We start from the raw sequence: 72,089 nt of genomic DNA on the forward strand, positions 1-72,089 counted from the left end.
CTCCAATTTTAATCATTTGCAGAGCTGAACACAGGATTTTTTTTCCATGAACCACACACTTCCCTCTATTTACTGTATTCAGGATACCATCTGGTCCTACCATGAAATCAGGGTCACAGATGTGAAAAATTATTTAAAAGGATGAGACTTGGGAACTTACGTGAAAATTTAGAGGTGTATAAACCCTTTGGTAAAGGAATCTAATACATGGGAAATAAGATCTTCAAAGTTTCTGAATAATCAATAAACTTATATCCATTGCATTTCATATTACACCCATGATCCTCAAACTTGTTCAATTCCATGTTTTGCCTGCTTGTTTTGATGTACAGTTGAGACTGTGATCTGACCCTCTCATTCTTGCTGCGCTTAAGCTATTTCTGACCCCCAAAGTTATTCCTGAGATCGGTATTTGACATAATTCTGAATATGTAAATAGATACATTTTTGTGGCACAAATTTTGTAAATACCAATTTGAGTGCTTTTAATTATTGCAGAGTGAAAATATGGTGCTAAGACATGTTCTAAACGCTTTGTAAGGTACTCAAATTACTTGGAAACTGCTTGATTTCAGAAATGGTAAGGGTTTAGCCCTGAATAGGAATGAATGCATTTCCATCCATTGCAGATATTTAGATTTTAAATAAAGTGTTTGGATATCTTATGACATATAGAATGATTATTGATATATGCAATCAAGCACCATAGTTTCCTTTGTTCTGTATTTTTGGAGTTTGGCAAGTGGATGGATCTTGTTCAGTGCAACACTGTGACTATGTTGTATTTAAACACATAAAAATTAAATCATGGTTTGTGTATCTACATGTGTTGTAGATTGTTCCTCCTATACATAGATATGGATACAATTAAGTCATATAAATCATTACATATGTACATTGGCTCCGTGAATTTAAAATTAACATTTTGCTCTAACATTCTCAGTCACATTAGAGTGATGTAGTAGTGTTAGAGATGGACTCTTCAATTTGCTTTCCATTAACTATTAAACATTCATATATAAGTTTTTTGCTATCAATCCTTTCATGACAAGTTTCATTTAAATAAAGATGGAAAAAACATTGCTTTGTTTTATTATATACCTGATGAAAATGACCTTATTCTCAAGACAGGAAAGTCAGAACTTGTTAATTTCCATTAATTCAAATGTGGACAACCATTATCCTGAAACATAAATACAATGGAGTAACATGAACTTCATTGCAAAAACACTTCCTGGGGCATCTGTTTAATCCACAGCCAGATGATAAACATTCCTCTCAAGAAGACCTGTCCCCTTGCCCAGTGGAGTCCATTAGCCCCTCAGTTTTCACATCTTTCAAAACTCCTTTTTTGTTCTTATGTAGGTACACAAGTGTATGTTCATTTGATAATTGGGAGCAACAAGAAAACTGTCAGATGCTCAGTTCAAGAGGTATTCTCAAAGATAAATTCCATTAGAACAATCAAAAGGGAGTTTGCTCGACTTCAAAATGGTTAATTTAGCCTGCTTTCAAGTGAAATAGTCTGAACCTTTAAAAACATGCAAATCTACAATTCTATAAATAAGTATATGAAAATCAATACTTTAGTATTAACAGCCATTTATTTTTCTGCTGCCTTGCTGTGATGATAGCAGAACATGCAGAACTGTTCCCAATGCTGGGCAGTTTCACTCCTGCAAAGGTTATTGCAAACATTTTCCTTGGTTTCATTCTTTGTGGATTTACACCCTTCCCTCTAAAATTTTTGTTTTTGTGATGTTCAATTTGACAGGAATGTTAAACTGACCTTGATTTAATCTAAAGACCATGAAGAGATTATTCATGACCAGGGATGACCTCAAAACTCAAGATCAAGGCGTAACTGCTGAGTCTTACTGTTTTTCCATTGAAAACACAAATGTTTAGTGCTTTCAGCACTAAAATTTCTATTGACTATAATCTTCTCTTAGAATGTTTTCTCATAACTAAGTTATGATCTCTGAAGACTCATGTAGAAAATTGAACTGTAGGAAGGATATGTCTTTTTTATCATTATAGGAAGATTATTTTTTACTGCTAGATAGTGGACTTGAACATGTGAAATGAAGGACACTGATAACAATTCAGCAGAACACTTAAGTGGATGCTTAAAATCAAGCTTAATTATCAGTCTGTAAGCTTGAGACTTACAGGTTTGTGACTTTCTGTGTTTATGATTATAGAAGTACTTAAGTGCTCTTCCAGAGAGGGGACTGAATGTCCTTGCAGTGCCAAACCTATGGCCAAGAGCAGATTTACACTGTAATGAGGTGTGGTGTCATTGGTACCTGCTCCAGATGACATTTAGTATAAGAACAGTGATACTAACTCATTTAACCCAATAATGTGCCTCTGACAGGAAAAGAAATGCACAACTATCTAAATGTAGGTGACAAATGACCTTTTAGTGCCCAAGGCTCTGTGAGAGTGAGAAAGTGAGGGGACCATTTTGTGGCTAAGAAAGCACATGGCCCCAGCTGTTACAAGACTGCAAGCAGAAGGTGAGAGGCAGCAACAGCTTTCCTTCCTGGCACCTTCTGCATGGGAGCAGTCAATAGAGTTTTTCAGTTTGGGAGCTGGGCTCCATGAGAACGAGAAGGTGGAGGGACCAACAGCTGTTCCAAAAAGATACAGGTCTCCCGTAAGATCATGTATCATACCTGCACCAAATAACATAAGGCCTAAAAAAAATGTCACCAGATCCATGTATTCAGGCACCTGAATTTCTTCCTATTTGCCAGAGTGCAGTGGCTTGTGATGCACTGCTAGCAGTTATTTTGTCACATGTCCTCTGGACGTGTGTCTGATCAGTCTCATTCAAAAGAGCAGCACAGAGTTTTCTGGGGTTTCTTGGTTGGAAATTATTATTCTAAATCATTCTTGAAAGTGGTAGGTCAAATAGTACACGCAATTGCAGTTGAAGATGAAAAATGTACTCCTCCAGACTGACTGACAGGGTAAGCAAGAATTCTTGTACTCCTGTATACCAGACTTGCCTACTTACTAGATTTCTAAAGCAGCTGTTCTCAGGGGAAGAAGAGGCAACTGGAAGATTCACTAATCCCATCTGCTCTGGCAGTTCCTGTGTTGTTGCATCCTCTTGCTGAAGAGATGTAATGTAAGATTAAATTGCAAAAAGATTACACAAGTAACAAACTTGTCCTATAATAGTTCCTCATTAAGCTCTTTCTATGCAAAAAGGGAGTGAAATTCTTATTGCCCAAATTAGTGGAAAATTCATCTATCCTTGACTGCATCACCTCCCACTCAGGTCGAATGGCCTGTTTTATGCAACTAATGACCTTCTTTCCTCCAAATAGCTGACCCCGTTTTCCAAAATAGAATGCAAATTGTGCAGAGCTAGCATGCCTCCCTGGCAGAGAGCTTTAAGTGACTTGGTAGACCCAAGGACAAAGGAATGAAGTTGGGCAAAAGAAGTATGAAAACTCAATCAGGAGTTAGGAGATGCCAAAAAGCGTATCAAGAACAATCCTGGAATCAGATTGAAGGACAGTGAACAAAGGGTATTAGCTGTAAATATATTTTTGTTGCTATTAACTGGCAAAAGCTGCTGTTATTAGGAAAACAGAGTATGCCATCTTTTCTCTCAGAAAATAAAACATTAATGAAGAATGTCCTGTCTGTATCATCTTTAGAAACAGACATCTTACCTTGGACTGAGAAGCATGTGTCAAATGGTGGTACTGATCAAGACAAACAGGCTCAGCATCCAGGCAAACATTTAGAAGACCTGGAGGCTCATGGCACCAATCTCACATGTGGCTATGAAAAAAGCAGCAGTAATTTAGGGGAGAATGTAAGGCAATGTCTGCTGACTCCAAACTCACAGTCTACATGAAGCTGCAAAGAAATTAATTTGTTTGCTTTTCCTAACTCATGCTTTCTTTAGCCTTTTCTTTCTGTCATAGCTAAGGGCTTAATTCATCAAGAATGTGCTGATAGGCCAGACCAAGTAATAAAACGTACAAGCACACAGATTCTTCCCACCCAATGATCAAGAGGAAATGTAATTAGCACACACCAGAGAAGCCAGAGTTGCTGTCATGAGGATGGTGCTTGCTCCCACTGTGAACGAGGCAAAGCCCACAGACAGTGTGATCTCAGGTCTGCGGCTTCACAAAGCCTCATGGAGGGTGCTAGATGAAGTGTTAAATAACCGACTTGTGCACAGGGACATGGTAATGAACTTACCCCACAGGAAATTAAAAGCACAAAATCAAGGCATGGTCCACTTGTTCACAGCTTTAACCAACAATTTTCAAGCTCGTATTTTAGTAATGATAAGATAAGAAGACTTAATTGTGCCAAGCACAGCTATTTTCTGAGTGACTCCTTACAGCTGATAAAATGCAAAAATATGCCAATCATCTTTTGTACTCATGTCATTCTGATGCCTTTTACTTTCAGAGAAAGCTTGCCTTAAGAAGTACACCTGGAATTACCTTATATGCGCACAGCCCTGGATAAATGACAGTATTTCACAGCAGACATTTGAGGAAATCCTGATGCTTATTTTCACAATTCTCTGAGTATCTGTTGATGGCAAAAGTATTTTTCATGCTTTAAGTCCTCTTTTGCTGTCCTAGACAGGCTTCCTCACCAGACTTTCCCACCAGTTTAGTTTACAGTCATACTGATGATATGAGAATAGTCTTGGTAACTTAAGTACTTGGAGCAGTTTCAAGGGAAAGGGCTGGTGTGCTTGACCATTTTCTGGCTGCACCATTTTAGATCATAGACTGGGTTTTTTTGCTGTAATACTTTAGGAATAGAGGGTACAAAGGTTGCTCAGTGCCATTCTCCAACAGGATTTGCCTCTTGGTGTCAGAGCACAAAAAATTGGACTATAGAGTGGGAGCTGTGACTTTCACTGAGCTCTCACTATTTTCCTATTTTCAGTAACAGCAGGATGAGTTCAGGACCAGAGATTTCAACTCAATTTGCTTTTACCTTCCTACCTTTACCTCCAAAAGTAAAAAGCCATGGTCATAAAATATGATATTATGTGAGAAACTTTTACTGAGCCCACTTCATATTTGCTAGCTTATTTAATTTACGCCTTCTGCTCACATCTTAGATCCCTCCTGTCAACTTTGTGGCTTTTACATGGTTCTCACTGTTGCAGAAATGTAAAAAAAAACACCCTCCTAACAACTCAGCATGAGCAAATGGTTCCTTAGAGGATTTTTTACTTATTTTTATTTGAAGAAGAGGTGAGGAAAGTATAGAGAAAATAAAAAGAGGGTGATTTACAGCATACAAGCCTAGCAGGGTGTAAAGGACAGTTTCTATTTTTAAAATTAATGTTTCTGAAATGAGAAACAAACCTTTCCCTTAATTCTTCTGTCATTCGTGTTGAAAATACAATCCATGTATATGGGTTATCAGTCAATCAAGGGGAGAAACTGTCCCACTAGGGCACATAAGAACATATTTCATTCAGGGTTTGGGTGCAAGGAGCCCACTATTGCATCTCTGACAAGGATCAGTTCTAAATGCTGGAAGAAAGTGTTCAAGTGGAAGAAGAAGCATTGTGTAGTGCATATCCCAGCTTCAGGAAAACTGAGGTGCAGGGACTTCCTGAGTTTGTAGTAGCATTTTTCTATAAAGTAAGCCTTGATGGGCACCAAGTGATGATATAATTTCTAGTTACTTTTTGAGTTTAGTTATGCTTTTTGGCATCTTCAGCAACCTGTCATTATGGACTATGTAAAAAACTATTTCTTTTTTGATCCCTTTTAGTGTTTCCACTGTAAGAAGCAATGAATAATGATCACCTACTCACATTCTCTATGCAACTCATAATTCAAAGATTGCTTTTGAAATTCCTCCTCTCCTTTTACTAAACTGCAAAGCCCTAGTTTATGTAGCCTACTTCTGTAATAACCGTTCTTTGCCATTGTTATTCCTGTTGATCTCTATTGCATCTTTTCTGCTACAGTTTTTAAGATAAGGAGGCAGAAACTTCATGTCCACTTACTTAGTAAGTAGATACATGAGATTTATGCCATAACATAGTGTAGTTTCTAATGATCCATTTGTCTTTGTTGTCAATCTTGGGAAATGATTTTTATCCTTTCTTTCCCCAGAAAATTACTTACAGAAAAAATTTACCTCAGGTTCTTTTTTTGGGGGATGGTAATATCTAATTTTGAGCTTGTTACAGTGCATGTACAGTACAGGTTGTACTTTGTTTACATTCATTGAAATTTGTCTGCCTTTTTAGCTGGCAGTTTTACCTCTTTCAGTTGGGAGAATCTGCCTGCTTACTCCCTCTTCTTTGCTTCCCATCTTTTAAATACCATCTGATTTCTGATCATCTTTTACATTCGTAACAGGACTTACTTTTTCCTTGCTCTATGATAGCCCAATTTCTCTAATGGTCTTTGACAACCAATCATCTGGGAGCCTTCTGGAAACCCAAGTCCACTGTATTAACCTGATCTCATGTATAAGCCTCTCTGCTTCCTCAAAGAACACAAGCAGCTTTTGAAGCAACAAATTACAAGTAACATGTTGACTCTTTGCTGGTGTGTTAATTTAGCTACATGCCTACTAAGTCTACCTTTATGGCATATTTTTCCAGTTTTGCAAGTATAGAAGATAGGGTTACTGGGCTATAACCTACATAAGTCCCCGTTTAAGGAAAAAAACATTCTCTGTTTTATATGGATGGTGATTGACTTGATACTCTATATACAACATTTAATAGCTTGGCAATGTTATATTTCAGTCCTTTTGAAGATCTTGGGTGACTTCTATCTTGGCCTGAACATTTTTCTAAGCTGTTGCTTCTGCTCAAGATGACTCCTCTGACACATTCCCCAGAAATAACAGTTCCAGAATGGGAGCTTCCTCATGTTCCTTACAGTCAGCAGGAATGTAATGAATTAATTTAGCTGTGCTCTTAAGGTCTTACCTTTTCTGAGTAAACCTTTCATATCTTGACCATGTATTAACGCTGCAGACTCTGCCAGGTTTCTAGTTTCTGGTATGTTTGCTTTCTAATTAATCCCTTTTGATTAATCATTTCATGCCTTTAACAAGTTGATTCTAAGAATCTGTTTTGGCCTGTGTTATAATTGTCTTACATTTAATTAATCAAAGCTTAAATTTTCTATTTTCCTTTTAGTTTTAATATAACACTGATTTTTTGAAAAATAAAATTTTCATAGCCACTCCTTCTCTGCTGTTTACCAGTTCGTTTTCTTTTTTGTCGTTCTTTTAAAGTCTTTTTTGATATGCATTACACATTCAGTTTGAGCTCCCAATAGAATGTTTCTAAAGGTATTTCTTTGCTTCTGTAAATGTTTGGCTGCCTTCCCTATTTGCTTACTTTTTAAAAAAAACACCTGTGTGGTTCCTCACCTTTGTGCTGTTTCCATTTTTTAAATTAAAAGCTACTCTACTGTATTTCTGTGGGTAAAAAAGTTGAAGGAAATTTGCTTTCAAATAGAAGCTACTGGTAAAATGTCTCATTTCAACTGTATTCATGTATCCTTATCATTACTAATCATCATCACATAAATTACTTGTAAGAGTGATATCTGAGAAAAGTCTCTTGCAGAAAACGTGTCTTTTGGCTGAAAAATCTGTTTAGATGCCACTTGCAAAACATCTGCTACCAAGACATTATCTCTGTGAGCAAGTTATTACTTTTTATGCAAATACAAACCCGAAAGAGTTTCACAGGGTAGCCTCATAACAAATATATTGCAATAACCTGGTCTTGACGTGACAAGGTTTTAAAGAGCAGTGACAACCTCTGTACCTAATAAGAAAAGTCAGCTTTCCCATCAACAGCATCGATAATGCCTGGTTGAGCAGCCACTGTGAATTGTCATCAGACAGCACCAGTTCCAAGTTGTGAACAATTTTAGCTATGGAAGGTTTTGCTCTATCAGTAGAGGGGCTGCAGCTACTTCTGCCATCTCTGTCAGCAATTTCTTCTAACTTGCCTTCCTACTCTCACCTTAGCTGAGCAGAATCACAGCGAGGTTCCTGTGTATTGTGTGTCCCTGAGCGAGATATTTGCTGTGGTGAAATTTTAGGTTGAACATGTTACTATCATATTACTGTTGTCAGCCTTTGAGTATGCATATGTTGGACACCTGACTAAATTGCTTTTAGGATTAAATTGGGTAACAAATTCAATAAAATAAAGGCAGAAACTAGCTTAAGTTCATTGCCCATAAGTTTTTGTGCCTGTGGCTTTTTGTCCACCTCCTACAAGGATCAGTTTTGTGAGACCTTCAGGGTCTAGCATCTGTGTCAAATTCAATAAATCACATCCAAAAAAAGGAAAACTGCTTGAGAAGCACAGTAGTTCACTCTGCAACTTCTATGTTTTGGGAGTAGGGTTACGGATCTCTCTTGGCGTAGAAATTTTAAATCTTTGAGTAGAACAGGATGGAAATAGGATACTGCAAATTTTGTACATATGACTTCCTAGATTATTCATGAAATATCTTTATCACTTTCTCTTATACAACTCCCCCTGAAACTCTCAGCCATCAAATACTCTCTCTCTACCCTGGATACAAGTGTACCTCCCTTTGTTTCTAGCTGTTTCTCCTTCAGAACTGTCCCCCAACAAAAGAGTCCTTCTAGTGATCCCTATCCATGGCAGTTTTCAGGATCAGTACATGTTCACGTCATTGAGCTTCCAGTTGTCTCTGATGTACCTGGAGTCCTGCCATCCATTAACTGAGTTTTCCATTCTCCCCTGGTTTCCTTTCTAACCTTTTGATGCACTGTCTGTGTTTCATTTAGAAGCATCTTACCTTTCTTGTTACTGCTGCTGATGGCAGTCCTAAATTTGGTTCATCTTCCATCCATTTTCTCTATATTACTGTCTAATAAGATTGGTTGAATTTTAATGGGTCCTTGTAGAGGTCTACAGACTCACAACAACTGAGAAAATCTATGAAGCTGAAATGTCAGGAATCCCTTTTAAGATTTATGCTTACTGTCCAACCCAGTACAACTTTATACACATACAGCAAGTTTCTGAGCTTCTGCACTGTCGCTGGATAAATACTGAGAATATGCTGCTCTCTATGTCCTTTCCTCTTGTCTTCAGATTTCCTCTTTTTCCCTAGATATAAACTATACTGGGTAACAAAAAGCATTTCTGGTTCAGCTTGTCCACTAAGGACCCTCTTCATGTGTTTTCAATATAACACATCAAAGATTACACTGTTTCCAAAAAGGATAAAAGGTTTTATAAAGTACTATATAATTGTATTTATAGAAACAACTAAATTCACTCACAATATACAATTTTTTTTGTCCTAAAATGAGGTAAAATATTGTAGGAAAAGAAATATTTGTTCCCCTGAATCCTTCATAACCCCTATGGGACACTCAGAAATTTATTTGCAAATGGAAAACACACGCATTGTCAAGTGATGCCAGACAAATTTGCTTACAGAGACTTTGGAGCATTTCAAATGTTCATGTTTATAGCAAACACGGTGCTCTTCCAGTAGGGAATCTATCTAGGCATGCAACTGTCATTTACTTTTAAAGCCCACAAGATCTGAAATATGACAGCTCTAAAACTTCAGGACTTTTTAGATAGCAGGCCTGATAAAAGACAGGGTCTTTGAAGCTGGTGTTGCCTGTACAGCTAGAAGACTATGGCAAGCCTTACCAGAGATCTGGAAGGTTGCGTGGATCAAGGATCATTCCCCAAGGGGCCGTTTGTACAAGTCCGTCCTGCTTCAGAGGTCTGACAGAGTTTAATAGTATGGAAGTGGTCAGACTCTGCCCGGTGGCCTCTGAGGCACTTAGTTTACTGCAGAGATGTAGTCAGTGCCCCTGCACTGATGGACTGATGGTCAGGGTGCTGCATACCAGCATCTCCCTCAGGGACAAGAGATGGGGCCCGGGTATCCCAGGGCTGGCAGGGTCTGGTGCCACCCACCCAGCCAGGAGCAGGGCAGCTGGGGGACACTGGGGCAGGCCAGGGTGGGACATGGGCTGTGGCCATGGCTGGGCAGCACAGGGCTGTGGGGAGCTGGAGAATGACCCTGCTGCAGCATCACTGGGCACAGGCTGACGGCACCAGGAGGCTGACATGGGGTCCTGGACTGTGGGCAGCATGGGAGAGTTCTGCAGAGCTGAAATGGAGTCCTGGGTCCGGGGCAGGTAGGGGACACCCCAAAGGGGTGGATGGGCAGGGACAACCAGGGCTGTGGGTGCCCTCATGATAGTGATACTGAGGCTTTGCTGCCCTTCTTTCAACAATTTAATTTCCTTATGCTTTCCTTTGTAAAATAGTGAGCTTTTTTAGTATAGGTGAGTGGTTACTTAAAGAAATCAGTGCATGTCATTAAATGCCAAAAATACAGCTGGGAAAAATGCTCTCAGGTGACAACACCCAGCTCTTTTCCCATTCTCCTGCCTGGCAGCAGGTGTCTGCCACCTTGCCCGTTCTACCTCCTCCCACGGACACAGCAAGGCTATGGGGACAGCTGGGTACAGTACTAATGCAAAGCAGAGTTTTTTTTCTGAACAGTTACTGAACAGAGGATAAATATAATTGGAGTGTACTGTACAGACAGCCTCAAACCCCAGAAAACTGCTTCTGCCTATAGGGAAGTATTGTATTAGGTGAATGCTGTATTCCCTCCCCTCCCCCCCCCCCCCCCGCCCTGAATGTCTGCAATTTGAACCTGAGGACACTCTGTACCTGTTTTCATAGCCCTGAGTGCCTCACAGGGAAGCATTTCATAAGTGTGAGCTCTATTCTTTTGAACTCCAAACATCTGCCTTAAGCATCTGCTTTTAATCAAAGCGAAACCAATGCCCTCCTTCACTGGACAATGTGGTACAGATAAAAAAGGCCAATGGTGTATTGACTGCAAAGCCCTCAGCTTTCTTATTCCCCACTTCAGATCCTTTGCCAAAGAACCTTTGTTGTCATTTCAGGTTTTCAGCTATAACCCAAATTTAATGGTCAAAATTTCAAGGAAAGGTTACATATAAATATATTCTTTGGGGTTAATTTTCATTTTAGTCTTCTTTTTCCACAAGTAATGTGCACATGCTTCTTTGAAAGGAAAAACTAGATTTTGTTCATGCAAGATTAAAATATAGTTTGTCATGTCTGAAGGGACTGAAGATGATTATTTAGTGTGATATGTACTGAGGGGAGTTAACCACATAATTCCTGTTAACAATGAAAAACGAGTAAGCAGTTCAAAGTACACCAGCTGAAAAACACTCTGAATGTCCCAAATATATAATATATACATGGTGCTTCCAAAGGCCATATTACCTGGGGATATAAAGAATTTCGTACACATATGTGACAGCTTTTAAAAGGTTCATTTCTGTTTCAAGCAGCACTTTTTGCAGTAAAAGTAGGTTTCTTCCAACTCCATTTAGCAAAAATTGCATGTGCTCTTCGCATCACACAATAAGCTATTTGAAAAGTCAATGAAAATGAGAGCATGGCCTGAATAATTGCAGAGCCATTTTTACAGCATTGTCCATTGAAGATTATAAACTTCAGGTTTTATTTATCAGCAATCATAGACAGTCTAGATGCAAAACTATTCCCCCTAACCTTTGAATTGATATATGAAATGCCAGCCGGTCTCCATAGTTGTCCATCTCAATAACATGGTTTCTGGTTTCCAGATATATCTACAGTTTCTTGGGGAAAAAAAAAAATCCTCTGTGAAGAATTAGTGTATCAGAGAAGGCAGAAATTTTTTAAGAATATTTTTTCATGCATCAGACATTTCAATATTCCTAAAAACTCTGGCCTACCTGGAATAATATATTTAGTCCTGTGCAAGAACCTCATCAAGCACACTTTAGTGTTTAGATAAAGTTGAGCTTTCATGCAGTTAGAATGGGCAGCATGAGACCGGATAACCAGTCTCTGTCTCTGCTAGTAAATTAAACTGCTCCAAGACATAGATCTGATTACTGTCCCTTGGCCAATGTATTGCTGTCGCCAGCATGGCCCATGGCATGCTTTGGCTGGCTTGCATCCTCCCAAACAATGCCTGGACACAACTGAAGGTTTAGCACCGTTCCATGACTGTTCTTAACAGTGTGAATACAGCTGTTCTGTAGGGTATAAAAGCTGAGATTGTATTTGAGCCATGCCAGCTGGCCTCAGCACTAGAGAGGGGTCCTTAGGACTTTTTATTTACGACTGGAAATATAGCCCTACAGTCTATTCTAGGCTCTGCTGCTGAACTGCTGTCTAACCCTCTGCCCCTCAGCTTCCCCTGCTCTGCGTAAGGGTCAGCTTAGTGACAAATGCTTCCTGCTGTGAGATATATATATAAAAAAAGATTTCTAGGCAGAATTAGATCCACTTTATTTAAAAAAAAGTCTGTCAAACTCATGTTATGTCAGCAACATGACCCTAAAGAAAGTTATAAAAATATTATCTTTATAGTATAGGAAACCTGGGTAACAATCAAATTATACTGAAGACAGACTGAGTAGTTTTCTGGGACTTGTGTACCTAAAAAAGCCTAGTTTTTTAAAACCTTAATAATTAATATCAGATACTGCTAATTCATAGCAGACCAAAAAAAAATGTAAGGTAAAGCAGGACATGATTGTTAAGTATCAGTGTTTCTCACTGTTGCTGGCTGAAGATAAAGACATTGCCTGCCTGGCTGAAACACTGGTACATCTTTTGACTTACTTTTAACTCAACTTGCAGGTAGTTGTGCAGTATGACCACACACTGAGATATGCTTCATATCTCCTTTTCTGCCACACAGAAGGATATGTGTGATCAAAACTCATTGGAAATCAACACGTCTAACTTCCAAACCTGCTCTGGGAATTTTTACGGAGAGCACTAGTTGATCCAGGCAAAAAGCAGGCCAAGGACTGTTCAACAGCTTAACAGTATAGGTGATTGGCTTTTAGCTCCTGTTTCAGTGCCCTGGCACTTTTTAATTTGCTAGTATAGATAAGTCCATTATGTTAAAGAGATCATAAAAATATTATATTTCTTTCTTAGCATCAGAAGCCATACCGATGTATCATAAACATAATTTCATGCTCTTTAAATACTAGTGTTTCTGAAAACAAGACTTGCCTCCTAGACAGACATAACTAATTTGCTGCATTATCAATAATTTCAAAATCTTTATCATGTTTGGTGTCTCTGCAATAGAGAAACTCTGTGTTAGTGAAAGCTTCTGATGTTTTCCTTTTCTGAATTCAAATAGACTTTCTTCAGCTCAGTTCATAGTTTTTAAATTTAGTTAGCTGGCTTATGGTTGGTAAATAGAAAAAGAAAAAAACAGAAAGAAAAGTGGATCCTGTTATATTGAAATGTTCTTATCATCTCTTATTTATCAATGATTAGCTGGAAATAAAATTATTTCTGTTTTCTAGATGGTGGGAAAGACTATCAATAGATAACCAGTTTTATGCACTCAGGTTTGCCCACAATACTTGATTCTTTCAAAATAAAATGCTGAGGTGGTGTCTGAAGGGGGATGAAATCAGTGGAAAAACTCCGATTAACATTAATAAGTTTTAGTCCATCAGATCAAACACCGGCCTCACTGTTCGCTTTTACCGTTGTTGCCAGCTGAGCCAAGAGCTCAGGCTCATGCACTGCTTGCTCCCATGGGGTTACTGCGGTCCTGCTAGGATCTGGTGGAAACAGCTTTCTTTCAACAGGTCAGTTCGGCCCTGGTTACACAGAGATGTATTGCTAATGGAACCATGGCATATCTGTGAACTGCGGCTGCCAGGGTGTGGTAGAATCCATTCTAGTTTAAAGGACTAGGTAGTTCTGGTAGTTTTAAGGAAGCTATCTGCTTCTCCCACTACTCCAGCATTATTTTTAGATACTTGCCCTTCTGTTCTTTAAATCTTCTATCTAGTTGGTTGACTGTTACCTTATTTATTTATTTATTTATTACAAATAAAGTTGGATAAATAAAGTATTATAAATAAGGTATTTATTTATTATACCTTATTATATACCACTGCTGAGTTGTGAAGGCTGGCTGAAGAAGTAGTGCTGGTTCAACTGTGGCTCAGGATGTGACCCACTATTAACTTGCAAATGGGTCAGCAGTGTTGGCTATGGAGTGCTGGGCAAAACCACATTGTTTTCTTTTTTCCCCTTTCTCTTGTTGCTACACACAGAAAGAAAATGGAGAGCTGATTCAGTCACTCTGGTTTGAAAATCTGACAATGACAGTGGACAATGCCGATTGCCTTTTATGTTTTACTCTGTCCTAGAGAGTGATTGCCATTATGGAAAAGTCCTATAAAAGGCTATAATCATTATTTTGTACGTTGTTTTCAGAATTACTTCTGCAGAAACCCACTTCAATTCTGTAAACCCCTATTGCTTTATTGTCTTAAAATTCTGTCCCTATCCCATTGCCATAATAAGGTTCTAATCTTTTGAATGTCAGTTGGAATGTTTGCAGATTTTTTCTTCTGCCTCTTGCACAGATCAGTTCATTATGCAGAGATCATTTCAAAATATGAAGAACCTGCAATTTTAGGTGACAATGGAAACTGACAAGTGAAATTTATATTTCCCAATTCATTTTGTAAGTATCCACTCTGAATTCACTCAGTATCTTTACTGACTATTACTGCAACAATTTGATGCTTGACTATATATATATTTAAAGTTACGCTAAGAAGAAAGTGAGCCATAGGAAAAGGAGAATTTAGGAGTTTCCTGGAGGCTGTTCATACTTTCTTGAACTTCTAAAGTTCCTTTGTCATTTCTTCAGATGAAAAAAAAAAATTAAAATAAAATGCAAGGAGCCCAGAGATGTGAAACATCACCTTCCCTCCTTATCCCCTTCAACTGAATGCCTGTACCAAGTACATTCCTGTCCCCTTTGGTCAAGGGGAAGTCTCAGAGATAATTATATTGTCTTAGATTAATTCCCAAAAGGCATATTATTTTGAAACAACAATAGCTCAAAGGACAATGAGTGGACTTGATTCTGATCTCACTTATTTACATGTATACCCAGAACAATTCCCTTAAAGGTAACAGAGTTGCAGTGATGAAAACTATTAGATAATTTGGGTTCTACTGGGGAAGATTTCTAAAAGCTCAAGGCAATCTATTTTAAAAGGAAGCAAAAAGACATTATTTGTCCTCAATTTGTAAAATCAGAATGAGGTTTCCCCATTTTCTTCCTGCTGCACAGTACTGAAACTTTGTGACACAAATAAACCAGCTTTGTAATCCAGACACAATATTTGATAGTAATGTTTTATGCAGAAGACAGACCAGATAAAATGTCCCATTAGAGGACTGCACATGAAGGCAGATGCATCCTTCTTTACCAGTTATAATTTTTCTTAAGTTTTGAAGAAAATCCTAGTACAAATGTCTTAATAACAATAATAGCATAGTAGGGTAAATGCCTTCTTGGCAGTAACCTGGCAGTTACATGGTTGTTGTTCATCTCCCAGTATCTTGTGCTGCATCACGGTGGCATTCTATCACAATCAGCCAGTTTGCAACAGGCTTCACTGCCATGTTTCCGATAGCAACAAACTCTGAAGTGTACAACAGAACCATTAGCACTCATTGATCCCCTCCTCTTTTTTCCGTGGTACTTTTAAACCCACTTCAGAGAGCATCAAAAGATCCCAAGGAACTGCTCAATGTCTTATCATCTTTCAAACTAGTCTATAGCCTCTTAATTGTTAACCCTGTTTGGCAGTTAAGAGACTGTATTTTGGGGACTGGAGACACTTTCCACTTCCATAAATACGGTGTTGGGTTTTGATAGCCTTCCTCACTCTGATTTTCCATGTTGCTTGTGCTGAACCTAGATTACTTTCTTTCTATCCTTTTAAAATTAGGAGTGGATAAAAGTAACAAGTTGTGATGGGCAAAGTCAGGGAAGCTCTTTCTCTTTAGATGAAATATTTCACATTATTTGGATAAAAGCTGTGCAATGTGCTTGCTTTTTTTTAATGAGCTGTCAATGATCAGGCAAAACATGTATTCATGTTATTTGTGTGTTTGGAAGAAAGAAAGCAGAGCTGTTTCATTGTATTCATTCAGAGAAGTGAAGCCTTAACTGAAGAATTGCAAATTACATCATCATGCTGAAGATTCCTGTCATGGGCAAGCACTTTTGATATTCCCCCTCATATCAGGAAAAAAAAACCCCACATAGTTTCTCTTGGTTATTATTGTAATAAAATCTATCTGAAAAACTGAAAGGCATTTCCCAGGGAATTTTCAGAAAATTGGTTACTTTTGTTGAAATAGTTTGCAGTAAGAATGACAGAGAAGAACAGACTTGATGTAAAATGTTTTGAGTTTAAACTGGAAATTCAAAGCTCTTAACTTTAGAGCCCTACTTCTCATCTAATTTTCATATCTGACTATACAAGGTGGTAGAGGGGGAATGGAGCAAACAAAATAATTGCATAAAACAGTTTTATTTACATCTCTAGTATTTTCACAGAGAACAGATAGTATTTTGATTAATTTAAACCAAGCAGGTACAAGATGCACTAGGAACATGGCAGTTAAGGACTATGTTATAGATGATACTTTTGGCCTTAGGTAATACTTTACACAGAGCTGGAGAAACTATCATTAACTTAAATGAGGAAGTAAATTTTTATTCCTGCTTTTAATTTATTATTCTCCACATTCGATTTATATGGATGTCTTCCTCTAGGTAGCATTTACCTATAGCCTTTTATATGTCCTATATTTCCTATATGTCCTAAATGTAATAGATAAAAATGTAAAATATTTCCTATATGTTTATATGTCCTATAGAGGACAGCAAAATTTTGATAAAGCACTCAACTCTTACTGTAATGCTTTAGAATGCCAGCACCATCAATTTTCAATGGAGTGAACCAGATTTGATACAAAGAGGGATTGTGAAGTTGCAGGGCTACCCTCCTGATGTGTGATCAGGAACAAGGCGTGCAATAAGAACAGCTACGGTACCTTTTGTTCTCCATGTAAATCCATAGCAGTCAGTCCTAGCAACTATACGAGGCTTGAAATTTAATTTTTCAGCCATTCCACAGTCATCATTAACTTGAAAGAATTATTTACCCAAACTACAAAATATTGTTGCTGATCTTTCACTACATAAGGGTTGTTTTTTTTTTTTTTAAATATTATTATTTTCTAATGGAGAAAGAACTCGAAGAAATTTCCAGATAGATGGAAATGTCCTTTTTAGAACACGTATGTGTATAAACACATTTTGTATCTTCACACCATGTAAATAAACAACCATCTTTACCACTGTTTGCAAAAAACCAAAAACTGTCCAGTTACAACTAAAGGGGATAAATATCATTAATTCTAAGTAATGAAAATACTTTTTCTTTTCAGAATTTGTTTCTGTTCCAGCAAGATGGTTTGTAACTAACTTATGCAGAAAAATTGGTTCTTAAATAGTTGTTAAAACAATAAAGATCTCATTAGCATTGTTTTTAAAATCAAAAAACACTGCTTTTTTCTAAATCATGCACCCTGTGGATCTTTGAAGAAAAAAAATCCATGTTTTTAAGCTGCAGTGACTCAGAATTATTGCAACTGCAGTTTTCCTTCAGATGTACTGGTTTCTGAGTCAAGTCTTGTGGGAATATATTGTTTCAAAGTAGTTCATGGGATATAATTTTCAAAGGGTTGTATTGAAAACCATACACTTCCGATTAACGTTAATGGGGAGTTGTGTAGCTAAACAGCTTTGAACATTCTGGTTACAAGTTTATATCTTAGTGAGCTGCACATGGTTCCCCCACTATAAGCAGATGGTGTTTTTATAGATTGCAGAAGAGTTCTGCTGTGGATCAGCAGACACCATGTTGAATGTTTCTTTCTACTATATATTTCATAGGTAAGTCCATCAGGAGAGAGACCTTTTCTCTATTAGCTATCTTATTTCTTAGGTTTAGCTTATTAATTATTCAGTATAGCTATATATTTTTATACAAGGAACTTCATGCAAAATCAAAATAGTGCCTTGCTCACAGTAACTCTATCATGTACTGCCAAGTAGCCTAAATTGCTGTTGTGGGGCAATCAGACCTGCAAACCACTGTGGAAAGTGCTCAGTTAGCTTTACTCACTAATTGCATTCTCAGTGAAAGATTTTGCTGTTTGTTGTGCCTCAGGTGATAAATGATGATACAGCATTACATAATTACAGCACGCATCACTTGAAACTGGCCATGGAATAATGGGAAGCCATGCAATGCCGAGTGCAAAGAGAATTGAGTAAGTGAATTGAACAAGTGTACACAGCGAATTGACATTCTCATTTGCTAGCTGTGAGCTGGAAGCTGTTACAAGTAAGCCCTCAACTATGTCACGTACCATGGTATATCTGATTTAATAGCTTTAATTATCTATTCTTGCCGGCTATATATCTAAACAAATAATATTTTGAAATATGAATAGATCAATCTTCCTTTTTCGGTTTGAGGATCACTAAAATGTGATATGCACACTACAGAAAGGCAACTCATCTCCGGGTTAGGCTACTATTTGCATGATTGGGATAACAATCTGCACTAGAACGATTCCATGGGGCTTTTCAACAAAAAAATATCATCAGATCTCCTTTCTCCTCATATCTCTGCAGGTGTTCAAAGAATCCAGCTTATTTTATTCCAGATACTAGTCTTGCCAACTAATTGTTTTAATAACAATAGCTTATGCAGAGCGTGGGAAACTGGGCTTTTACGTTTTCACTGCCTGTGTCCTGATTCAGGACTCGGCACAGAGATCCAAGAGGTGTAACAACACTCTAGTATCATAACGACTAAACTACAAGCTCAGTAATACATAACATAGAACCTGAATTTAATACCTCATATTCTTACCATTGCTATGCAAGGGGACAACAGTGGTACAGCTTTACAAGAAGAAAAAAAGTTTAAAGAATACAGTTTTCTTCTCTGACCATCTTTTGGTTATTGGTCCACATGAATAAAGTTGGTTGTCATTTGAAAGTGCTTATAAACTCTCCAAAAGTAGTAGAGCCACATGCAGTTTACTTCTGATAGACAGAATAGCTCCGCCAGTCTGGTGTTTCTCTCTGTTGGAAATCAATGAGAATCATTGCATTAGAATCAGTGATCTCTCACTCAGTCTCCAAAGGTGTTTTTTACAAAACAACCCATACAAACTAGATCATTACTTTGGACCAGAACATCACTAAGGACAGGTTGATTTAAACTTTGGCTTTGTAGTGGAATCTTTGCTTCTATCTAATCATACATCCCATCATAACATTACCTTCATTGCTATAACATTCGTATTAATTACTTCTGGAAAAACAAAATTTTTATCCACCGAGTAGTACTGATCTTATAATTTTATGTGTTATATGAAATTCAGAAAGTGTTATTGTTTCAAGAACCTTTTGTTCTCCTAAAATTGTAATCCTTTATTTTAAGCATCAATGAAAAGTATCACAGATGAAATATGCTTTTCAGAAGTTCTAATTTTTTTATAGGTTAGAAGATGCTATTGGAAATGTAGCTTTATCAAAACATAAATTTGATCATATATTTACTCAGAAATATTTCTGAGAATTATCTTGGTCAGGTAAGTAATACAAGTGCCTTTTTTGTGCACTAGTGCTTTTTATCATGCAGCTTCTCTAGAAATCAGATCACTTGAAAGACCACTATGAAATGGAACCCTCAGCTTTTAAAGAGCAGAAACAATATAACACTGCAAAACAAAATGTTTAATTTACTAGAAAAAAAATTCATCTACATTTTTAATTCTTAGATCTAGCCTAATCTACTAGAAAAATAACCAACAGTAATTTCGCCTTTTAAATATTTTGCAGACTGGAGAGTTTAAATATTTTATTAGCTTAAATTGATATTCGTACTCACAGTCAAAAGAAGAATAGCCTCTAATACAGAAAGAAAAACATAATCATAAAATGTTCAGCTTTTGTCCATATTCATTCAATCACAGTTTATTTTAGGTGTCACTATTAAGCAAAGATAAGTGAGCTGGTACAAAATCTTTCCTAGCCATTAATATGACACTTATGTTCATGACACCCTTTCAAAATAATACTAAGTTAATATATAAAAGTAGTTAATGATACAGACCAACATAACATTTTATTTTCTAAAGGCCACAAAAGCCTCAGAAATTAGACAATATGATTCTGATATAACAAGATACTCAGTTACAGTCTTATTTAGTAATTTTTTCAGTTCAGTTCACTTTATATGGATAAATCTCTTAAAGTGAGGGAGCACATATTTTTTGAAATTCATTCCTGAGAAAATGGACCTCACACCTCTCTCATGTTCATTCATATAAGCTAGCTTTCCAAATTAATTTTTAGCTTTGGCACCTGAGAATGAACAGATTGCTTTGTGGTAGAAAGTATTTCTAATAAACAATGAAAAAAATGGATGAGATGCTACTACCAAATTCCAAATATGAAATAGCAACTAGAGGTCTAGAGTCTGGAGAGGTTTAGGCAATTATGTTGATTAAAAGGCCTCTAACAAAACCAGTGTCACTGATGTACACAGATCTTTGCTCCTTTGGGAGCATCTGTCTTTCAGAAGAAAAGCATAGCAGGTTAAAACTCCCAATTATTTCTCTTCCTTATAGTCATGTTATAAGCTCTCCTACAACTCTGATAGAACTTTCCTAATTATTTCCCACAGTTACCCTATTGTTCCTTATTCAGCCAAACATCTTTCTTTTATTGTTTGCTAATGGGGCATTTCCTGCAAGCACATTATGAAAGATCAGACCCAACTATGTATCCTGCACAGAATACTCATCTGATTTATTAGGCTGAGCACGAATAAAGTTCAGTGCAAACAAAGATTTTAAAATTGAAATAGCTAAAATGCCATTGGGAAACACTTGGCCATCGATGGAAAAAAAATTAAATGCCAAAAGTGTATCTATTCATCTTGCAACACACAGACAACATGCAGTTGGAGCAGTAGGGGAGATTTTCTTTCTAATCTTTAAAATCAGATCAGACAGTTCAATGGTTGAATGGTTTGTTCCCCGACTGGACAACAGAAATTTTGATTATTCACTGTGGGAAGGGACTCCTTTCCTCAATTCACCCTGACAACTCAGTGATGCGCAAAAATATACCTCTCATGTGGGATCAAACAATTTACAGGTAAATTATGCAGAACAGATGAGGTATACTCTACTGTCAGTACCTTACTTTGTATTTATTGCTCTGTGTGGATGAAAGCTGAACTGAAACAATTGTTTGGAATTATAGTAAATCTTCTTAGTATGACAATATGCAATAGCTGGTTTTATTACTTCCATATGATCTGGAGGCTAATATCAGCTTCAGTTATTATATTTATACATTACTTTAACATACAAGAAAGAGTGTTCTTCCGCTTCTAACAGTGGAAGAATTTGACTGACTCATTCAAGACCCAAACTCCAGCCCACCAGTACACTGGTCAGTACACTTTGTAGTCATACCCAAAAAGTAAATTATAGAGTGACTCTATAAATATCACATCTATAAAAATAATTTCAACAATTGGTGCCATCTTAGGGTTTTACCTGGAAATGTTGTAGCATGGTGACTTAAAAAACATTTAGGGCAGAAGACATTACATTACTGGTTTTATAAAAAGTTTCAGTAAAAATATTGTGGCTTTCTGTTTAAACATCTCATGCAGAACAGTGAAACCAAAGATAACAATATTGAGTTCCTGGTGAGAGGCAGGAAGTGAAAAATCAACACTAAATAGAATTGGGAGAAAAATGGCTTTATTGTCCAGACAGACACAAAATGTAAACAAATAGTTTAAGTAGTGGAAAGCATATTGGATAGTAGAACATGGTTTTAACTGATACTTTTTCTGTACTAATTAACACAATGACCTTTTAAGTTAATTTTTTTTCCTAGTGTTTATTTTTACAACAATTAATATCTCGGGGTTAAGAAATCCCTTTTTCAAATGTCACTTTTGTGTTGTGGAAGGTGATGGAGCTGATGCGGTCCCATAAAGATTTTACCTCCTGATCTTTAGAACAATAATGATATTGTTTAGGCAAACCTTGAAGTTAAGCCTTGGCATTAGAAAGTAGTGCAGATCTATCCCATCCCAGAAAACTGGTGCCTGGAGGTACACATTCCTTGCTAACTAGTTGAAAGTTATGTGAAATTAGTCACCTTTGCTAAATAACGTTCACAAAATGACGCACCCTATTTTTTCAAATGCTCCGCCATAATCTTTAGAAAAGAATATGATCTCAGGGTTCTTCATGACTTAGCAATAAGAAGACAAACTGGCACAGAAAATTTGTCCTCTTTCCTAACAAATATTTCCAGTTTCTATAGGACACAAACTTACTTTCAGTGGATTTTAGTTGAGGTTTAACCAGTGAGTATGGCAGGTCTGACAGAATGTTTCTTGACAGGAAAAGCCAGTTAATTAGGACTGGAGTTTGTTAGTGTTAGAGACGCTCATCACTAGATTTAGGTGTGTGGTCTAATTTAACCTATTTGCCTGTACATATTCTGACCCTGTGATCAGGTGAGTTGGGTATTGGAGCCTGTCTTCATCTGATGTAGTTGATTTTTATACAGCTTCATCAGAAAGGAGTGGAAAAGTTACACTGTGGTATAACCAAGTGCTTATCACCTTGCCCTAACCGTCAGGGAGGCAAAGAATGGCTCAGTCCCTATTTGAAAAAGGCGAACTAGAAGACCTGCCTTTCTCTTTTGAGGTCAGTGCTTTCAAGTAGTTTGAAACCTTCAACTCTACGGTTTTAATGAAAGACTTTGGGATGTCTAAGGTTCTTCTTTACATAGAAATTGCACCTTCTCCATTCCTCAGCAGAGGCTGATACCTCTTTACATCCCCATATCTGTTTCTGTACTTTATTGCTTTGTCACCAGACTGATAAAAAGCAAACTCTTACTACACCAACATTCCCCTTCCCACCTGCTCCCAAAAACCCTCATTTAATATGCTTATTTTTATCAGCTTTTATTTTTATTTAATTCTGAAGCTGTGCAGCATCCCTCCAGAACAATTAAGCTCTCTTGGAATCAGGAGCACTGGGGACTGCTATGCATTGTCATCTCACCTGGTTGATACCTCTACAAAAGAGCTCTGCTATGAAAGCAGAACTAATAAATTCCTGTCTGCCCCAAAAGGGCTACTCTGCAGCCTCAGTACTATCCTAATGTATTTTAACCCAGACAATCCTGACTCAGTCTCAGGAGATACCAGGTCAGTTCTTGGCTTTGCTCAAACTTCTGGCATTTTCTTCAGAAGTTACTCCACATGTGACTACATTTTTATTCTAAAACTGAAGATAATAAATAATTCTTTATATAACCAAATTTTTGGTGCTTTTCACTATGTACAGGTTATGAGGGGCATACACTGAGCTCATCTGGGCTCTTTATTTCAAATAAGAAAGTCAAGCAGAAAGTACTGAAATGCTGTTCTTTCTAGTGTCTGCTGCTGCAAGAAAATGGATGGTTAGCAGGTTGTTCCTGATGCTAATGAAAAGAAGTCAGGAACAATGTACAGTAATATGTTTGAGTGTGCCTGGGAATGCTTCCCTGCACTTAAAATGATATGACTCATGCACATCAACTGCTAAAATCTTCTGTGACACAAATCTGTCCTCCTCCTGCTAGCATTTTCCCTGTACAATTTCCTTTGAAGTGAGAACACACCAGGGACTGGCCCCAACAGGAAATGTGCACAAGGCCACCCTGTTTTGGAAGCTAAGACAGCCTCCACTAGCAGAAATACAGGTGATTCCATACCTGTTGGCCTCACTGCTGTGCAACACTCCTAGTCTTTATTAGAACACATTTACCTATGTTTGCTAACAGGGGTGATAGTGCTTTAAATATATACATGTTCAGTCATCTGTGGCTTCTTTATGAAATTTTGGTACCACCTGTATGTTCTTAGTGAATACAGTAGGGGTATAATCTGTGGTGTTTTAGTAACCCTTTGGATCACAAAAATTGTGTATTCTGGTTACCAAAACAATATGGTGTTTTCTGTGTTCCAAATGACAGACATTACTTTCCTTGGCCAAAGACAGAGCAAATTAACTTTTTCACATGAATCTTCCATCTTTTGAATGCTTAAACAAGTCAGCTTCAGTCCTTCTGGTATGCAATGCTGACATGTTCTACTTGATAAAAGCCAAGAAAATAAATAGAAAACAAACCTGCCAGAAACTCCATCTTACTACATAAAAAACCTAATTAACAAGGGACAATTAATTCTAAAATGAAGCTGTTTCCAACTACATCACTGTGAACTGTGAAAGTCAAAAAATATCTTATGCAAAAATCAGAGACAGAACTACACTCAGTCTTACCTTGTGTGTTGACTGAGTTATGGGAAGACAGAATACAAAGGAATAAGCTCAAGCTTTAAGGCCTCCCAGTAAATCTTGTTTCACACCTACAATAAGTTCTGAGCAAAGAGCAATGCACATTGCATTATCTACTGTCATAAACAACACAGAGTTATAAAATAATTTTGATTGGAAAGAACTTGTGAGATCACCTGATCAAATCCCTCAGTGAGAGCAGGGGAAACTTAGATGAGGTTGCTCAAGGCCTTATCCAGTCAACTTTTGAATATTTGCAATGATGGAGATTCCAGAACTTCACTGGACAATGGTTCAAATATATATGACCACCCTTACAGTGATTTTTTTAATTCCCAGTATCTAACTGTAATTTCCCTTGCTGCAACTTGTGTCCACTGACTCTCATCCTTTCACTGTGTGCCTCTGAAAACAGTTTGGCTCCATCAAGTCTCACACTCTCCCAGGTGAAGATAGCAAGAAGATCTACCTTGAGCCTCTTCTTCCTAACATTGAACAAAATCATCTCTCTCAGAATCACGTAATCAGAGAATGGCTAAGGTTGTAAGCGACCTCTGGAGGTGGTCTAGTCAAACCCCCTGCTCAGGGCAAGGTCACCTAGATAATGTTTCTTAGGCCATGTCCAGTCAGGGTTTGAATAAATCCAAGGATGGAGATGTCACAACCTTTCTTGGCAACCTGTTCTAGTGTTTGATCATCCATATAGTGAAGAAGATTTTTCTTATGTTTAAATGGCATTTTTTGTATTTTAATTTGTGCCAACTACCTCTTTACCTTTCATTGGACATTATTGAGAAGAATGTCTCTCCATTTTCTTTAGCATCCCACATGGGGTACTCATACACACTGATCAGATCCATTGGAGCCTTCTCTTCTTCAGTCTAAACAATCCCATCTCTCTCAATGTCTCTTCATATATCAGATGTTCCTTCCAGGCCCTTAAACATCTTTAAAACCCTTCTCCAGACTCTTTCCTCTATGCCCATGTTACTTTTGTACTGGGGAGCCCAAACTGGACCCATAACTCCAGATGTTTTATCAGTGCTTAGTAGAAGGGAAGGAGCACTTTCCTTTACTTGTTGGTCATGCTCTTCCTAACGCAAGCCCAAGATGCTGTTGGCTGCCTTTGCCACAAGAGCACATTGCTGGCTCATGATTAACTTGTTGTCCACTAGGACCCTCTGGGCCTTTTCCGCAAAGCTGCTTTCCAGTCTGCCTGCCCCTAGACTGCTTTCCTATGAGGTAATTCCTCTGCAGCTTTGGACTTCGCATTTCCCATTGCTGAATTTCATGAGATACCTGTCAGCCCATTTCTTCAGCCTGTTTGAGGTTCCTCTGAAGTGCAGACCTGCCCTTCTGTGCACTGACCATTTCCCCCAATTGGATATAATCTGTGAATGTTCCAAGGGTACATATCAAGCAATCTGCAAATACTATAAGCAACCACTCCCTTTCTTGGAAGTCTGTAGTTTGATATTGTCTTGAGCTACCAAGGGCCAGAGGCAACACAGGTGGGTCATAACTCAACATTAAGTGGGTCATAAAGAAGTACAGGTAGGTAGCCCTTAATCACTTTGTCACTTCCCTATTTAACTCTGATGTTCCTCAAGAGATTAGTATTAGAGATTTTGCCCCTGCACATGCCAATAATGTTCCAGTGCTGACAAACAGAGATTGCAGACTCAGAACCCAAGCTTGATCAGTATCTACAAACTACGTGTTCCTCTGCCATGTCCCTTGTAGGACTTGATCCAACACCATCTTTCGGAGAAGGCTCCCTACAGATACTATTGTTACTATCACTTTACATGGTCATGTCAGAAGATGATGATGTTACCTGCCTTGCCTATATAATAATCCCATGGGCAGGCCAGTCACTTCTGAGAAAGTCTGGGGGTCTGTATCTACATTACATAACCATAAGGGTTCAAGTCCATCTTAAACCGATGTCATGTTGAATATCACCTATTATGCAGAAACAAGCATTCAAGAGTTGTTAAGTTGCAATTCAGACTATAGAGAATGTGTGTTGAATTCCTTAGCTCGGGATTCTCTGTGGATGGAAGAAAATGGTATTTGTGTGTCAGCAGACATTAAAAGAACAAGCACATGAAAAACATTATTCTTTACACTGCTCATATCTAATTGTGATGGAGGAATGCGGTTTTTAAAGTCAGAAGGAAGAGTCATCAAAGAAGAATCCCGGGTTATGAAACTAGTAGGGCAAGGAAAAAAATATTTAAAATAATCAGCTGAGTTTTGTCTTTATTGAACTTGGCAATTTTGTTAGTGCTTTCTAATACCCTTGCAACTAGAATCTCTGTACAGTACCTATGGTATCACAGCATAACAAGTAGGAAGAAGCAAATACTGAAAAGTATTATTGGCAGACATATAGGGGAAGGAAAGACTAAAGAAACAATGATTGTAGACAGTGGAATGTAGGTCTGCACATATGACTTATATATGCATATTAGGTTTATTTTTATATCCTAAACTCATACCTAAGACCCAGAAAATAAAAAAAAGTGATAATATATCTTAGGGGTTTTAAGTCTGGGGCACCTGCAGTACCTACATGAAGGCAACAAGTAAGCCTAGAAATCCACTGAAATTGTTAAAGAAATTATTTAATTGCCATTTACAGGTCAGTCAGTCACCTGTGGGGAACCCCCCCCCCCAAAAAAAAAAAAAAACACACCAGAGAAAGAAAAAGATAAAGAAGCAGTGAAGCAGTACATAGCAAAAGGCAAGAAAATGCAAAATCACAGAATTAAAGTGTCACTCTCCCATGCTACAGGGACCAGGCAATTCTTTTTACTTTTAGAAAAAGAGGAGTTCAAAGGTCAGCTGGTATTAAATCAGAACACTAATGATCTTACTGCTTATTCCAAGGGGTCCGATGACTGGGCAAGAGGCCAGGGCATCTAAGCCAGTAAAACATCTCAATTAGCTGCAAACTCATTGCCAAGTTACTCAGACACATAATATGGCACCCCCTAATTTCTTCTTGATCTCATTCAGTCAAATACCTTTTGGAATTCAATAAATGGGACTAGATGGAGGCAACTAGAGGCAAGAAATGATGGTAGACAATTTTTCTTTTCTAAGGAGGAAGAGGGCTTTCCTCTACATAGATGTATAGACTTCCTTTCCAAAGGATGTACACTCAGTATCATGAAGCCTACCTTCTGACTGCTATGTCCCTGGAAAAGATGGTGCAGCATAACACTTTCACACCACTGCATTTACTGTCAAGGAAGCTAAAGACTAAGCAGGGATACAAGATTGGAGAAGAGGATCTCAAGATGACATCAGATTCATGCTTTCACTTAAAGGCAGAATGACACAGAGAGACCATCCACATTCACTGTTTTCTAATTGATCTGTCCAAAAACACCAATTACATTTTTAGCTGTCTTGTTCCAGTGCTTTGCTCTCTGTATCATTGCAAAGGCCTGTTTGCTATTTAATCTAACACTTGCTCACTAAAAGTTAAGCTGATTATTTCTTCTATTTTTCTTGAGGTTATGGAACCAATTGATCTCCAATCAATCCTTTCCAATTTATTTATGTTTAAAACTATTAGGGAAAATATTTTTTTGGATGACAGAAATGCAACATGCCTTGATTTGTTTTGTTTTAGATTCTTTAAAGGTTGATAATCTTGTAAAACATATTTACAGTAATTTTTCAAGTGTTAAAGTGATTTTAGAAAATTATAATGGAACTATTTCATCATTTCCTAAGCAGAATATGTAAAATAGAAATTGACGAAATGAAATGCTTCAGCATTTTCCCCATTGTCAAAATTTTTTTTTGAATTATAACAAAAGTTTCATATCACATTGGCCTCCACAAAACTATGTACTGCTCATTCTCCTGGGTATCTTCCTAGCTTGTATTGAATATCTGATGATTATCTTTAAGTACTTTCTTAGATCAGTTTTACATATATCTTATAGTAACTTATTATAAGCCATATGTTTCAAATTTTCTCATAGGAAATCAAAAGGGAATGTCAAAAGCCTTACTAAAGTCAAGATATCTCGTGTCTCTAATTTATTTATCTGGTGAGGCACTCCCTTTCAAAGAAGGAAATTAAACTAATTAACATGATATGGTCTTGACAAATTTAAGTCTGCTGTTTCCCTCATCTTCAAGCATTTGCAAACTGATTGTTTAATTACATGTTTCAGTATCTTGCTAGTTACTAACATTAGGCTGACTGCTATAATTCTCAGGTCTTTATTCTTCCTTTTTACATATAAGACCTAAACTTGCTTTCTTAAGTCCTCTTGAATGTTACCTGCATTGTAATTCAGTCCTCATTCACAGACCTTGCTGAAGGATTTCAGATCATTTAAAATGAGTCTTTGTAATCAGATTTGTTATATGGAAAACTGTACTGGATAGTCATAGTCTTGTGTATTGAGGAAGTGGCTTGACTCGCCTTTGGATAGATGATACAAAAAAGGTGTTTTTGATGTAGGTTTACTTATTTATTTGAAGGGAACCCTTGGACCAATTATATTTGCTCTTTTTGAAACAGAAAGCAAAGTATCATAGAGGCCATCTGTATATTAGCCTTAATCTCAGCCCCAGCCTCTTTGTATGAATGACCTCACAGGTGCTTTTTTTGTTCTTTTTGTTTATGGGCAAAGAGTTTTTGAAATTGATTTTTTGGTTCTATATAACAATTAATTCTTTTTGCTGTTGCATTTCCTCTGTGCCAAGTTTTCTCTTTTCCCCAGATGATAATTTCATTTTTTTATTCAGTTTTGAGGATGTGGAGCCTTCTCTTAAAAATTTTTCTCTATTTGGAGGCAAGTTACAAATTTTTTTCTGCATCTGTGTCTATCTCATTTAAAGGAATCTCTACTGAATTTGTCTTCTGCATTTGTCCTTAAATTCTCCTGTCTCTTTAATTATTCCTTTAACTTTTCCATTTGAAGTAAGGATGTACTGTTCGAGGTAATAAAAAGATTTTTTTATTGTAGGCCTACTTTTGTTTATATATTCATTTAATTTAAATGCACTAATCTTTACATCTGAGGATATTTCTCATTAGTTCCTTTTTTATAAAGGTCTTGCTGCTTGATTAAAATTAACTTTAAGACAGTACCTTCTTGTCACCAATCCTTGACTACTGAGAAAAGAAGCAGTATTTTTTCCTTACCTTAAAAGCATGTTCATTTAAAAGTTTTCATCTATAATCAGCAGTCATATAGACTCTTCCTGACATCTAGGTTCTTATTCTTTCCTTTCTTACTAATTACAAGCTGTACATTACCTAGAAATCAACCAACATCTTGCCAGTCACCCGTCCTCTCTTTTCCTTCCCAAACCCTCAATTCTTGCATTTCTCTGTGCATGTGTGGCCAGCAATGGGTCCGTCTGGGAGCCATCTGGCATTGGCTCTGTTGGACATAGTAGAAGCTTCTAGAAGCTTCCTACAGAAACACACGCATGTGCATGTGAAATGCATACAGACATATACATGCTCACACACATCTTTCTTTCCAAATACACACCTAAGTGTGTGAGGTGATCACTTATAGTGGGATTGTTCCCTTTCCAGTAGGAAAGCTTCTCCTCGTAATCGCTGGAGTACACTGAAGTTGAACATGCAGTGGGAGAATAGAGCCAAGAACTTTTTGGGTCATTTGGTTTTGCAGGAGTACTCCTTCCATGTGGGCTAGTACCCAATGACTGGCTACATAAATGCAGGGAAAATTTTTTGAAGTAGAGATAAATGAAAACTATTACATTGATAACAAGACCATAATTCCATTTTTATCCAGACCCTCACCTCCATTTGCTAAAGAAATGCAGGGCTATTTAAGCTGTAGAGTTTGGGTTTGGTGGGGCTGGTATTTACAATAAGGTGGAGGCTTGAGTGGAACTGCAATTCCCTTTCAAAACTCATTTCTACTCAGAGCTCATATACAGTGCTGAAAAACATTATTTCCTTTCAAGAAAGTTCATCTGTCAACCAAAAATGGTAAACAGTATTGCTTGTTACTAAGTAGAGCTAAGAAAACATGCAGTAACCAGTATTCATAAAGCAGTCCATACTAGGTAAATCTACAGGAGATGAGCAGTGTCTTGACTTGTTTCAGCTTCAGAGTGATTTTGTTCACTGTTTTAAGTGGGCTGTTATAAGTACATCTAATGGACTTATGAGTTTATTTAGTCCCAAAATGTATAGAGAGATGAAAAAAGGCAGACTGCTTTGTAATACAAAATGCACATTACTGTTTCTAGCTAGCATGCATTATAAGACCTTTTCAAATATTTTGCAATTGTTTTATGTCTTTCTATTCCCAGTCTATGCCATCAATTAAGTCTGTGTAAGTAAATGAAATCATGTTAGTGTGAAGTAGTAAGAACTGTATCTGAAGCCAAGACTTTTCTTGGCCTTTGAAGCTGTGTATGTACAAAACTGTTCCTTCATGTGCATATGGCTATAGATCTGACTGACTCCAACACCTGAGCAAACATATGGTATTGTGTGTGTGTGTATTACCTTGGCAAATGTTTGAATGCCAGCTCTCCCACTTGAGTACTGGTGGTGTTGAATAGCAGGTCAAGTGTGGGTGCAAGTGTTTGCACTGCTGGATATGGGGTGTATTTGTTAGTGCAACTTTGCAAGAACAGAAAGGAACTGCCAGGCTGAAAATGGGGTCCACGGGGCTAAATGACAATGGTTACATTGCTGTGGACATTTGAATTCACTGTGGAACTCTCCAACGTACCTTGAGTCATTGTGTATCTGCACCTAAATTTATCTTGTTGACACCAAATTTGAGTTCCAGGAAGTCATAGCCTAGGTCCCTGGAAGGCTAGGCAGTGAGCAAGGAGAAGTTTCCTACATTTAGCTCTCAGACACTTTCTGCATGAACAAGATTCATGCTGAAAATTCCATGTAGAAAAAAAAAAAAAACACCACAAAACCAGCAAACCAACCAACAAAAAAAATCACCACCACATGTCTTTTCTCAGCTCTTCACCTGCCTCACACACCATCATGAATTCCCAAAGTTGCTTCCAGAAAGTTTCCAGAGCTTATCTTTGTCTTTTCCTCTCTATTCAGTGTTTTGTGATTTTCTCTCCTCATTTAGCTGCTCAGAACCATTTTTAACAGTGTAGAGAGCAATTGTAAAAAAAGGAAAAGTTTTTCCAAAGGAAAAAAAAACAGATTAGAGTTGGCTACTGGGCAGAGTTTTATGTAAAAACTGTATTTAATAATAAGGCTTGAGCTAGCAATAATTTGTGATTTCACTGGAGGAACCTTTAAAATGGATGCGTTGATGAGATGTGTAAGTCAGGACACACTGAAGGGCATTGCCAGACTCAGTATGTGGTGCCTGGAGAAAGTTAACAAAAGAAACTCAATTACTGTAAGTCTAAGTGAATAATACACCATGATTTCCTTACAAATAAGGGAACTGAGGAAAGAGAGAATATTACAGAAACTTACCCTGCGTGACAACGGTGACCTTAGGAGGTGTAGATGACATCCTTGTAGACACAGGCAGTGACAGTACTAAGAAAAGTTTCTGTGTTTGGAAAGCAATCTAGAAACAAATTTACTGAATGGAAAACACTGTACTCTAAGACAAAATTATACACTTGTGTCAGACCTACTCAGGCTTCTGAAAATACCTAACACATTAGGACCCTGCTTGGAAAAACATCATCTACCATAATTCTGTGAGTCTGCACTGCTGCCTTATCTCACTTGCACTGACAGCTTTTTGCTGTCCTGTCCTGACTGGGGTCACTGTGATCCCATCATTTTATGTGGGAGGAGGTGTCTCTGCCCAGTGTTGATGGGGTAGTTTTTGTCTTTTTAGGTCTGCCATGTTGCCGTCGATAAAACCTCTTTTTCTAAACCCACTTAGTCCTTTCTCTGCCTCCCGCCCCTTTGTGTGTGTGCCCTCTGCACTTTCTGTATGAATTCCTATCTTCCCTGTTGAAGGGCTAATATGCCATGAAGTACAATATCAAATGCTAGGTAAGCCCAGCCTACAGCATTTCTTCACCTGTGGAAAGGAAAGTAGATATCTAAAAAGATCCAAAAATGGAGCAGCGTGTATAGGAGTAAACAGCTCTTTGACGGGATGAGAAAGGTCATTGTGCAGTGACAGGGGGCATCTACGTATATTGTGACTCCCAGCAAGTGTGTTTTAGCTTTTATTAAAGTATTTTGTATTTTAAAATATTTTGTAAGCTTATAGACTAAAGTTATTTACTGTGTGATTCTCACTTGCAAGTAATTCATAGGTTTCCAAATAATTCACTGAAATACAAACACATCCCAACTCTTACTTCTCCATGTTGTTTAAGAACGAAAACTCTTATCAGTATCATAATTACATTTTATGCAGCTTAAAATACACGTAAACTAGAACACTGTAATAACTTCTTCCAGACAGAAAACTAAAGGTCTGTAAATAATTAACTCAAAAGTGATCTAACATACTTAGTATTAAGCCAGTAGGAAAGAGAATATATTTATACACATTTATTAAAAAAAAAATAAATCAAGCACTTTTTTGACTGAATAATAGTCAAACACATACAATTTGGACACAAGTTTTCTAAACTTGTATCTAAATGAATTTTCACCAACTGCATTTTAAACTCCTAATGCTGAAGAAAATCTATCACATCTACCTGAAAAGTGTTGATTTTGTAAGATTTACATCTTCCTGTTGAATTAACTTTAAATCTGGTACTTATTGAACACAAAGGGCTTTCTGCCAAACCTCAGCCAATTTGGTGACATCAGCAGACGTGACAAATCCCATAACTATATCATCTCTATCCCTCTTCTATATTTTTATAAGAATCTGTTATAAGTAATGGCAATATGCTTTTTGTTTGAGCCAATTTTAACACTTGAACTTTAAATAACTAAGATAGCAGGAATTTTTGTTTGGTTTCAAATTCATGATCTCTTTACTATTCTTTTGCCTACTAACTGGTAAAGAATGAAGCAGATGTGTATTTATGAGACTATTTCTTCTCAGAACAAGTTAAGGACTGGCTTCCAAAAGTTACAATCTGCTCTGGTTTCTTGTCTAGACGCATTTTTAAATTGGAAAAGAGAAAAGGAATGTTTGTTTTTTATATTATGTCAATGTTTTGATTAGTGCTGTATTAAATTAAAAAAAGCCCAAACAACCAAACAAACCACCAACAGAAACCCACCTGCTTGAGGCAAGCAAAGCTGTGTTCTGCAATACAAGAATTTTATCTCTCATTGCAACAATCTGATCTTCATGTGAGGTTCACACGCTGCTGACTGACTCTGATCCTGTCAGATCTGTCCTGATGAAACTAATCAGAAGGGAGTGGCTGATGTTTTTGTCAAAGTATATACAAAAAGGCAACAATCTCCCTTCCATGGAAGAAGAATTTTACTGGAGAAAATTTGATATCCAGATTTCTCCTGAAAATTTTTTCCATATGCAGTGCTTCTCAAATAATTTCCATTGTCTTTCTTCACATTTAGAAAGGAGTTCAGTTCAGGCTGTTTTCCTGGACGTGGTGTTTTGCTTCAACTGATACTTGAAAAAACAAACAAGAAAAATGCAGTGAAGCATGATGAGAAAATCTCCAAAGACTTAGAACATAGGTTCCAAAAGTATGGTCCAGATGTGAATTGTCACAGACATATAGACCTTAACGGAACTACACTGATACATGCCAGCTTAAGGTCTAACCCAGAGTGTTCATGGGAATACTTGAATGTGTGAAACTGGGCGTCCAGTCGAGTATAAATTAACTTTCTTGGACAAACCAGATCACATTCATTTGGAAAGGAGCCCCCACCAGTTGGCATTGATTTTAAAAGCATTTTAAAAGCACCTTTTATAGGGCCTGATTCAAACCCAATGAAGTCAGTGGAACAGCTTCCCTTAATGGGTTTGGAATCAGGCGCATCATGAAAACTATTTCACCATATGTTTCAATGTTGTTTAAGCTCACTTACCCTGTTTGAAGAATTTTTTACTCAGCTACCCACAGCTTGAGATTCTCAGTTCCTTGGACATTTTTGGTTAATTCCATTCGTGTATAGAAGAAGCCGGAATGGGAAGAATTCAGAGAACTTTTTAGGCTAGGAAAACCAGTAAGCATTGTGGGGTTGGCTTGAGTTATGAAGGAATGGCCTTTTTTGCAATACTAATCTAATTATAATTGTCCAGACTTTAATACAAAGTACAGTATTATGGATGTGCCAGAAAAAAGGAAAACTTTGAAAATATTTTTTTCCAAATGTATTTAATTTTGAAAGAGGAAATAAAAAAGAACCCAGAACCTACATTCTGCAAGATCATACGAAATCATCTAAGATCATTATTGGTCTTCGTGGTAGCTGATAAGCCGCATTTATCACAGGATTATTATCCTTCAAAATCATAATAATGCACACTAGAAATATGGTTGTCATTATTCTTAATGCTCTTACTGTAATAGTGACAGCCATTTGAGGGGACTATTCCAACAAGATCAGTATGATCCTGTGGGGAAGCAGACATCCTTGTATATAAACTTCTAAGCATCATTCTGTCTTTAACAGTTTAAAATCTGTGAACTGATGAACCTCTAAAAAGAAAAACTGGTTATTACTAGAAAGAGCAAATATGAATAAATAAGAAAAATGTGTGTACAAAATTCATGTCTGGAATTTGTTTTTCTGTGTTACAACGCATTAGTTAGTCTAAAGCTAAAAATAAAGACAAGCTGAAAAGAATCCTAATAGTGTGGTTTCTTTTGAACTGCAAATTGACGCAGACATTTTATGGGGGGGAAAAAATGAGGCTAGCCATCTACCAGCATGAAACAGTGAATGTATGCTGCAAGTGGTATATGAAGCCCTTTACACTGGCAATAACTTCCATACTCAGTAGAGGCAGATTTAAAATGCAGTTGATTCATGTTAGGTTTTGCTGTCAGGTCATTGCAATTGTAAAGGCATGTCCATGGAGTTATGCACAAGGAACACCTTATTGTGAAATGGGGAACAAGGTCTGTGGTAATAAAAATATTTATACACACACACACAAACAGTTTCCTAAAAATCCCAGACAAGCTTCCCCCATCCTCTACTGCAACAGACAGTTGAATAATAACAAAAAAAAGAAAAAACAAGTGGTTAAAGGAAGTATTGTACCTATTGGCTAGTCTCCTAGGGTTTAGAGGGTTTTATCTTCCTTTATTTAAAAAAAAAAAGTTTAAAGACAATTTTTAAACCAAATAATGTTTGTACTATGTTGCCACATATGCTGGACTGTTGAAAACAGCATGGACTTCTAGAAAATGGTACTTTCTTCAATTTATTTTGTCTGTCAAGGAAGCTTCGTGGTTCTTCACAAAAATATTTCAACATCTAACCATATTCCTCTTGAAGAAAGTATTTGCATCACATTGTGCATCATTGCACACATGTTTAATTGTGTTAATTTGTGCAAACATGCACGTGGTAAGATTTCTGAAGCACTTCTGTACCTAATGGGCATTTACAATCTCTTAGATACCTTCATCCTTTGTAGCCTACAGCTGCCTTATCACACTACCTTCCCAAGGCAACTGTGTCCCTGTTTCCCTTTAGGAAATCATCGTTCTCAACTGCACCACATTTTTGAAAGCCCTATAAGGTGTTTCAGGAAAATTAAACTAATTAGTTTAAGCAACAGGTCTTTGCTAATCCAACTCATTTGGTTAAAACGGCTTAGGAAGCAACCTGCATGTGGAAATGAGGGGGTGGTAACTTCCAACAGAGTATGCTCATGGGCACTGGAGGTAGTTACCTGTCTCAGCCCTTACGGTAAAGCCAACAGAAGCTGTCTGAGCATAGCCTATCTTAACAAATTCACCCAAAGGTGTCCTCCCAACACAGATGAAACTGAATTAATGCTTACATCTACTGGGAAAACACATAACTATAGGGACAACTTGGTAGACATTAGCCTATTGTCTTGCTCTGGTTTATGTTGTAGCTAGAAGTCAACTTGATATGATACAGCCCAGCAAAAGCACATATGGAATGAAATGTGACATGTAATAAACAAAGTATTTTAAATGAGACTTTTTATATCCCTAAAGAAATAGAAGAAACAGTCACACACTGCTAGTTAGCTTGTAAAAGTAGACACAATGGCTTGTTTTGTAGGAAATTTCAATTCATGCTCATAAATCAAATAACAACGTAAGCTGTTCTGATTCTAGTTTGTGGGAAAATGTTTAATTGCTTATTTATTTGATTTGTTATACTAAAATGTATTTTTATAACTTGTATTCTTACATCTCACGTCCACAGAGAACTGATAGATGTTTCCTAAAGACATTTTTTAGAATGACTTGGGATCAGTCCAGTGCTCTGATGTCACTGGAACAAAAACAGGACTCTCTGTCTGGATTTATTAGAAGGGGAGAAGGCTCTCTTTAGTTTTCTCTGTTTTATTGCATCTTTCTTGACATTAAAATCCAGTACTGAGTACAGACTATGCCAGATGTAAAGTCTTTCTTTAAAATAGCATGCCAATTACTGACACATAATGTCATATAAATTGTTGTAAACTATTAGATAAAATGCTCTGATAAAAACAGGCTCATTAAGTACTTACTCCTCAATTTCATTTCTCCTTTTAAACCACCACATTAAAATTATGAAAGGTAATATATTTATTATATATAACATATGTTTGCATAGTAAAATAGCAAGTTATAAACTTAACTCTCCTTATTACTGGTTGTCAAATAAATTTTCTGATAAAGACAGACTTTTAGCAGCTCCTGTAGGATTCATTGCAAGATTGCACACTTGCTTTTTAGTATGCTTGCAAGATATAGTCGGACAGATGTCACAGATCTCTTCCCAAAACAACAATTTTTTTCTTTCCCTAAACATCTTATTTTTATCTTTAAGCTGTAAATCTCCAACACAAACTTGTAAACTACATCTCTGGCTTCAGCACTTCACATCTCATCTCATATGTCTCATTCTGTTAGGTAACATTAACTTGCTTTGTATTATCCCCCACCATAGTGCTGCTAGAGATTGCTTTTGCACATACTGGAGAACATAGCCTTATTTCCTCTCCTCAGTACTTAAGGCTAAAATGTCCGTATTATTTAGCTTAGTAAAATTTAGACTCAATGCTCAAATATGGTATGAGAATAATTATGCTTATTGATCTGCAGTAGCAATCATAAAACCTTATACTCAAGTAAACTCTTATATACTTATTTAATTCTTCCGTTCAAGGTCAAAATACTTTTATGCTTGTTAAGTACACAGAACAAAACAAAAATTATTTGAAGTAGGCCTCTCCAAAACATAGTTTGTTTCTGTTTGTAAATCCATTATTTCAAGAATCCTCAGTATAAGCAACAGATATCTTCATATAGTTGACATCAGGCAAAAGATTGGTTGAATCTCAGATGTTTAGAGAGAGAAATATACTTTAGGCAGTCAAATTAGGTATAGAAACTTTTGGCGTAATTACAGAAGGATTTGGGGGCTTTTTTGAGATTTCTGAAACAGTATTTATGAATGAGAATGCACAAAATATGGATATACCTTTTAGTTAATAGCTGTTATACGTTCTTTTAACTTCTAAACGCTTCTGCACAAACAGGAATCAGATCAAGGTGAATGTCCGGTAATTTTTTTTAAAAAAAAAAAAAGCAAGCAAATCATCACAACAAAAACCATCCTGATAATAAATCATCTATTTTTTTAGCTTTTTGGAACTTTCAGAATTTTTTTGGAAATGTTGGCAAGCCATATGACACAGTTTCTCCACCACGTGTGATTGCATTGGCAGATCTAATTTTGTGCAACATGTCATACTCGGGGCACTGTAATCTCTGTATTCTCTCAAGCCAACAGTTAAGAGCATGAATTTTTAGTTTACCTGTGCTCAGACAGTTTGCTTTAGAACTCTCTGAAAAGTGTGGAGAGAATTAGTAGCTCTGGTGAATTGTTTGCTACTGTTTAGACAGTAAATATGATCACAGATCATAGGTAATGTTCCTACAGCTACAGGAGTGAAAGACATTTCATGTAAATGGAGGACAACGAAATCTGGGAAGAAATGCGATAACCTTTAGTTTAATCAGATTAGAAATACCTGGGAGCAGCTGTATGAATCACTGTTCTACATTAGTTTCCTGAATTCTTACACAACAAATACAACATTAGCATATAAGAACATTTAGGAGGAAAACAATTACTCCGTTCCTAGTGTACTGTAAGCTTGAAAAAACTATAAATCCCAGGGTTTATTAGATAATATTTTTACAATACATATAATGAAGAAATTTGCATCTTAGGTTAAATAAGGAAAGAGTAAAACTATGGTATGAGAAAGAAGTTGGCTTATTTAATATAGTAAAACAAAGGCTAAAAAGGGACGTGACTCTTCTTCATAAAATATGAACAGCTCAATAGTAGAGAGGGAAAAACAATGCTGGCACAGGAATAAATACAAGAAAACTGACCATTTAGTAATTAAAGTTGAAAATTGGAAGTCTGTTTCTAGCTTTCTCTGTAAAAACCCCAAAAAATGTACAATAGGGGTAAATGTAACTGATTTTGAGGGGAAGAAAAGGATAAATTTAAGTTCAATTTAAGATTTACATTATTGTGCTGGGGAAGACTGACTCAAGATACTGAATATTGTGGAAAAAAATATGGAGGATTTCAATCAGGAAAGCATATTTTGATCCCCTTTCCATTTGAAATGAAAGTACTCCATATAAAAGTCATTGTTTCATGTTCAAGTGTTTCATAGACATACTAGATAATTGCATTTAGTTTTGCAGTAGATAGTTTGCTTCCTACGGTTAGAATAAAATTATGTTATTACAAAAATTTCCTGCCTAAAATGGTCATAAAACTCCACTCCACCATTGGGCTTACTAAGGCTGAGCAATTTTAACCAAAAGAGAAGAAGGTTTGGGGCTGGATTTTTTATTTAAGTTCTTATATTTGCCTGGAGCTAAGTAAGCATATTTGACTCATCCTTTCAGAAGCACACACACCCCCAAAAAAAGTGGAGACATTATTTCAGCTATCACTACTTAATGAATAGTAGCTTGTTACTACTGTGAACTACAGAATTACTGTGAACCAGTAATTCTGACTTTAAGCATTTGGATTTTGAAGTAACCAGAGACCTTCCTTCCACAGAATTCAATAGAAACCTTTTAGTTAGGCATATACTAACAAGTCAAAAGTATGCTAACAAGTTTTAAAAGCAAGCAATAAAGAGAATAATATAGTTTATTTATATCCATTCCCCCTTTTCTCTCTCTCTCAACTAGGAGACAGGCAAATGTGTATTTGTTTCCCAGTGCTGCAACACAAATTTTTTCCTTTAAAAAAACCCAAGTGGGACTGGAGGTCCACATTGGTTAGGGCAGAGGACTCAGTATCAGATTTCCCTTTTTACCATTTCATGTTTAATTACACCCTCTACTTCTTTTAGCTCTCTTTGGGATAGAAACAAAAAAAGATTGCAGCATCTTAATAATCGAAATTGAGGAATCACACTACCCTGTCTCCCTGCCAAGATGTGGTTGTCCCACAGGGACTAGTCAGAGTTTTCTGAGGATAAGATGAAAGCCTCCAAGGAGTGGGGTGCAGTGTGCATTCACCCAGGAACATTATTGCAGGACTGAATTGTTCTTTTCCTATACTCTGTACGACTTCTCACGTTTGAGAGTGCACTATGTCTTCAGACTTGTCATTTAAATTTGACTGCAGTATCCTTTAGAAAGGGCTATGTTTTATGTTTTACAGACTGCTATGAGGCTTGATTAACAAATAGTCTAAGAGGTTCCTGGAGTGTGTGGAAGATAACTTATTCCTGACACAGCTGGTGAGTGAGCCAGCTAGGGAAGGCACCCTGCTGAATGTGTTGTTTGTGAAAAGAACTCGTGGGTGATGTGATGGCTGGAGGCCATCTTGGGCACAGTGATCATGAAAGGATAGTTTTTGATTCTCGGGGAAGTAAGGAGAGGGGTCAGCAGAGCTGCTGGTTTGGATTCCTGAAGGGCAGGCTTTGGCCTGTTTAGAAGCCTGTTTGACAGTCCCTTGGGAGTTGGTCCTGAAGGGCAAAGGGGGGCAGGAAGCTTGGACACTCTTCAAGAAGGAAATCTTAAAGGAGCAGGCTGTCCCCATGTGCCAAAAGACAAACCAACAGAGAAGACTGGCCGGCTGAACAGAGAGGTTCGGCTTTAACTGAGCTAAAAAAGGATAGTTTATGACCTTTGGAAGACGGGGCAGGCAACTCAGGAGGACTACAAGGATGTCTTGAGGTTATGCAGGAAAAAAATTAGAATGTCCAAAGCCCAACTAGAACTCAGTCTGGCTTTTGCTGTAAAAGGTAACTAAAAATGTTTCTAGAAATACATTAGCAACAAAAAGAGGGCTAAGAAGAATCTCCATCCTTTATTGGATGCAGGCAGGGAACACAGCGACAAAGGCTGAGGAAAAGGCTGAGGTGCTTAATGCCTTCTTTGCCTCGGCCTTTAATAGTAAGACTGGTTGTTTTCCAGGTAGCCAGCCCCCTGAGCTGGAAGAGGGGGACAAGGAGCAGAATGAAGCCCCATAATCACAGGGGAAATGGTCAGTGATCTGCTACCCAATTTAGACACACAGAAGTTTATAGGGCTGGATGGGATCCACCCAAGGGTACTGAGGGAGATCGTGGAAGTGCTCAGTGAGCCACTTCTCATCATTTACCAGCAGTCCCGACTAACCTGGGGCATTCCAGTTAACTGGTAGTTAGCAAGTGTGATGCCCATCTACAAGGAGGACCAGGAGGAGGATCTGGGGAACTACAGGCCTGCCAGCCGGACCTTGGTGCTGGGAAAGGTTATGGAGCAGATCACCTTGAGTGCCATCATGTGGCACATGCAGGAGAACCAGGGGATCAGGCCCAGCCAGCATGGGTTTATGAAAGGCAGGTCCTGCTTGACAAACCTGATCTTCTATGACAAGGTGACCCACTTAGTGGGTGAAGGAAAGGCTGTACATGTTGTTCATGTAGACTTTAGTAAAACCTTTGACACCGTTTCCCACAGCATTCTCCTGGAGAAACTGGCTGCTCATGGTTTGGACGGGTGTACTCCATACTGTGTAAAAAAGCTGGCTGGATGGCTGAGCCCAAAGAGTAGTGGTGAATGGATTTCAATCCAGTTGGTGACCCGTCACAAGTGGTGTTCCCCAGGGCTCAGTACTGGGGTCAGCCCTGTTTAAACAGGATCCTGTTTAAATTTATTTAAACTGTTTAATCTATCTTTGCTAATGACCTGGATGAGGGGATTGAGTGCACCCTCACTAAGTCTGCAGATGATGTCAAGTTGTGGGCAGAGTGAGGATCTGCTTGAGGGCAGGAAGGCTCTGCAGAGGGATTTGGACAGGCTGGACCGATGGGCCAAGGCCAGTTGTATGAGGTTCAACAGGGCTGAGTGCTGGGCCCTGCACCTGGGTCATAACAACCCCATGCAGCGCTACAGCCTTGGGGAAGGGTGGCTGGAAAGCTGCCCAGAAGAAAAGGACCTGGGGCTGCTGGTTGATTCAGCCGGCTGATTGTGAGCCCACAGTGTGCCCAGGTGGCCAAGAAGGCCAATAGCATCCTGGATTGTATACAAAACAGTGTGGCCAGCAGGACTAGGGCAGTGATCATTCCCCTGTACTTGGCACTGGTGAGGCCGCACCTCAGATACTGTGTTCAGTTTCAGGCCTCTCACTGCAAGACAGACATTGAGGTGCTGAAGCGTGTCCAGAGAAGGGCAATGAAGCTGGTGAAGGGTCTAGAGAACAAGTCTGATGAGGAGCAGCTGAGGGAACTGGGACTGTTTAGTCTGGAGAAAAAGAGGCTGAGGGGAGACCTTGTTGATTTCTATAACTACCTGAAAGGAGGTTGTAGACAGGTGAGTGTTGGTCTCTTTTCCCAAGTAATAAGTGATAGGACAGGAGGAGATGGCCTCAGGTTGCACCAGGGGAGATTTAGATTGAATATTAGGAAAAAATTCTTCACTGAAATGGTTGTCAAGCATTGGAACAGGGTGTCCGGAGAAGTCACCATTCCTGAAGGTATTTGAAAAATATGCAGATGTGGCACTTAGGGACATGGTTTAGTGGTGGACAAGATAGTGTTAGGTTAACAGTTGGACTTGACAATCTTAAAGATCTTTTCCAACCTAAACGAATCTATGATTGTATGATCTTCGTCTGTTCCCAATATTGTATGAAAATGATTTACACATTGGTTCTAGAGTGGCATATTGCCTGAGTTATTCATGTCAGCTAGGCAAGTATTAGACCCCATGGATTTTCATAGCTTCTGCTGCATATTATTGGTCTTACAAAAAACAGTGTGCTTAAGGCCTCACACTTCTTAATGCATGTGAAAAGATTAACTTGATAAGAAGCTGAATAGAAAACAAAAAATCTGAAGATGATAAAAGGAAACTGTACTCTCTTCATCTGAATAGAAGACACATTAAAAGCATGTGGTCTGCTTAACATTACAAAACACTAAACAAACTTTCAGGTGATAGGATTTAATTAAAACAGGCAGTCAATTCCCACGTAATTTGGATTTGTGTGTCATGATTTCTCTTTATTTTCTAAGTTTTGAACTGAGTATGTATCCAGGGTAATGAGACTAATAGTTAAATCCTTTTCACTTTCTTGTTTTTGTTTAGGGGGGTTTTTTTTTGGAGTTCACCACAAGAATAGTTGAAAATTGCCAGTTAGAAAAAACAGAACAAACAGACAGCAGAAGGGGAGGGAACTTCTACTGATTCTCCAAAGTTTCTGTTGCGTCCTTGAGAAAGACATGGGAAGCAGCTTGGTAAAACGAGGCAGCAAGTCTCATCCTAACTACCCATCTTTTTCTTTGATCCAGCTGCATAGATCCATAGCACTGATACTCCAGGATATTACATTTACTTAGCTGGGATTCCTGAAAAATATTTTTTGGAATTTCAGGCTTACAGAATGCAGTACAATTTTTGCTCTGCCCTCCTTTTTCCTTCACCTTTCAGAAGTAAAAAAGCTCCACTTGGGAAAATGTATTCACTCTTGTCTTCTTTTTGGGAACTACTTAGAAGAGAAAAGAAAAATCAATTAGTCAGTAAAGTAACAAAAGCATTTTTGGTGTACTGGTCCTTTAAGAAGTTTGGGAATCTGAACTTTTCAAAAGGAGTATACCTTCAGGAAACAGAAATAAACTTTCTTTAAAATTCATTCTCTTAGAGCATTATTTGTCACCCTCTTAAATGTAGATAGAACATTTTCCAAAACTGTTTAATAGCAAGCATTGATTTTTCTTAAGCATCAAGAGTATGTACTCTCAGCATATTCTCTGAAGCCAATAAATACCAGCTGATCAGCCTCGAATTCTTTCAGGAAGTTTAAAACAGCTGCACTGCAAAACGAAGTGAGAAAAGCAGAAACAGGCTTTGGCAAGCCCGGATTTGTTCATAATGAAACAAAGTAAAGGTTCTAAATTATTTCAGTGCTGGTAACCTGCAAACTGTAACTCCAGCTATTCACCCCTGTGAGTGAATAGCACACAAGAATGACCCAGCAGACTAATTCAGCTGCAATTGGGACACAAAAAAATGATGCCTTCATCAAAGTTATTTGCAAAATAAGAGTTCAGATACCTTGCAGACTTAAAATATGTCAGATCCTCTTGAACCATTTTCAAACTCAGAAAACTAGAAGAAAATTAATCCCCAACAGAAATTAAAGTGTGCTTATTTAATTAGGCTAATATGAGAGAGAAAAAGTATTAATAGCACTTGGAGACATTGTACTAGCAAGAAACATTTCATCCTAGGTATTGTTTTTTGAATCAACAATACTCGTGGTGTGATCTTTCAGTGAGCAGCTTGTAAACACCTGATGTGCTGTTGGGTTTGCCTTTGTAGGCAGCCAGCCATTATCTTCAGTGTCCTCATTCCATTTCTAGGCATATTCAGTTAGCCAACCTTATTTGATGGTTTATTTCTTTTGACAGTGACAATTGATAATTATTTGTCATTTAAGAACAGCTTACAGATTTAGTAAAATGTTGTACTGTTGACTTGAATATTAGCTGTGGCTTTGGCACCTTCATTTTGCCTCGATTGATTTCTGTCAGCATACACAGACAGCCTTATTTCAGAAACGTAATGGAGAGAGAATGGCTTTTATTTTGTTAAATTTCAGTTTCAGATCCAACTTCTGCAATAGCTCTTTGAGAGAAAAAGAGGACATAACCTTATTTGATGTTCAGAGGAATAAAAGCCTACCAGATTCTTACAATTGTGGAAATAGACAAGTATTTGTCATAACTCCAGCTCATTTCTTTGATCTTATTGAATAAAGTTCAAGATTCATTTCTCACACAGCTAGTGTGTACAAGAAATTTAGTACCAAGCATTGGCCAAAATGGCAAATAACCAAATTAAGGTTTTTTTAATCTCCTGAGTTAACTAACTGATTTTCTTATAGACTAGATTCCAAATGTGGATTGCATAGCCTTTCCACCAAAGAAAATTGTGATTAGCCCATTCATGATTTCATGCCAGTCTGAAAGTGGTATGTCATGTCAAAATGCCAATAACATCTCATGGTTTATTTCAAGAAAGAAGTAGATGAAAAATGCTACTGACCAGCACTTAACACTACTATTCCGATATACACTGTGTCCAGTTTCTTCAGGTCATGTATTACAACACCTATCTCTCCAGTGCAAATGTACTCTTCTGTTTAGGTTGTTTGCACATGAAAGAACTTTGAAAAATTTTTTATTCTCTTTTTTTACAAAACTAATGCTCCAGAACGTATCAAGTGAAATGGTCCCAAGTGAATATTATCATTCAAGCAAACCTGGGCAGACTCTCATAGGTATGTTTCTTGGCACTTTCTGATCTCCTCCCAAAAATATTCCTGCTCCGATTGAGGCTCTTGGTGAAATGCCCTTAGAAAATTATGGGATGCAGGATAATACCTCAACCTTTGCCCAGAACTCTCCCTAGAAACATCATCATAAGAATCAAGAAGCTTGGCTTCTCAGATCTTAAACTCTGTTCGCCCTTCTCTGTTCACACTTGCTGTTATCAACTACTTTAGGCAGGATGAGATTTCTGGAGACCAGAAGTTCTTAAGTACTGTTTCCTTGTGCTCCCTTACGTACACCCTCTAAGAATTAGAGACTTCTATCCCCAGTAGGGATTGGTTCCCCATAGACCAGTTCAGGGGGGCACATGGTTAGAAGCCACTTGGAGAAGAATCAGCGGAGGCAGGTCACAACATGTGAGGGTAGAAGTGATCCCAGAGATGGAGCAGGGTGAGAAATATTCACAAGACAATGCTGAAGTTAAGAAAAGAGAAAGCTTGTGATTACTGGGAGCCTTTTAAGATCTCAGTGTTTCAGGACTTGTTCACAACAGCATATTTGAACAGGATAGTTTCCTCATATGAAGGAGCTTCTTATTTGCTCCACAGCTAGAGCCATCTAGCCATAACTTTGTGCTTTGCCTCTGACTCAGACACCTCTTTCTAGTTATAACTCTTCATTTCATACCCAGGACCCCTACATCAACACTTTTTCCTAAGCTTTGTATCTCACTCTTCTATTCCACAGGGGGAGACTCCCCCATGTAATTCCCCCTATGTAAGAATGGTTGACATGCATTTGGTTTCTTGACAAAACAAGAGAATTTGAAAATTTCCTATTAGGTATAAGAAATTGGCCTTAGCACAGTTACTGACTTCTATTTGGATGAAAAGAAATGAATAAAAATCCTAGCTGCTTGAAGACAATATGGCCTGCCAACACTTCTACTAAATCAACTATATATACAGCTGATTTTTATTGATAACAAGGTGAGTTCTATATGATACCAGATGGATATTAATCTGTTTTGGGGTTATTTTTGGTTTTGGGGGTTTTTTTTGTTTGTTTGTTGTTTTCTTTTTTAATTAAAAAATAGTCAGCACCTATAGGCATTTAGCTGGATGAGAATATCTCTTAAAAAGGTTATACCTCGGTATGCAGGAGATACAGATTTTGACCCTGTATTTCTAGTGCACAGCCCAGGGAACCCAGACAGTTAGCTACAGACATAATGACTTGTAGCTAGCAGATCTAGGTTATACTAAACTCCTCACAATCTTTGATCTAGGAAGCATGGTGGGGTAGGTAGAAGCAGAGATAAGAGTTTGCCAATATGCATCGTTTGCATTTCCAAACTGGTGCCTGTTGCCTGGGAGACATTCTCATGTATTCTTAAGGTTATGCAGAGATTTTGACAGCTGTAAAGGACTGTAGAACTAATCTTTGTGGCAAAAATCTTCAGGAAGAAAGCCACTCAAGCCACTGAGTCCTTAAATCAATATCATTGACAGTAGAAATCAAAAGTAATAGAAATATGCAAGGAGATTAGAAAAAAATCTCCAAATTAAACTTTTAAAAATCACCTCTGGGTAGGACAGTAATGTCATTGCCAACTTTAGCCCAATGAAAATAAAAGTTAATAAAGTTCAGAGCTTTCTGGTTCTTTTTTTTTTTTTTCCAAAAAATTTAGTTAGTATATAGTAGTTTGGTTAGTACATATGGCCAGTCATTTCCAATGATGAAACTGCCAGGACAATTTGATAATTTCTGAAGGACCCATCACATTTATTTGTGATCTGCCTTTGCAAATCACTAGCAGAGTAGCTACTGTAGATGACAACAACCTGACTTACAATAGGCCTTCACAGAAAACAATCAGTGAAGTGCATGCTCAGTTACCTATATTTCTGCCTCTTAAGGAGTTCTTTTCAGTATACAAGTTATCTAATATGACTGATTCAAGCTTTAAAAAATTCAGAACATATATTTCTTTCTGCCAGATGGTTTACTGCAGCAAAATTCCCAGCCATCAGTCTTCAAGTGATCACCATCAACTTCTCGGGGGAAAAACAAACAAACAAACAAACAAACAAACAAAAAACCACTAAAAAAAATCAGAATTGTTAACCATTTCATAGTATCATCTTGAAAAGAAAGGAAGTCAAACCTTACAGTCTTAATAACTCTGAGACATAGATAGCTTATCAGTAACATATCCAGAAACTTGTGGCATCAAGTATTAGATACAAGAATATTTTACAGCATTTTAAGTTGTATCACATCTTACCTTGGTTACATGTTTGGGTTGTCTTTCTCTATTTTCTTTGCCCTTTCACAGAATTTAATATGTTCACTATAATTTATAATAGATGATTACTAGTGTCTAAATGTTAACAGTTAGTAAACTTGCACCTTTGTGATACCTATATTGCACACAATATAAGGTTGATACTACGGGCACTTATAACACAAAAAAAAATCAAGAAAAAGAAGAATGTACTGTACAGTCTCCCTCTCCTCCCAACATACTTCTGCTTTAAATAAAAAAGAAACATTTACACAGGGATATTTTGTAAATATAGGAAAGACCTCTTGTCTGGTAGAACTGATATTGCCAATAGTTAAAAGCTTCTGAATGCATAGGACTGAGACATCTGAATACTGTGATGTTTACCGGACTAGTTTTCCTTTGCAAAGTCATTATGGAATGCAGTGTGGTAAAGCTTCATTCTGGGGAATGTAAAATTCATGAACATTGTCCACACAAGTAGAGCCATGGTGGGCTCTAGTGCACAGAGGACAAGAGGTCAGCTTGGGCCTGGTTAAGCTCAGGAATAAGACCCAGGAGAACCATCTTCCCTTCTCCTCCTTTACTCTGTACATAAGGTCCTCCCCTTTTCTAGGCAAGGAGATCAGCAGGAGTTCTCTCAGCAGCAGTAGCAGGAGGAACCAGGACATGACACAGTATTGCCTTGTTGCTATTTGTTTGCATCATGTTCAGACTAGAGCCAGATGGTACACAGCCAGACCATGATGTTGCCATCAGTGCTTTCTGACAGCTGGGTCTCCAGGCCCCATCCCAGTGGTGCTCTGGGTGGGTCCTTTCCTGCACCCTTGTCACAGGGCTGAGTTAGACCTTGGAATTACTGAAAGAAGTGGCAAAACCCAGTCAGCTTCAGATGAGGTGCCCCAGTTTTACTGTGAATGTGAAACTGAGTACACCTCAGGTTAGCCCCCTAAGAACCAGGTGTCTTCTGAGCTAGCTGTCAGCATAAAAGAAAGCACCAGAAGGTGATTTACTGCACGTGAAGAACATTTCTAAAATGTGTGGAATGGGTCACCCTCTGAAGATGCTCTTTTCTCTCTTTGTCTCTCTCCTTGGACTACAGAAAAAGGTTAGCCAATAGAGTAAGCATTTAACACATACAGGGTCATTGATAGGTACAATATAACCCACCCTAACAACATCCTTGCATTCACAAGATGACTGATGGAAACAGGGTTCATCCATTAACCAAAGCTACCTCTGAGGAGGCAGTTTTCTATTGAGCTGCTCCTTTTGTGCTCCATTTTATTTTATTTTATAGGAAGTAGCAGTTCAAGTGAATATCTTGTACTATTTCTGCTCTCATTCCCTATAGCAAGACATGTCTAAATTGTAAAGAATTGAGTATGCGATTAACTTATTACAATTTCCCTGAGAATAAGAAAGAAATTACTTTGATAGGAATCAAATGTATTTTCAGTAGGCTCATGTATTTTGGCCATTCACTATGTGTGCACATCGTTTTTTGCTGCCTCGTGACCTTTCTGACATCAAAGACTCTTTTGTTGTTCAGCCACATTAGCAATTCCGAAACTTATGTCTTGAGCGCAGGTTCCTATTGTTCATCAGGGCTCTGTATTATACATTCCTCTGTAGAAAAAAGCCCGCAGTCAAATCTCTTGTGGGAACAAAATGTGTGTCTTAATTTTTACTGAGACAATGCATAGGCAACTGTTCTTAAAACTGTAATTATTAGCCCTGAACAAGCATCCATTGAAGACATCTACATTGTTGGTACCCTGGTGAGATCACTTGGAAAGCCAGTGGTTAGTGGTGTACAACAATATGCTAAAATGCCCAGAGGAATTAGGACGCTTCCTTAGCGTTGCCTGTAAACTTTTCTTATTGGCTTGCCTTTTCTTGTATATGCCACTCATAATTAACTACAGCAAAAGAGAGCTCAGCAAGAAAAGGCAATCTGAAAGCCTCTATTCTTTTCTCGAAGTGTATGAAGGCTTATTTTGTACTTCCAGTTGGCCAGCATTTCCTTTTTGTTTGCAGAATAATGATATGATTGTCTCAAATAATAGAAGAGCTTCTAGGGAAGCCCAAAGATGGTACAAATTTGCACTCATCTTTGCTGTAGCAGCTTCCAGACTGGTAAGGATTCACTGCCCTTTCTGCCTAAAAGTGAGAACCATGTATGATCACAGCATTAATTATTGGATATTTCAGTGGCTGTCCGCTGTGATGAAAAAAACTTTATTAGGAGCTTTGTATCTTTTTGGCAACAAAATAGCCAGTAAGTGGTATCATCCATATAATGCCATCTATGTTAGTATCCTGCATTCCTTTGTCTATAGGAAAGTAATTTCTTCCTTCACCTGTTGGAGACAATTTGTTGCTTCCAGTTTTCTTAAGAACTGTATTGGGGAAGTTTCTGTCCAGCTTCTGCACCAGGTAGAGTGTTTGTCATGGTAGATATTGTCTAGAAGAATCACGTATGCAACAAGTAAAATATATTAAAAGAAGCAAAAGACTATGCAAGTGACAAGTATGCAGATCAAAAGCTCTTCCACAGAATTTATGAGCCCTAAGAGTAAGGCTGAGTAAAAGGCCTGCACATGGTTGATCTTCCATGTGAGCCTTCAGAAACTGGTTAAACTCAAATGTCTTGCACTGGCCTGAGAAGGAATCCACTGTCCGTAAACAAATGTTAGACTTATGACTGAGACTTGGACTTGCAGGAAAGTGTATTTTCCCAGCTGTGATTTGCTTTTTAAATGTTGATGTCAAGTTGCCTTTAAAAAAAGGACAAGCACTCCCATAGGCACAAGCATAAAGACTACATCGCTTTCCTCTTAACCACATCTTCACTGGATTGTCTACTTGTTTGGTCTGGACTGTTACATCAGTGCCTTGTCCTCAATGCCAAATGTCAAATATGCATCAAGGTTGAACAAAAGTCCACTGAAGTCAGTAGAAATCCCTCCAGTAACTTTAGTGAGTGCTGGATGAGGCTGTTAACTTACAGGTCATTGCCAAGATGAACTGAAGAGGTGCCTGCTGCCAGTAATATACTGACTTCCTAAAGGCTTGTACATTTGTTAAAAAAAATAAATAATATGAATCGTTCTGTTTCTGAAGTGGTACACAAAGAAACAGAGAGAATCTTTCTGACCGAAAGGAAAACCCCTAAATACCAATTATTGTAAATGAGAAGTTATTGTTTGAAGGATAGCATTTCTGTGATTAGACTGACGCCTTGCCTTCCTGTCCTCCTAGAATGTATATGCTTGCCAAATGTGTAAAATGCTCATTCAAAGCTATTTTTGAAGTTAAACAAACCAAAGGTGTTTGTAAATCTGCAAGCAGTTCCACCTCTTGTACCCCAAAGTCAGCCTAACCAAGGTTATTCAAACTGACTTTCAAATGACTGTTTCTGGGTTAAGACCTCTTTCTGCTAATTTTTAGCAGTTCAGGATAATTATTTTGGCAGAAGTTATAAACCAGTGGAAACAGACTTTTTGTAGTGGCAAAATGACAAACATCTCACAAGACTGACAGTAAGCAATGCTTAAATGCTGTCTGTTCCAGGGATGAAAAAGCTTCTTCTTATCTTTGGGTTTACAAAATGAGCTTGCATTATCTTGATTTTCTCCTCAATGAATCAGTCATATGTTTTACAACAGGTCATTAAAGGTAAAGGGAAACTGTTTAGTGAATTGTTAACATGTACAAAATCTTTGTTTTGCTTAAATAAGGTTCCCACATAAAGGATGTTTGGAGTCACTGTTTAGCAAAAGGAAAACAACATTAGACTTAAAAGCCACCAGGACCCACAGCACAAGAGAAGACTGCACTGATTAAATGTATATTGTATGCAGTAGCTCTATTTGGCAAAGACAGAGCTCCCAGAACCTAAATAATGTTCAAGAGCAATAAGGCTTTTTTCCAGGTCAAAGGTTGAAAAGATTTTTCCTTGCACAACTTAAACAGCACTTGTTAAATTGTATTTGCCATCTATTTCTCACCAGCTATCACCAATGAGCAATCATATCATCTTGGTTTATCTGCTGGCCTAGACTGCCAGGTAATAATTCCTTTCAATTAAACCTCTTGGAGAAATGAAGAGAATGGATGAATTATTTTAAACAAGTTCCCAAACATGTTTCTATCCTTTCTCCACATAGGCCAAAGGTGTTGTCTTCCTTGTCCTCTCAAATAAATCATGTAAGGGATGGTTATAAATCAGAATGTTAAATCTGAGGATGCAGCATTATGGACATCTGCCTTTCACCTCTTTCCTCTGCACTAGTGATGCTGTAGGAGAAAAGACACTGACAGAAGGAAGTTTCCTTCCTATCCATCACTGCAGGCAAATCTCATGCCTGCACATGCTGCCTAGCTGCCTGCTAGACTCTGCTATTGCCCTGAATTGTATTCCGTTCTTAAACTGCCAAACCTTCCTGTCTGCTTTAGTTGCACGTTTCCCCTCAAAGCATTTTGTTCGACTTGTTCTCTGCTGCCTGAGATGTCAAAGCTTTATTGACTAGTAGTTATTCAGTATTCATCAGTGTTTCTCACCTTCCCAGATGCACGCTGGGGTCAGGGCACTCCTTAGACATAATGACTTGGCACCAGAATTGCATATTCATCACTCAGAGAAACATTACAAAGCAGCACATCTACGGGCACTCCAAAGGTGTCAAAAGTTCCCTGGGTAGTCAGTGAAAATAAGGGCTGTCCCGCAGTGCAGGTGAGACCCTATGCATGTGTTTAAGATGAAGTTGCTTTTGTTTGGCAGTGCTCCAGTCTGAATGCAGACAGTGGACAGGGCACAACTGGAGAAAAGATCATCAGGGGCATCAGCGTACCAGCTTCCATGAAACTAGGGAGGTGGATGGGTGGATAATGAGCTTCAGCTTCCCACTTAGCCTTGCAGACACTCAAGCCATAACATAATCCCTCAGCCATAACATTTTGTGGTGCAGCACCATGGGAAATGCAGCTGTGAGTGTAGGTGCATGTGTTTCTGTACCTCTGTGAATGGTGTACATATTCCTTTCTGCCTTATTGTCAGTATCCCAGCTTAAAAACAGTGCAATACCCTCTTATGAAAGCCTTCAGTGTCTACTTCTGAATCTGAGATCATACAAACCTTCCATAATTGTGGACATAGTTGTATTGCAGCCATTTTTTCGGAATTCACCATGTCTGGACAAAGTTTCTCATAATTTCTTCTGCACTCAATTGTGATGTCAGGGGAAACCAGATCCTGTGTTGTGTCAATAACATTTGGGCCTACGCCAGTCCTTGAAAGACAGTTGTAATCTTCAGTCTGGGTATACAAGAAACTCTAACACTCAGGTGTTTCATTCTTCATTATTAGCTCCTTGCTTTTTATTAATTTAGCACTATAACCCCGACTGTGTTGGAATGAAGTCAGGGCTGGCTTAAATAATAAAAACTACAGAAAAAGAGTACATAGTTGTGCACTTTGGAAAAGGTATGAAAAGAGAGATTAGATATACTGAACTTTTAGCATTGTTCCTCAAATGAGAATAATTTAACAAATTAATTGGATCTTGAATGTGTTTAAGTACATCATGAAGAAATAGAGATCTGCTCACCAGTGAGGTTACCATTTACTGTTCATTCTTCCACACTGCTTCACCCTTCAATAACAGTGCTTGATCTGCACTTGTGTGAGGCTTTTGGTTTATATGCTCATCAGCATGAATGAAAGTCACAGAGTACCATGAGCACATCTTGATGGTCTTAACACTGGAAAGATATTTTTTGAAATATTAGTTGCTGATTAAGTCAGAGTAAGCTGAAACATACAAATCCTAAAAGCATGCATCCCAATCAAAACATCAAGTTGCTCAAAGCTGAGTTATCATAGGTATCTTCTAAAATCAGTCAAACCTGTGATCAGCTGCTGGTGCCTTCAGATGTCCTCTAATGCTCTGCTCAGGACTATGGGGAACATAAAATGAAGGGTCACCGCAGGAATCCTTTTTCTTTACCTTTGAATCTAACTTCAGTGTTCAGAAGCTGAAATGCACTTTCATCTTCTGTCTGGTACAGTCATGCCACCTTCCTTAAGATTTATAGGAAGGTGACCTTGTTCACAAACACCTGAACCCATTCCTCCTTACCTTTGTAGCTATGCATGTTCATAGTTCTAAAAAGTCAGGGGGACCATATGGTTGCTGTAGTCTAACCTCTTACATAATACAGGCCATAGAATAATTTACCTTGGCATTTTACATAGGTCCAGTAAACTGTGGCAGAACTACAGCATATATTTTAGACATCTGTCTCAATTTAAAGATGTCAAGCGGCTAAATGATCCTCTCTGTCTTTTGATAAGTAGTTCTGAAATTTAATTTTGTTCAGCTTTCAAAAACTGTGCCTTATTTCTAGCTTGAATTGCTTTAGTTGCAGCTCCTAGTCACAGACCTTCCTACATGCTTATCTGATAAGGAGCCCTTTATTATCATAGACATGTTTCCCAGCAGGTGTTTCTAGATCCCACTCAGCTGAAGTCGCTATACTCTGGTCTTCAAGCATCAGTTAACAGTTATTTGAAAATAAACTGATTAAGTCAGTTAGTGCGATTTTCACGCTTACACCGATTAAGACACAAACTAATAAATGTTTGTTAGCTCCACAGAGGACAATGAAAGAGCTCCAGAGCTAATTCAGAAATACCTTTTCTTGCTGTTTGCACTCTGGTCCTGAAATAATGCTGGAGCTGTTCTGCTAACTGCTGCCTCTAGAGGTTTCTGGTTATGTCCCGTTCAAGATCCACAGCCATGCATGGCTTCACTTTATTTTTTTTTTCATTGTCTTCTTAGAGATAATCCATTTGTATCCATTGTATTTGTGTTACTAGAATATTTAATTTGTTAGTGATGAAACTGAGAGGGTCAAAAGATCAGGCTGGGTAAGAGAGCACATCTCCACTAATACCAGCTTGATTGAGCCAGCCCTAAATCTGGACCAAACAGGTTGTCAGCTTGACAACTCTTTAATGCCGTTGCTCCATGGAAGTACAGACTTCCTGATCTTCGACTATTTGCCTGGGACAGAGAAAAGACAGCTGACAAGCTGAGCATGAGGATGTTGGCTGCAGGATACATAAACTGTGTCTGTCTCTATAAAGCTGTGGATCTGTTTCTCATTGCAAACCATTTCTAGACAAATACCATTACAAATAAGCACCAGTTTGCACCCAAAACACACACCTACTTTATTATATCTTGTCGCTTATCCTGAGATAGAGCATACAGTGCTGATCAAATACATCCACGGAGTAATACATTATCCCAACACTGCCCTATTAAACGGATTTTCTTTTCTACACTATCCATGGGTTTAGATGCAAATATGAATTTCATAAATAAAAGTACATTTCCTGCACAGAAAGGCAGTATTTCTACATGTCTGGAACACTTCTTCCTGTGAATAGGCACATCTTCATTATTTAAAAAAAAAAATAATAAAATGCTTTCTGTATATCAGCTGTAGATAACGTCGTATTGTTAAGGAAAAGATAATAAGACATAACCCCCTCACTTTTTCAGGAAAACACTGTACATTTTGAACATGGTTAGTCATGAACCAGCACAGAGCATTAATGTATATTTCCCTTCCCTGCCTGCTTTGAGGCAGTGCTTGGAAAAAATTACAATAAACCAGATTAGAACTGTGAAATTGCATTGCCACTTTTATATGCTGTCATTGCTTTGGTGGATGAATAGCTATGAAGATAAATGTAGCTATACCACGTACCTCTGTTCCCTCCTCCACCCTACCACCCACAATCAAGTTCTGATTCAGATGCAGCCTGACTGCTCCGGGGCTGTCCAGGAAATTACCACCCAGAGATTTCCATAGCATTCACAGTCAACATCACCAAAGCAGGAGATAAAGGTTTCTTTAGAGGGAGTGCCTTGAACTGCTCTTTTTATTTAGTCAGTAATAGATTCCTTAAGCCTGTTCGCGATCTGTCATCTCATCATTATCAAAGTTTTTGGCATTATACCCATTCTTTCTTTACTTATGTATAGTCAACGTATGTGTACATATACACATAGCATTTCTTACAGTGAAAAAACGCTGCAAAAGTGAAGGTTCATTTTAAGACAAACTTGTAGAAGTAGTGCCATGTAACACCCTCATGAGGATTTCTGCAGCTGCCTCACAATATCTGCATCACGTGCTACAGGAACCCCTCTATACTGCCTGTTACTGTATGAGACACTGGACACTGAGGCCCTTCTTTGTAATTCACTTCTCAATAGATACGAAAAACTTGTTAGGAAATGACTGAAAGGCGAGTGGATGAGGGGTGACTCTAGAACTTAGTTTAGTAATTAGTTGTTATTCTTTCTATGCTTATGACAAGAAAAGTTTACTTTTCCAGAGACTGTACCGTGCTGTGTCCAAACATTGTAAACATTGTACAGTCATAACACTTCTAGATGATCTTCCTTTAGCAAGAGATAGCTATCAGGCTGCTCAGTCATTGGCTGTATTGTACAGCCAGGTAGAAAACTTGGCTAGAGACAGAAGTGATCACTTCCAAATGCAAAAAGAAAGAAGACAACAGAAGAACAAACCTGCAAAACCCAGAAATGCCAGCCTGAGGAGAAAGGGAGGAATCAGTGGGGTTAAAATAAGGATACCATGCAGGAGCCAAACTGAATCATACATGCTTTTGGGAGCTGACCTTATGTTACTGTATTCCTTAAGTTGGCTGAGAGGTGAAGTTTTAGGTAGAAGAGTTTGGAAAGTTGCTATGAAACACACAAGCTCCATGCAGCAACTATGGAGATAACACTAGGTGATAAGGGTGGGGAAGAGGCATCAGGAAACTATAGCAATGCCATAGCTGTGACCTCTTTGCTGAGCAGCTTCTGAGCAGGTAGACTTATGCTCCTGCTTCCAGTGTTAAATGAGAAACTTGGTACCTCTTATGCTCCTCAGAGGAACAGAGACATGCTCATTGAGAAAGACATTTTGAATCTTTTCATTCTAGTCACAAACTGGTTCCCTAGTTCTCCCAGGGGAGTGGAAGGGGTAGGGAACAAGCAGCACCTTCCCTGTTCCCTGCCCTTGCAGGCCAGAGGTGGAAGCAATAAGGATGAAGACTGGAATATGTCTCATACAGTTAGCTAGTATTAAGCACTTTTATTTTACTGCTCAGATAATGATTTCCTGGTTTAGATAAAACAAGGTGGGATTTCCTTCATTTCACTCAGATTTGTTAAAGAAGACTCTTTGACAGTGCTAGGACTGGTTGTTTAGAGACATATGTAAAGCCACTCTTCTGGAATGCTGCTGAATATTAGGGTACCTCTGTTTCTAGAAGTGTCAGAAGGCACAAACAAGGGAACAAAAGTAGTTCAAGTCCTTGACATTACTGAGAACTTATGTGCTCCTTGCACTGGACTGCTAGGCAGCCAAGACAAGGTGCAGCAGAGAGATGAGCAGAGGCAAGAGCAGACAATGACATTGGCTCGTTCAAGAACATGTATACTTGCCATGAGGCTTTCCCAGGTCTCAGACACGGAGTGCTCTGTGCTCACACAAAAGTGAATTCTTTCCTGTCCTACACATGGCAGCAGAGGCAACAATCTGTGGAGCATCTGCTACTGGATTTGTGACCTCATGTTAAGAGGGATGTCTGGTACAAATGCAATGGTGGTGGCTGAGGAGCACTGAGAAAGCTAATGGCTTTTAAATTCCATCCCTAGCATTTGCCAAAACCCAGACTGTGGGCCTTCTGGTCCTGTGGGGAGCCCCCCAGCTTCAGTGCCAGAAGCAGGGAGGCAGGCAGCTTCTGACAGCTCTTCCCCCAGGAAGCTGTAGGATGACCCTGAGGAGCTGTCACTGTAATGATAAACAGTAATGATAAACTTAATCCCTGTTCTTCTAATATTAACATTTATAAATAACAGACATGCTCCTACTTAAATATTAATTTCCTGCATTATTAATTATTTCAAAATCCTTGTCATATATTGTTTCCTTTGCAATGTGGTGGGGGGTTGGTCTGGAGAGGTTGTGGCAATAGAAGTTTCTGGTGTTTATCTTTTATTCTGAATTCAACTAGACTTCCTTTTCTCCCATATTTCAATTAAAAAGAGAAAACCAACCAACCAAACACCTGGACCCTGCTACTACTGGAGAAAGGGATGTCATGCACTTCTAGTCTCTGACCCTATTAAGGCCAAGGCGTAAGGTGGCCCTGGATTTCTATCATGACAGTACTTACACTAGGTCTTTTGGTTTCAGTCACAGTTAGAAAGAAGAAAGAAGGAAAATTACATTTGTAATCTCAAAATCATTTTCAAATAAATTATTTGACAAGTCTTGAGTATGAATAATACAACTTCTCATCACTGTGAAATTATATAGTATAAATAGGCATTTTTAACTAATCCAGTACTCCTTAATGCATTCATTTTAATGTCTTTATTGCCTGCAATTATCTATAAAAAACATCACTTTCCCTTCTTTATGGTGTTCACATCATATATAAACTGTTTGACAGTTCATGGTTTATAGTTTTGCTAAAAACCCTAAACAGAATTTACGCAGAGATCCAATACACCAGCAAACGTACTCTGTTCTCCATGCTTAAATATATAAAACCCACAATTATGCTTCCTAAGTGCCTAAGTGCCTCAATCCAGAATAGCTGCTTTTCTATATTACTTCATACCATTCTTGAGTGGCAGGAAAATGAAAAACTGTCAGTGTATCTGCCCCAAACAACCAACAGGTGGCAGCACTCCGTGAAACCCAGGTTTGACTTGCCCTATAACCTGTATAACTACAGTACGGCAGGCAGCAAGTAGGAAATGCAAGGGAAACAGAGCGGTCAGCTGTAGAGTAAGCCAGGACATGCATCATTTCATCAGTCGTTCTCCCTGTTTGTCATGGGGGCCCGAGAAACACAGCAGTGGTGGAAAGTTCGTGACCAAACGGGGAGAACAAGGAGGTTCGTGACAATTGGGTTTCTTCCTGACCCCGTTGTCTACCAGTGGCAGAAACATTTGCTGAGGTCCTAGCACTGTTCCCTTGCATTTGAAATCATTAAGAAAAATATTGTCACCATGAGGAAAGGTATTAAGATAAGGTGCATAGTGAACACATTCCAAACTTATTAATCATAATTTTTTTTTTAAAATTGCCACAGAAATTTTCGCACATGTTGTAGGAGATCAAATTGCCTACAGTATTCTTTCCTTCCTCTCTTAAATGTTGGAGTAGAAGTTAACTCCCCCTAATTCTCCTCAATCTTCATACACTACTGCCTGTCACTGCAAGCTACAAATTATTAGGTACTTTGTCTTGGTTTGCCAAGGTGTTAATGGCTATGCACAGAGACATTATTGGATGTCGAGTGCTTCGGGTTCTTTGGGAAGAGAGTTACTCTGTGGAGAACAGAGTGTTAATGCATTTGAAATCAATCTTGAAGAAGTCATGACCTGATATAATGGCACATTTTACGTATTTTGGTCTCCAGAAATCTTTGGCTTTTAAAGCTTCCTTATAAATGTCCAGGAATTCTCTGATACTGCTGATCACCGCTGGAGCTAGGCTGAAATATTTTTGCTTGCACGACTAGCATGGAGGCATTCACAAAAGCTAAATTTTCTTTCCACTTAAATGGCTATGCTTATCTTGCTTGTTCAGTAGGTTGCTTCCACTCTGGTTTTTGCAGTACATATTAGGGCAATTACTCTGCTTGGCTTTATATTTTTTTCCATATGTTCCTTCACTGCCAAAAGGTGGGTGGTTATAAATTAGCATGCGGTAAGTATCATGTTGCAAAATCCTAGCAGAGATAAAGCACCTGTCATTTGTACCAAGTCAGCTCTGTAAAATCGCTGTTATAGTCCTTGCTTATGTTTGACTCAGTCAGTCTCCATGACAGCAAAATTACAAAGGCGTATCTCCACTAGGATGCTAAAGCAGGGAAGGTTACTCTCCTGTAACAAGAACCATGGTGTGGAAATTAAATCTCGACTGTTAAACACGTGAAGGATCCCATGGATGAAAGTCCTCATCTTTCCTTTCCTCTCCCGCCTTTCCTAGCCACCCTGTCAGGAGCACACTTGGCAGCTTTCTCTCCCCCAGCCCACTCTTTCTGCACCAGGGGTCTTTCCATCTTACTTAGACACGAGCATTAGTAGCTTTAGTGAACAATTTAGGGAACGCTAAAGGAGACAGATGGCTGTTTCAGACAAGGCCAAATTGAATTATTGGGCTTACCTGCATTGAAAAAGATGCAACTTCTGGGATGTTGCAAAAAAATTCCCTCATTTATGTGTATTTATCATAGATAGTTCTTTGCCATTACAGTAGGATCTGCCTTATACAATCCATTAGTTTTACCAGGAAAACGTTCCTTTCACCCCACTTGTGAGCAAAGATCTCATAGCAGAGACCACTCTTTAAGAGACCGTCCTTCCACTTAGAAATCACTGTTTAAATAAAGCAGAATACAGCTGGAAACACTTTGTGAGGAACTGTTTTGTGTGATACTAGTAAGATCTTTGATTATCACAGGCTGCTGGGGGTCTGCTGTTAGGTGTCTTCTGCAAGGCAGACTCTGAGCAGCACTGCATCCTTAATTCCATGTCAGACATCTTCTGGACTTGCCTCAGACTTCACACGTACATAGGCTCAGGGAAGTCCAGGAAGACTTGCCAGCTTTACAACTCAGCATATAAGCCAAGGACAAGCCGATTTGCTATAAGAGGAAAGTGCCGACCCTCACATGCTGAGGAACAGGGAAAAAAGGAAAAAAAAAAGACATTTTAGACAGGATGGAGGAGGAGGCACCTTCAGAGGAATGAAGTTAAGCTTCAGAGCATAGCTGCTTGGAGAACAGCAGAGCCATTCCCTGGCAGGCTGCAGCACTTGTTCTCCCAAGGCAGCAGCGGACGCCAATACGAGCTGGCTCTCCCGTGCAGTCTCTCCTGATGTTACCACTGGATCTTTTATAGACTGCTCTGGAGTGATGGCTACCCCCACACATTCCTCCTCCCCAGCTTTCTCTATAGTCTCCACCTTCAACCCGTAGACCTGCTGAATTTAAATTGCACGTGACACTGTGACCTGAGGTGAAATAATACATTTGATGTGCATTATCTAAAGTCCTGATTTATTTACTTTGGAGTAGGTGGGGGAAGGAGAGGTATTTGAGGGAACCTGAAAAGTTCAAGAAAGTGCTTGAGGATTAATATGCTGCTGGACAGGATAAAAGGAATTTTGCCAATGAAAACACAATCAGGCCAAGTGCAAATGAATGCTGAGATTGGGTTGGGAGGAACTGCATGGGCAGAGAAAGGATTTGGGGAGTTGGATTAGCTCAGGGGGTCAGGAAAAAATATAGGAATGACTGGAAGCAGAGCAACGGGAAAGGAGGAACGTGTTGACCCACGTGTCAATGAATCGGCTGTTGGCAGCACATAAATGTTAAGGAGCAGCTTGCAGCCTATGACTATTTGTAGCCTGATTCCTAAACCAAAGAAATCCAGAGGAGCACTGGATACCAGACTACACCTCTGAGCCATAAAAGCCTTTCACTTGCACTAAGGAAAATAGATTATTGATGCTGGCAAGGACATGTACTCTAAAAACAGACAGGAAGATTGCAGCCTAATCCAAATCCAAACAGAAGCAAGTTGTCCAAAGCCAGATTCCTTTTATAGTCCCTTAATTTCACTACAAAACTGCTTTCCTTTAAGTTTTAAATTGTGTAGTATCTGAGCCAATCTAGCTAACCCTTTATTACAAGAGAAGTCTGTGCAGGGGTGGACCCATTAAAAACTCAAAAGACTAATGGCTTGCAGGACTCATGGTAAAATCTTGGCCCCACTGAAGGCAGTAGGAGGTTTGCCAAGGACTTCAGTGAGACCAGGATTTTACTTCAGGTCTTTACAAGCAGCAGCGCTGCTCATTTAGAAGCACAAAACCATGACTGTGAATTTCCTGAGGTCCAATCACCAACTCTTGCTGGTGCTTCCGACATCAGATGGCTTCACTTTGAAACCCAAAAGGAAGAAGCTGAGAAGTGAAGCCATATACTCACACTAAAAGCCGATTTCTTTTACGTGATCTATTTGTGATGTTTAATTCCAGTGAGAAGAAGAAAATCAAAACTTGGATGTTTTTCTTTTTCCCCTTCCTTTCATTCCCGGAAAACAACCTCCTTCCCCATGAGGACAGTATAAAAAGCCTTCACTAGAAATGACGCGGCAGAGGGCTGCCAGCCCAGCTGGGGGTGCGCATGATGTGATGTGGCTGGAGGGCCAGCCAGGAAGCACACTCACCTCGGGCTGCTCAGGGGCCACCACCGAGCAGATGACCAGCCGCTAACACAGCCCCATCGGCCGGACGTGTCACCAGGGTGGCACGGTAATTGAGAACAGCGGGCCTCCTGCCTGCAGCCTGCTGGTGTTAGTGCTTGGGAGTGTGTGATCATGATCAATAATGCTTCATGGGAATCTTTTAAAGTGCTCCCAGCCACCTCACTGCAGTAAAGGATTTGTCAGCCTTTCCATAAACCCCAGTTTTGAAGAGTTTATAGCTCAGCTTGTTTTCATTACCTTGAGGTGAAAGTTGCCATATAAAATTTCAGACTAGAAACGCTTTTTTTCCCTTGCTAATACAAAATATCGTTTAAAACAAATTTTTGTCTCCAAATTTAGAGTCTTGGTAAAAGCTATGTTGTTCCCTGATTGTTTTGGGTGTGCTGCTCAGAACTTCAGCATGAGAATCTGTTCAATTTAAGGATTAACAAAAAAATGGCAAGCTCTTTGCTGAATTTTTAAACCACTGACTAATACGTCTAGAACTGCCGAGCTATTCTGCTCGCTCCCAAGAAATGCTGTAAGTCTGCATCAGGGACTTCTGTGGAAGAAGAACAGATGATGCTCCTCTGCCTCGTCCCCTTCCAGCAGCTGGAACTATGACTTTGTGGTGCTTTACTGTCTTAAGGAGTGGAATTGCAGCTTATATAAAGTTGTTGTAGCTCCATTCACTATGAACTGCTTTGCGTCTTCTCTCTGTTAAACAGTTGCTGTGCTGCAACCCAGAAATAACTGAACTTTCAGTAACAGACGTGACTTTTCCTGTTACATGCATGAGTCACATTCCAGTTACCTGTACTTGCAGAGCACAGTGTGAGAAGAAAACTAAGGCTACCTTTCCAAACTCAGCTGACACCAGATGCCTGTGCCTCACACAGACAGGCAAAACATTTCTCATCACCTGAACAGTAATATCTGACCCCTGCATTGCAGAGAGCTTCCCTCACTGCTGAACTGGAACCTCGCCCCACACTGTGCGGTGGGATCCCACCTCTGCTGCTTTCTGACCTCACCAGCAGCCACAGCCTGAAATCTCTGCCTCTCCTGGTGAGGGGAGAGCTGTGAGGGTGGCATGTCCCAGGCCTGCAAGCCCAACACTGCTATTTCCAAACATCTATATCCAAAACAATAATTTAAAAACCCAGAGGGGAATGATATACCTGTGCATACCACCTTCACCTATCTATGGTTGCAAGGATTAATAAATTCATTTCCTTGGTTAATTTCACAAAGTTAATGTCACACAATGGTCTTACAAAACAGGGAGTAGAACATTGCAGTCTAATATCTTTGGGGACTGACCCAGGGGGACCAGAAGTGTTGCCCTGTAGATGAGTTCGTCCACCAAAGCCAAGTGGATTTATAATTGCTTGATCTCCAGTCTCTGAAAAGTCTGCTTTATCCACATGTCATATGACCATGTTACTCTTGGTGGAATTAATATATTCTAGATGTTTTCTTAATGAGAAGGTATATTTCACTTTTATTGGCATGTTTTATGCCTAGGATAATTTCATCTTAACAAATGGATTTTTGCTGGTGTAAGAAAGCTTGTGAAAATCAAAAGGGAAAAAAAAAGAGTTGTTTTTTTTCTAAGAAGTGCCAGCTTTATAAGTGGATGGTGAACAGGTTACTGGTGGGGGCTTTTGGGGGTGAATGGAAATAATAAGAAAGATTTGGGGAGGGGGAACAGATGGAGGGAGTCTTTAAAAAAGTTAATAAAAATAGTAATAATTTTGCCATTACCACAGGACCTGAAAGTGTATTGCCAGCTATAGGATACCAAGCAGAGATACAGCAGTTCTCAGTCTCGTTTCTTAAGGAAATGAGGCTTATATGATTGTGTGACTGTGTATATATAAATCACATGTCTCTGTACACCAAAGTGGTTTAGTCTGTCAGTTTTCCCTTTGCCTTATATCATTTTTAATTCTTTTTAATTTAATTGAATCAGGAGAGCAATAGAGGCTTCAAAGTCAAAATATTTCTGCAAGAGTCATGAAACCTTGAAGTCTGGCAGGAAAAACAAAACAACAACAACAAAAAAAGAAACCCCAAAACTGTTAGCACTTCCACTGGTGCAATGATGCTGTAAAAACTCAGCTGCTTTCGAATACCAGAAAATCCACAAATGGTGATAGACAGTGAGAGCACTTCAACAGCTGGAAAGGTTTTACTCAAAGCTGTTATGTTATTAGACACTAGAAAGGCTATTGCAAACTAAAATGCATAGGCTCTCAGACTACATGCATTGACAGGCAAAAGTGATGTGCGTGTACTCTGACTCCAAAATTTCCTACAAGTTTTCAGTCTCATATATCTTGTAATTGTCACAGGATGCTGGCAAATAGAATCGACAGAAAGCTAAGCCCAAGCTGAAAGAAAGATACATAGGCCCTTACTGAAAGGATTTCCTTGGCGTTAATTTCATTCTGTAGCCAATAGACCAGGCTCCCTTTTCATTTATTTTAAATTGGGCCATTTGGAAAGCTATAAATTCTCCTTAGGAAGTAGATTTTCCTCTAGTATTATCCTATTCAAAGACTGTATTTCTTGGGACTTTCCTTTAAGTAAATCTCACGGAAAGTGAGTCACCTATTAAAATGATAAAAGACATTTGCAAATGCCTTCCCCAATCCCAGAGCCACAGGTAGAATGAGAATATATCTTAAGCAACTCTCCAAAGGAGGCAAGAAGGCAAGCTTCTGTTTGTTTCATACATTGCCAAGCTACAACAGGATCATGCAGAAAAAGACAACAGTAAACAATTCCCACATTTCTTCTTCGTGGTAGAACAATTTTCAGTTGTCCGACATTCCTAACTAAAAACTTTACATCCATTGCTATGTTATTTATTGCCTCAGTCATCTGCTCTGTGGGGTGCACAGTGGGCAGGAGATCGAGTCTTTTGTTTTGTTTTCTACTCTAATGGGAAGGCATGTGATGCTGCGGAGTTCCCAGCTTGCCTGTGTCAGGAGGAAGGGTGCAGAGTCCATGCTGCCTCTTGCAGGGCCCGTGGCTTTGTACATGGCTGTCTGAGGAGTATCAACCACCTTGACACTCTGCCAGCAAAGGGAGAAGCCAGCTTTGCTGAATGAAAGAGGGAAGCTCATGTATTCCAAATGAACAGCAATTTAGACTTTTTATGTACACAACCCCTGCCTTCTTTGTGTTGTCAAGAATAGCAAACAAAGTGCTAATGATAATGAGCAAATCCATCTAGTGTCAGTTCCAGCACCCTCAAACGCAGATCCTCGGATTAATCTAGGCCTCTGCCAAGTGCTTTGACTGGCATAGATATTAGAATTTATTTTCTGTGTTGATAAACAGCCAAAGCAGTATTCCTGTCCTTCTGTAGCTGATGGAAATCCCTCTGTAAGCTCTTGTCTCGGTATTTCCACTGAAAATACCACAAGATTCCTGCCCAGCTTGAAAAATAGAAGAGTAAGGGGAAGCAAAATTGTGTCTTAAGTTTATCTCCTTGCAGTTATTTCAGAGATTTTATGAGCACTAATAGCAGGCACGCTGAGAACAAGGAAACCACTCACTCTGCAGCATTTCTGCTGCTAATGAAACTAAGAAGAAACCTTCGTGGTGCTTACGACCTCACACCAAATCCCAAATGTTAAATGACTGTATGTTGTTAAGCTTCCACTCATGAAAACTTTAAAAAAAAAAAAAAAAAAAAAAAAAGCTTTACAGTTTTTTCTGCATGGCAGCAAGCCTGGACATTTTTGTTTCGGATCCACCATAAATATTTGACTTTCAAGTCACCCATATTCATGATTCATTTTGTTAACAGGCCAGTAGGCACACTCTGGCAGAGGACTTGCCATGTGCCAATTATGTGGAAATATGGACACATTGGAAACTTCCCTTTTTGACCATCTACTATTCTTTCTTATCAAATTGTAAAAACACAGGAGATGACTTAGGGACAGATTGTTCCTGGCCCATAAAAGCTGGAGTAAGAGCAGGGAGTTTTCTGGCTGATCAGTAAATGCAGCTCTTGTAAAAGACTAAAAACTCTTGGGACACCTGGCACCTTATAATGTGTATTTTGAGCTGACACTACAACCACGGAGGCCAGGAGGAGATGGGCTGCTCATTTCATCAGGAATATGATTACTCCCCACACAAGGGAAAAAAGTGCAGAAGGAGATGAACAAAACCAGTGACAGCATTAGTCCTTTACAAGTCACTAATACCCAGGCTTTGAAGTGATGTACTGTGAACTGTTAGGTATGATCAATATGAGAGAATATGGTGGCAGGGCTTCAAAGCCAACAGCGGACCAAGCATAGTATGCATCTGCCGGTGCTGACGTTGAAGAAAAAGAAAGAGACAAAAGGATGCAAGGCCTTATCCATATTTAAAAGTCAGCACTGGAGCAGCATGAACACCAAGAAGAACAGCTGAGAGCAGCTGGAGAACTTAATTTCTCTTGACTACACTTGGTTTTGTACTTCAACGTGCCTTAGTGTGATCTGAGCCCTTTCCTGGAGCACAGTGAAAGCAGGAGTGGAAAGGAGAGATGCTGAAGAATGAGAGTTGTGTGTTGTGGGAAGATGTCAAGTTTTAAAAAAGAAAGTGGATGAAGGAGGAGAAACATGACAAGTTACCTTCTGTGAGTGTCTGGGATTATCTTCCTGACCAAAAAGAGGAAGCTGAATTCAGAACAAGGGGGTTTTGCTCCACAGAGAGCTGCTAACAAGCTTTAAGCCTGTCCCTCCACAAGATATTTTATATGCCAGCTGTGAAATATCACAAACACTTGTCAAATGTTTAACAATCTGGTCCTGCTATGTTTATCTCTTTCAAACAATACCTTTTCAAGGGCCTGGTTCTGAGAAGAAATTGTACGGAGAATGGGGACGGTAGGAAAAGCAGCTTGTCAGAAAAGAAACAGCTTTTATGGGAATCCTAAAATTTCTGTGGACTCTATTCTTCCCCTGATATACAGATGTCATTCCCTGGCAGGTGGAGTCAGCAGCAGGGAGTGCTCTCTAAACACTGCTTAAATGAGGAAATGCTTAATTTTCCAAGCTCAGTTGTGGCAGCAAACTGCTGGGGAAGTTAATTGGTGAGTCTGGATACATCTAAGACATGGAGAGCCTGCAATCACCTCCTGGTGTTCAGCTCCCAGCAAACAGCCGTGTTGAGCAGGAAAAGGAAAGACAACCTACCACAGCCTCATGTCACAGCTAGTATCTTTCCCAAAAAATACTTCAATGCTTGTTTTTTCTGAGTGGCCAATGGTACTGTATATGGCAAATATACAATTTTATTTGGTCTCAGCTGTGCAACGGAAGAGGCATCAGAATTGCTTTCTCCAGGCAGTGAACCACTGGGGAGTCCCTCATTACCTTTAACTCTGAAATTGTCATTCAGAAAATTACAGGCCATGCTATAGCTCCTCAGAAACTCAGCGTTACTTTTGTTTGCCTTGCTTTGATATGCTTGTTTTTTCTTCTGTCATCTTTTCCTCTGCCAGAACTTCCTTTTTGTATCCCGATTGTTCCAGTGCAGTTTATGCAGTGGAAGGTGAGAATGTATTAGACCAAAATTTTGGATGACTTAAACCCCTTTGGACACTTTCCACACACACTTCATGTATGCTCCCACCAGCACATCCCTGTCCTGGGTGGAGCCATGCCACAGCCTAATCTCTGAGTAACAAAGGCATAGACATTTGCAGAGAGTAGTATTCAAAATAAGAATCATTACCCAGCTATTGTGTGTTAACCCTGGCAGGTAGCTAAGTTCCCCCACCCAGTGGGATGGAGGAGAGAATCAGAAAAGTGAAAATGAGAAAACCAGGGTCAAGATAAACACAGTTTAATAAGTAAAAAAGACAAAACAAAACAAAGAAAAATAAAAGATGAAAAGCAATTGCTCACCAACGACTGACTGATGCCCAGACAGTCCCCACTCGATGGCATCCCTTGGCAAACTCCCCCCACCCCCCTCCCAATTTTGTTGCTGAGCACGATGTTACATGGCAGAGAATATCCCTTTGGGGTCAGCTGTCTAGGTTGTGTCTCCCCCCAGACTCTTGCCCAGCACCAGCCCACTTGCTTGCAGCAATGTGAGAAACAGAGAAGACCTTGGCACTGTGCAAGTGCTGTTCAGCAACAACTAAGAATCAGTGTGTTATCAATGCCGGTTTGGTCACAATTCCAAAACATAGCATCATATAGACTGCCATGAAGTCTATACCAGCTGAGTCCGGTACACCAGCTTACATGGAACCAGTAGCTAGTTACTCCTATGACCCACAGATTCAAAGCAATGTACAATCCCCTTCACTCAAGGGGACTGATACCATCAAAAGACATTTAATTAAAATTTGTCCTTTCCATTTATATTTGCTGCTCTAATAAAGAATATGACTTTTTCCTACAGTTTTAAAATCCTCTCTTATATACTTAGGCCACCAGGACCTCAGCCGCACTGTTCCTTTATTTACCGTCTATGAATTGACAGACCGGACTAAAGGTCCTGCAAGCATGCAAGCTCTGCACAGCTTCATCTGGATGTATTTGGACTGAATGAAAGCATGGCAATTCCCTGTATTAGCATGTTTATAGTTCTCTCTCATCTCTTTCCTAGAAGATAAGGAAGGTGTTACTGGGGCCCTTGGGCGTTATCTGTAGCAGTCTGGGATTAGGAAGAAGCTAGAAGACTCTCCTGGAGCAAGTGCTGGAGGTTTCTGCCCTGTGAGTCCCTGCATCTGGGAGAGCAGGAGCTGGGGAGGCCCACATCCAGCTCATTAACTGTAAAGATCTGGTCTTAGAGTGGGAAAGAAAAAGATGTTCACAGCCTGAGAGTAGGAAAAGGAGGTGGCATGGCTCAGGGGAGCTTTGCTAAAACCCTTTCCTGGCATGGGAGATTGCATGTTTTCAAGATAGATACCAGCAATGCTCCAGCATCCAAACAACCAGCCTGAAGGGAAAGAGGAAGTTTCAGAGAAAAAAATGTGTCTAAAATAGGGAAAATAGTATGTCCATACTGAGCCACAAAAGGCCCTTCATCAGTAATACTGGAGAATAAGTAGGGGTACCCATGGTGCCTCTGCCTAGTGCTGTCACTGGCACATAAATGTTTTCAGGAGACACCATCACCAGCAGCGGTGCAGGTTTGCTCTGTAATAGGCAGCTCCCTGCCTTCTGCGAGGCCAGATGCCATTTGTGAACCTTGAGATACACCATTGCTGTGAGGAAAAATTAATCCTTCATCTCATGGCATGCAATCTCAGCCAAGCCTTGGCATGCATGAGGAAAAGTTGCCAAGGAGGGACACAGGGGCCGGGGGGCTGCATTTCCCGGTAGTGTCCCTTTTTGAGTAAAAAGAACCATCTTGCTTGAGAACAGAAAATTTGGTGTGGAAGAGTTAGAAGGGGTAAACTGAAGACCAAAGTACTACATACAGTTTCGTGTAAGTAATGCCAGATGACTCATGGAAAACTTAATAATCACCTCACTTCAGTTTCAAAACAATGTAAAAATGTTTTTAGTCCCATGTCTGCACTTGCTTCCTTCCCCCTCACTCCAACAACTTCACAAAGTCCTGTCTGATGGCATGGTACAGCCTGGCCGAAGGGTAAAGTTTCTCTGTGCCCAGTGCTCAGGGCCAGAAGGTCTTAGGCAAACACCAATTTGAAGTTAATACAACACACCCCGCTGAGAATCCCTTCAGACAGATCAGTCTTGTTCATTTTGTATTAGTCTACAGGTAAGTCTGGAGATGGGATTAACTTTTTTTTTTTTAATCCATTTTTTTTGGGCACATTTATCGCACGCAGCCAAAATTCACAGAAAAGCAGTCATGAGTTCACATGCCTATCACTACATACTTGTACCATGTCCAGTACAGAGGAGGACTGGTCCTAATGAGGTTATCCAAGTGTTACTATACTACAGAGAAGAATCAGGAAAGCCAAATCATTCAACAGACCAATTTCAGTGGAGTCATTTCTGATTTATACAGGCAATCAAAATCAGCAGGTACTTAATCTTTGTTTTATCTGGAAAAAGACTAGCTCTTAGTTCTACTTCATCAGCTCACCCTCATCCAGCACCCAGAGTCAGCTTTAAATGTATCAGAGGAAAGCGAACAGCAGTGGAGGGGGAAGTAAATGTTACAAAGATCCCAAAAGCCCCTGCATCTCCCCGCAGGTTCTTTACAGCCTCATAGGTGCACATGCCTGAAGATGCATTTGGTCTCAGTTACGTTTTTAAAGTACTTTTTATGTGTAGGCGCCAAAAAATTCAGCCTGCTCATCTGGATTCCTGAATTTGTACCAAATCTGCCCAGCTCTTTTAAGTGAAATTTAAGGGAAAACCTTTTATTCTGCCAGTCTCAAAACAAGTGTTCCTATGTTAAAGTTCTAGATAACATTTTAGCCGAAACTTAGTATTTATTTCATTAGAAAATGAAGACCTAAAAATCATTTGAGAACAAATATGTCTTTCTTTGGAAAAAGAAATATTTTGAGAGATCTGACTTTCTTTAATAATTTGGCTTGGTGCAAAACCCATATATAAGCAAAAATTGGGGTCTGGATCCATCAAAACCAAACTGTTTGTTCTGATCCCTTTGTGTTGTAAGGTTATCATCTCTTAAAATGTCCAGAGTTCAACTCACAGTTCTGCAACACAGGAGGAGACCCTGCTCCCCCTGGTACCCATCTGCTCTGTTCATCCCCACCTTTCCTGCTCCCCTCTTCCAAGCAACCATCTCTAGCACTTGTCTGCCTGCTGAGGACGCTAATTCATCTCACTAAAATGGCCTAAAAAAAAAAAAGAAATAGGTAAGAAAAACAGACCCTTCACTTTCCCAAAAGAAAAACGAGACTTTTTTTTTTTCTTCTTCTTCTTCTTCTTCTTCTTTTTCTTCTTTTTGCCAAGGATTAAGTTTGCCTCTGTCCTGGGCAGAGGGATGCCAGCGCTGGCTGCAGGGGTTGCTGGCTGGTGGCTAAGGAAGGAGCAGGGAAGGAGGCGTGCGGAGCGAAGTGCGGAGAGCAAGACTTCCCCCTTTTGGCAGCAACAAGCTGTTAGTTCAGCTCACAGTTGCAACTTTAATCCAAACAAAAGCTGTTTTTCACGCAGTTCTGCCTTACCGTGTCACACGAAACTTTCTGCCTTTTATCTTTGCATCTGTAGCAAAGGAATTGAAATTATCTGTTTAGGTAAGTTAGCATTTCAGTCCTGAAATATAATTTTGTACCTGTATCTTACCTTTTATGTTTCTTTATACATCTAAAAAGGGACCATTCTGAACAACAGTAATGATGGCTGTACGTAGTCTATATTCCTAAGCACAAAATAATGTGGAAGTTCAGCTAAGTACATCTTTAAAACATTTTCTGAAGAGTTCCTGAAAAACATCAAAGGGATATTCACATTTGTTCCCTTCTATAAAGACAAATATAAATCTATAGCTAGACATCTACGTATGCAGACACTCAGGGTGATGCGAGTAGCTACACACTGGGAGACAATCTCTCTGTTTCTGGCCTGACCTTTTCAATACTGTGTATGTTAAAGCAGAAAGGAGACTAATTGCTGTAAACCAGAAGCTGTAGTAATTACTTTAATTCAGAAGTTACCAACCTTTGGAGAAGAGAAGCACAAGAACAGAATCATGTTTAAAGGCAGCCCATTTTGCTTTGTCCTTCAACGCAGCCCCATTCAAAATACTGTGGAATTTATGAGTCTACTAAAAGTGAGGTCTCATAATGTGCACAGCGTGTTGCCAGTTAACTTGAATGAGCTTCTCCTCTGCTTTCTGGCTGATTACTATAATACTGTGCTTAAAAAGGGGCCCTTCCTTCTAAACCGCGTGGATAATGATGGAGTATAAAACCAGGCCATAAGCTGTCCAGGTAGGTTTGCGCAGCGTACCTAAATATCAGTCTTCAAAAACGTGATCTGGTGCCCCTTGAAGTGAGTTGGAGCAATGACTTTCTGCAGTGCTCTGGATCCAGGCCTGCGACGGCATGCCTCTTTGTAAGCCTTCCAGTGCTTCCTGGTTCAGTTCAAGGGAGAAATGTTAGCTTGCTTGTGGGACTGCAGGGCTTTGAT

This window comes from Falco rusticolus, chromosome 6 (genome assembly GCF_015220075.1).
Source record: "Falco rusticolus isolate bFalRus1 chromosome 6, bFalRus1.pri, whole genome shotgun sequence".
NCBI classification, from domain to species: domain Eukaryota; kingdom Metazoa; phylum Chordata; class Aves; order Falconiformes; family Falconidae; genus Falco; species Falco rusticolus.